This window comes from Bos javanicus, chromosome 1 (assembly GCF_032452875.1).
Source record: "Bos javanicus breed banteng chromosome 1, ARS-OSU_banteng_1.0, whole genome shotgun sequence".
Taxonomy (NCBI): domain Eukaryota; kingdom Metazoa; phylum Chordata; class Mammalia; order Artiodactyla; family Bovidae; genus Bos; species Bos javanicus.
The window spans coordinates 142,903,948-142,974,558 of NC_083868.1; the positions used below are offsets into that span (position 1 = coordinate 142,903,948).

Consider the following 70,611-nt stretch of genomic DNA (forward strand, 5'->3'; position numbering starts at 1 on the left):
CCAATACTTTGGCCACCTGATGCAAAGAACTGACTCACTGGAAAAGACCCTGATGCTGGGAAAGCTTGAAGGCAGAAGGAGAAGGGGGCAACAGGGGATGAGATGGTTGGATGGCATCACCGACTTGTTGGACATGAGTTTGGGCAAACTCCAGGAGTTGGTGATGGACAGGGAAGCCCGGCATGCTGCAGTCCATGGGGTGGCAAAGAGTAGGACACAACTGAGCGACTGAACTGATTATGGTTCTAAGAATGGGAGATTTAACCAAAAAAAGTGGTTCAGGGTTAGGACCCTGTACTTCCACCACAAAGGACATACATCTATCCCTGGACGGGGAACTAAGATCCTGCCGTGAGGTGCAGCCAAAACCAAAGTACCCTTGAATGAAATTTGCTCCCACTCCCACCCACCCCCACAGGTAACCAAACACCCTCTGCAGTTGCTAGTTTATCCTGCATTTCTCTGCACAAGTGAGCAGGTGTCTGTGTCTTTTCTTCGACCCCCATCTTTCTTACATGAATGGACCATGCTACAGATGTACTCATGCGTGCAGTCCTTACATGTATCAGTATGTCCCAGTAATCACTCTGCTTCTGTTCACAGAAATCATCTTCATTCATGGGTACAGCTGCACCGTGTGGATACACCCTGTTTATTTAACCCTCCCTGTGTGGGCATTTGCACTGGTTCCAACATTTTGCAGTGACAAATCATGCTCAATAAATAACCTCACAGGTATGTGTTTTCATATTGTTTGACAAGTATCCTCAGGATGGATCCCAAGAAGTGGGAGGAGAAGGACATGAGTGCATGCGTGGTTTTGCTAGTTATTGCCACATTTCCCTCCAGAAGGGTTGGGCAGGTTTGCATGCCTTCTAGCAACCTACAAGAGGGCGTTTCCCCAGAGCCTCCCCATCCTACTGTGCAATTATTTAAGGTTTTGGCAGTGTGGTAAGTGAGAAATAGTATCTCACTATTGTTTTAATTTGCATTTCTCTAGTTATGAATAAGGTTGAATATATTTTTTCATGTTTGAGTCTTTTTTTTTAATCTTTTTGCAAACTATTTGGGTCTTTTCCCTGTCTGTTTTTTAGTCTTTTGTCAATTTTTAAAAGAGCTCTTGATACATTAAGTGTACTATAAAGGGACAGACAGAGACAACTCTTTGTAGTCTATGTTGTAAACATTTTCTCTGAGTTTTTCAGTTCAGTTTTTATCTGGTTTATGGTGTTTTCTGTCATGCAAATATTTCTTATTTGTATGTAGTCAAATGTATCAAACCTTTTCCTTTATTGCCTCTGGATTTTGCATCAGAGGCCCTCCCTACACCATAGTTAACAACAAATCCACCTCTCTTTTCTTCCATTCCTTGTGTGGCCTTATTTTTTACTTCCTAATTTACTTGGATTTTATTCTTGTGTATAGAGTTATGCTATTGTTCAGTCACTAAGTCATGTCTGGCTCTTTGCAACGCCATGGACAGCAGTAGGCCAGGCTCCTGCATTCCAAACTCTCCCGGAGTTTGCTCAAACTCATGTCCATTGAGTCGGTGATGCCATCCAACCACCTTGTCCTCTGTCCACCTCCTTCTCCTCATGCCCTCGATCTTTCCCAGCATCAGGGTCTTTTCCAATGAGTCGGCTCTTCGCATCAGGTGGCCAAAGTATTGGAGCTTCGGCATCAATCCCTCTGGTGAATATTCAGGGTTGATATCCTTTAGGATTGGCTGGTTTGATCTCTTTGCAGTATGGGAATAATTTTATTTTCTTCCAAACGACAATCCAATTGTCCCAGCAGGTTTTCTAAAAGACTCACCTTTACACCATAATTGGAGTCATTCCCTTGTCACACACACAGCTCCTCATAGACTTGGGGCTGATTCTGCATTTTCTTCCCTAATTTTGCGATGTGCCACCCCAGTCTTTTCTATAGAAGCTTGATGGGGGGCATTAATACTGGTTGGGTCAGTCTCCCTCATAGTTTTTCCATGCTTTTCTAGCTATTTTTGTTTTTCCACATTAATTTCAGGATCAACTTGCCTGACTCCATGAAGCAGCTAATATTTTTACTGGAATTACTTTGAATTTGTAAAGCTGTGAAACATCTTTGTAAAGCTGAGTCTTTCCATCCAAAGAGATGTCTTTCAGTCAGTTCAGTTCAGTTCAGTCGCTCAGTCGTGTCCGACTCTCTGCGACCCCATGAATCGCAGCATGCCAGGCCTCCCTGTCCATCACCAACTCCCGGAGTTCACCCAGACTCACGTCCATCGAGTCAGTGATGCCATCCAGCCATCTCATCCTCTGGCGTCCCCTGCTCCTCCTGCCCCCAATCCCTCCCAGCATCAGAGTCTTTTCCAATGAGTAAACTCTTCGCATGAGGTGGCCAAAGTACTAGAGTTTCAGCTTTAGCATCATTCCTTCCAAAGAAATCCCAGGGCTGATCTCCTTCAGAATGGACTGGGTGGATCTCCTTGCAGTCCAAGGGACTCTCAAGAGTTTTCTCCAACACCACAGTTCGAAAGCATCAATTCTTCGGCGCTCAGCCTTCTTCACAGTCCAACTCTCACATCCATACATGACCACAGGAAAAACCATAGCCTTGACTAGACGAACCTTTGTTGGCAAAGTAATGTCTCTGCTTTTGAATATGCTATCTAGGTTGGTCATAACTTTCCTTCCAAGGAGTAAGCGTCTTTTAATTTCATGGCTGCAGTCACCATCTGCAGTGATTCTGGAGCCCAGAAAAATAAAGTCTGACACTGTTTCCACTGTTTCCCCATCTATTTCCCATGAAGTGATAGGACCGGATGCCATGATCTTTGTTTTCTGAATGTTGACCTTTAAGCCAACTTTTTCACTCTCCACTTTCACCTTCAAGAGGCTTTTTAGTTCCTCTTCACTTTCTGCCATAAGGATGGTGTCATCTGCATATCTGAGGTTATACATCTGTTCAACTCTACTTCTGCATCTTTCAAGACTGCTTTAAAATGGTCATTGTGGAGGTTTGTACATTGCTGGCTAAATTTATTCCTGAGTAGTTTGCTCCAACTGGAAATGAAATTTTTCTCGACTGTCTCACGTTTATTGTTTATATCTAGGAAGGCTACTGACTTTTTAATGTTAACTTGGGGTAAAGCTACCTCACTGCCTTCTCTTTAAATCATGGATCCCCTAGGATTTTCCAGATATATTGTCATGTCATCTGCAATAGAGATGGCTTTCCTTGTTTTTTACCAATTGTTATTATACCTCTTGTCTGAGACATGCAGATGGTAGGGGAGGTTGCCGGGGACCTGCCCCGGCTGATCCAGGGTATTCGAAGGAGAGACGGCCTAGGCGACTATTTATATGCTAATTAGAGATATAAAGAATAACAGAATGAGGATAGCTCAGTAGGAAAATTCAGTGGAGAAAAGAGGCTGAGTAGCTTGGTTTACGCGGGAGACCAATAAAACTTCAAGACAAGAAGTTTGCACCACTTACGTAGGCCGAAGGCGCCCTCTCGAATAGCGGAAGGTGCCTCACCCTAGACACCTTCTCGAGTGGGTCTTAGAAGCCCAGGCATAATTAGTAAGCATGGTGGGTTCCGCGCTCCAGATGGAGACTTCAGCCAGAATGTGAAAAGAATGACATGGGGAGACCAAGCGCTGGTGAGCAAGGCCCATAGCTTTATTTTTAACAGGGGTTTTTATACCCTAAGTTACACATAGAGGATAATAGGGGATGCAAAGTCAGCAGTCTTTGATTCTTATCAAAAACCAGGGTTTCTTTCCTGCAAATTTATCGTATACAAATGGTTTAGGTGATTTACATCATCTTCTGGCCAGAAGGCCTACTAACATTTTATGACTCTTGACAAGGACTTATCAACAAAGATTTATTTTCTCTAAGAGTAATTATTTTAAGGTTTGGCGCCATCCTTCGAAGATAAAATTGCATTCCTATAGGGCGGATGTGTAATGGGTTTACAACAAAGGAAAGAATTTATTACCTTAAGGGTCTAAAGTTACTAACACCAAGGCCACTACTTATTTTTTCTATATACCAACTATATTAATTAATACACATTCAAGGATACAATTCAGGGGATGTGAAAACTTGGCAGCAAGCATTGGCTCATCAATGAAATCCTTTACTAGTTTATTCTGACAGTTTCTAACTCTCTGAGAGGCTCTAAGCTATTTGAATATCTTAAGCTTCCCGTGCCTCTCAAGGCTGGGAGACTGTAAACAATCGTACGCGTAGCTGTAGGAGTCCGGGTAAACTTGTCAGGCGAGTAAGAGAGCCATCTGAGGGGTTTGGATTTAAACACTCCTAATTGCCCAGGAACTTTATTAATTGGAGCTGTAAGTTAACTCTTTGACAGAGAGAGCGAGATGGTGGTAGGGGACAGCCCCCAGTAAAGTCAGAGGTGAGAGCACAAAGCAATAAAGTAGGCAGACTCTGGTTTTTGGGGGGTAGATGCTCGAGAATATCCGGGTGGACTCCTGAGGCTCGATCCCGCCTTTGCGTATGCCGAGCCTCCTTTCTCATGACCTTTGTCACGAGTGGAATGCCTCACCGGCTCCCGGCAGTGATCTTGGAGGAAATGCCTCTAGCCTCTCCATAAAGTAACCGACCTGCTTCAGGACTGAGGTGCATCATGTCAGATGCCTGTAAACAGCGTGAACGTGCTCACTGCCACTGAACTGTGCACCTAAAAATGGCTACAATGGCTTATTGCATGTATATTTTACCATTTTTTTAAAAAGATATTTTCTCAATTAATAGTCTATTGTGATATTAAATTTTATATAAGACCTGCTGCTGCTAAGTCACTTCAGTCATGTCCAACTCTGTGCGACCCCATAGACGGCAGCCCTCCAGGCTCCCCCGTCCCTGGGATTCTCCAGGCAAGAACACTGGAGTGGGTTGCCATTTCCTTCTCCAATGCATGAAAGTGAAAAGTAAAAGTGAAATCACTCAGTTGTGCCCAACTCTGTGCGACCCCATGGACTGCAGCCCACCAGGCTCCTCCGTCCATGGGAGTTTCCAGGCAAGAGTACTGGAGTGGGGTGCCATTGCCTTCTCCTATACAAGACCTATCCATGGAGAAAACTATGAATTTTTTACTTAGAGTTGTTAATGTAATATATGATAGTAATGGATTCCCTAATAATGAACAAACTTTACCTTCTTAAAATAAACCCGTCATGATGTATTATTTTTGTGCTAGATGCCAGCTACTGCTGACACTTAGTACTTCTGCACTGTCGTGATACTGGTATGCAAGTTTTCCCCTTTATATTGTCTTTATCTGTTTTAAGTCCCGATATTATCATATTGATAGTGTCATAAAAGGAATTAGGAAGCTTCCTTTTCTACTCTCTGAACACTTTATGGTGTTCTGGGACTATCTGGTCTTTGAAGCTTGGTAGAATTTCCCTGTGAATGTCTGGGCCTAAGACTTTTCTGGGGTAGTTTGTTGGTAACTTTCTGATGAACATTGTTGTTACTCAGTTGCTAAGTAGTACTCGACTCTGTGACCCCATGGACTGCAGCACACCAGGCCTCCCCATCCCTCAATTATCTCCCAGAGTTTGCTCAAATTCATGTCCATTGAGTAAATGATGCCATCCAATTATCTCATCCTCTGTTGTCCCCTTCTCCTTCTGCCCTCAATCTTTCCCAGTATCAAGGTCTTTTCCAATGAGTCAGCTGTTTGCATCAGGTGGCCAAAGTATTGGAGCTTCAGGTTCAGCATCAGTCCTTCCAATAAATATTCAGGGTTGATCTCCTTTAGATTGACTGGTTTTATCTCCTTGCTGTCCAAGCGACTCTCAAGAGTCTTACGAACATCCTATTCTCATTTAACCACATATGAAGAGCTGTCCAACGAGCACCCACTAGACAAACCTGCTCCCACCTGTGCCACTGGCTTCAGGGTCTTTTGAATACTGAGTTCTGTTAAGGCTCAGAGCAAGCTTCACCCCAAGGCTCAGCTGCAGAGGGGCCCTGACCACACGGCACAGCACAGCCAGACTCGACCCGGCAGATTCATGGCTGCAGGGCCGCTAAGTCTGCTCTTGGGGTTAGATGGATAAAACTGGACAGTTGAGGTAAATCGTCACGTAAAACTAGGTCAAGGGCACTGTCTGCCATGTCTGCTGTGCGAACAAGCCACTCATGGCAAAAAAGCATGAGGAAGCACATTTGCAGCGGTCCCAGAACCACTTCACTGGAAAACTCACTGTCATTGGAAGATTTTATAAGCGAAGCAGACATTGCAGGCCAGGATGCTGTAACATGTCTTGTAGCCTTTTGACTTCTCTGGCTGACGGTCTGAGCTCGTAACCTCAAAGAACAGCGACCTAAGAGATGCTGAGTCAGGAACCACGGCTTCCAGGGGCCCTGACCTCCTCTGTCGCACCCTTATCCACCCTGGCCACTCACAAGCTCTTCTCCCTCCAGACACCTCCCGCCACGTCAGGCCAGGAAAAATCAGAAAACAAAACACCCCGAGGAGCCATGAACACAGCTTTATTATTTTAGTTCTTTCATTTCTTTGTCATGGAATTGGAACCAGCAAAACAGAACATCAAATGTCAGGCTGGTGATTTTCTGCTTCAAAAACTGGCAAATCCCACTGTGAGTCTTACCACCACTTTGCTTCCATTTTACAACTAAAAAAGCCAGGCTTTGGGTGGGGGGGAAACTAAAAGGCTTTTCATGGGGGGTCACAGTCTTCCCGCACCTCCCTCCCCACATCAGGTGAACTGGGCGTGTCCTTGGTCCCATGCTTCTGCCTCCTCTTTCTAATCCAGCCATGTCAAAGGTACATAGGGTGGAGAAGGGCTTCCCTGATGGCTCAGTGGTAAAGAATCTGCCCACAACGCAGGAGATACAGTCCCTGGGTCAGAAAGAACCCCAGGAGAAGGAAATGGCAACCCACTCCAGTATTCTTGCCTGGAGAATCCCACGGAGAGAGGAGCCTGGTGGGCTACAGTCCATGGGGTCGCCAAAGAGTCGGACAGGACTCAGCAACTAAACAACAAACCGAATACAGTATGATACCCGAAAATCGTAAAAATATTGATAAATCTGACTACCAGAAAAAGGCCACATTAAAAAGAAAGCATCTAGAAAGCTGGAAGTCAAACTGGAAAACACGCGCGATTCACATAACAGAGAAAAGGCTAGAAAGATGTCTTTCAAGTCATCTCCCTCCCAGGAAACACTGCCTCTCAATTGGGCACAGGACCTTCATGGGCAGGTCAGAGATGAGAGGCCTCACACATCACAAGACAAATGTGACCCGACTGCAGACCCTGAGGAGCACGAGGGTCCAGATACCCTCCCCTAGGACTGACTGGGGGCCTGAAGGCCCTGGGGGCCTGGAGACTTTGCGCCCAAAGTAATTCTCCAGCCACAGCAGCAAAGGGACGGAGATTCAGGTGGAGGGGAATTCGGAGGTGGGGCAGCTGAGTTGAGGGCAGGGTGCTACAGAAGAAGAGATGCCCAGGGGAGGGAAAGTTGCCCGGGGGTGTGGGGGGGGAGGGCAGGAGGGGTGTCCCTCTGGTGTCTGTGCTCCAACACCAACCTGCTCAAATGCGGGTGATGTCCTCAAGGCTCACATAAGCACTTCTGAGGACAGAACAATTCGCAGACCCAGAGTCACTTGAGGCCCCTCCAGCCAGCCCAGCGTGGAGAAACTTCATGAACACAGCATTAAACAGGGATGTCCCGGAGGGTAGACCTCAGGAGAGGGGGGGACACTCTCCTTCTAAAGGCTGCTCCAGACCCGCCCCAATGGGCTCAGAAACAGATCCCAAAAGGGTCAGCTTCATCCACAGGAGCTTAATTGATGGCCAGGAGAGAAACATCCTTTAAAGTAAGACGATAAAGCTCAGCATCCAACCACGAAAACATGACAGTATCAGGCGCCCAATGAAAAACTTCCTGCACGTGCGCAGTAGCAGGGAAACAGAGGTAGTGAACAGGAAGTAAGTCAGCAGGAAGACCGGAAACAACAGACAAGATGGAATCAAAAGACAGTGGTTCTAACTGTGCACCGCATGTGTGAGGGTATTTTTTTAGAGTATGACAAGAGAAATGGAAGATTTTAAAAATTCAGTCAAGATTACAGAGATGAAGAATACAAAATCTGATACGGAAAACACTCAGCCTCAGTGGACAGCAGCTTAGATGCCACAGAAGAGATCAGGGAACTGAAGATGAGAAATAGAAACCGTCCACAATGAAGCACACACGGAAAAAGGCTGAAGGGAGATCACATGGCCTCGCTGACCTGGCGCCCACGTCAAAAGGTCTGAAATACCATTACTGGAGTTGCAGGAGGCAAGGAGAGCAGAGGAAGGGAAAAAAGATATTTGAAGAAACAATACTTGGAAACTTCCTAATTTGATTTTAAAAAATGATAAATCCACAGATCAAAGAAACTCAACCAACCCTCAACAGGGTAAACATACACCTTCCCTGCCAAGCACATCATGTTCAAGTTACAGAAAACCAGTGATGAAGAGAACTTCAGAAGCTAGGAAAGGAAGGCGCATCGCATCTAGTGGGGGAAAGAAGGTGTATCAGTCAAGAAATAGAAGCCGCACAATAACAGGAGGAAAATTCCAATATAAGGAATTACACACAGTTACAGAAGACTGCCCACTAAAGTGTACAGGACTTTAGTATATGTGCTGCCTAAGCAAGCACTGAAGTATAATGAACTTTAAAAAACAGGGGAATGGGAGGCTTGAGGCAGAGGGTCCGAAAAGGAACGAGCTGGGAGAAGCGTGGCATCATGGACCTTGGGGGATGGCAGCATCCTGCAGGGAGGCAGCGGGGCGGAGGAATTCAGACCTCGTTTGCAGGGGCTCAGCTGTGATGCACCTGCTGATGGAGCTGCCAAGGTTCTGCAGGCCAGGGCTGGTAAGCAGAGAGCCCCTGCCAGGGTTTCAGCACCTCACTTGGGCAGGGGGAGAAAGGCTCCCTGGGAGCTGGGCATGGTACCAGGCACATGCCAGGACACTTCCAGCTAGGGTGCTGTGGACACTCACTGGCAGCCACAGTGGGGTGTCAGAGCAACCTGTGCTTCTGGCAGGCACATCAGAGCCCAGGAAGGCAGGACTCTGGGCTCCAGCAGCCCCATCCTCCTGCAGTGCCCCTACCCCCCAGCACCCTCCAGTGACCACACCTGCTGCCAGGGCATGAAGCCAAGCACAGACTTTGTACGTGGACACCAAGGCCAGCAGCACAGAGGAAAACAGGTACCACGGAGATGAGGCAGGGCCATCTCCAAAGAAACAAAAATTAGAGGACTAAGATGTCCACCCAGAACTACGTCCCATGAAAACACCCTTCCACAATAAAGGTCACACAGCAGTTCACCGGAGGAGTTCACGGCTTTTCCAACAAGGGGTGCTGGGGCAGGCGCATGTTCACAGTCAGAGACCATGACCTCACACCTTACATACAAACTCACTCACAATGGACCAGGGGCTGAAGTGTAAAACATCAAACTATGAAACGTCTATAACACAATAGGAGAAAATCCTTAGGGGCTGGGGCCAGGGAAAAGGGTTCTGGCCACCAAAAGTCCATCAGAGGAAAACCCTGATAAACTGGATCCCATCAATAGTAACTGTGTTCGCTGTGCGACACACCCCACGTTCGAAGGATGAAAAGAGCAATCACACGCCGGGAGAATATGTCTGCAGACCGTATCTGCAAGGAATAAAGAACTCTTTAAAGAACTCAATAAAGAACTCTCAAGACTCACTCAAGATAAAACTGTGACACCACCAAATGCTGACAAGGATGCAGAAACCAGGTCAACCGTGCACTCACAGGATGTAAAGTGACACAGCCACTCTGGAACATGGTACGGAGCTTTCTTACATAACTGCATGCAAGCTTCATATAACCCGAATTACTCAGATCAACTCCCAGACCCCCACCAGGGCCAATGCTGTGGCTGGACCAGCCCTTCTGGTTTCTGCGGTCCCTGGATGCACTGCAGCAAAAGCCATCAGAGAGGGAATTCCCCTGTGGGCCAGTGGTTAGGAGTCTAAGTTTTCACTGCCAAGGGCCCAGGTTTAATACCTGGTCTATGAACTAAGATCCCACAAGCCACACAGCATGGCCAAAGAAAATAAAAAACAACGGGGAATTCTGAGGAAGGAGGTTTATTATTCGCAGTCCTGGAGCACACGTGGGCCACCCAACGAGGCCAACAGGAGAGCAGCATGCAAACACATGGGCCTGGGGTGCTGCCTTTATTGGGGTTGAAGCTGCCTAGGGTTTCGAGGGTTCACTCTTGACTCTCTGACCTGAGGCTTAAGAGAGGGAACTGGGAAGGGCAGAGCAAGTCATTCACACAGTTTAACTGGGCTACCTAAGGCTTTCTGAAACAGAAGCCCTATGCAACATACACATTAGATTTTTAACAATTAGGATTAAAAGTAGAACGTATAATTGCTCATAAATAGGTTTTATAAAGAGTATACGTGGAAACACTATTTCTGCTGAATTTGATTAAATGGACTCTATGTACAAAAAAAATCTTCACGACACAGATAATCATGATGGTGTGATCACTGACCTAGAGCCAGACATCCTCGAATGTGAAGTCAAGTGGGCCTTAGAAAGCATCACTACGAACAAAGCTAGTGGAAGTGATGGAATTCCAGTTGAGCTATTCCAAATCCTGAAAGATGATGCTGTGAAAGTGCTGCACTCAATATGCCAGCAAATTTGGAAAACTCAGCAGTGGCCACAGGACTGGAAAAGGTCACTTTTCATTCCAATCCCAAAGAAAGGCAATGCCAAAGAATGCTCAAACTACCGCCCAATTGCACTCATCTCACATGCTAGTAAAGTAATGCTCAAAATTCTCCAAGCCAGGCTTCAGCAATATGTGAACCGTGAACTTCCTGATGTTCAAGCTGGTTTTAGAAAAGGCAGAGGAACCAGAGATCAAATTGCCAACATCCGCTGGATCATAGAAAAAGCAAGAGAGTTCCAGAAAAACATCTATTTCTGCTTTATTGACTATGCCAAAGCCTTTGACCTGTATGCAGGTCAGGAAGCAACAGTTAGAACTGGGCATGGAACAACAGACTGGTTCCAAATAGGAAAAGGAGTTCGTCAAGGCTGTATATTGCCACCCTGTTTATTTAACTTATATGCAGAGTACATCATGAGAAACGCTGGACTGGAAGAAACACAAGCTGGAATCAAGATTGCTGGGAGAAATATCAATAACCTCAGATATGCAGATGACACCACCCTTAGGGCAGAAAGTGAAGAGGAACTAAAAAGCCTCTTGATGAAAGTGAAAGTGGAGAGTGAAAAAGTTGGTTTAAAGCTCAACATTCAGAAAACGAAGATCATGGCATCTGGTCCCACCACTTCATGGGAAATAGACAGGGAAACAGTGGAAACAGTGTCAGACTTTATTTTGGGGGGCTCCAGAATCACTGCAGATGGTGACTGCAGCCATGAAATGAAAAGACGCTTACTCCTTGGAAGGAAAGTTATGACCAATCTAGATAGCATATTCAAAAGCAGAGACAGTACTTTGCCAACAAAGGTCCATCTAGTCAAGGCTATGGTTTTTCCTGTGGTCACGTGTGGATGTGAGAGTTAGACTGTGAAGAAGGCTGAGTGCCGAAGAATTGATGCTTTTGAACTGTGGTGTTGGAGAAGACTCTTGAGAGTCCCTTGGACTGCAAGGAGATCCACCCAGTCCATTCTGAAGGAGATCAGCCCTGGGATTTCTTTGGAAGGAATGATGCTAAAGCTGAAACTCTAGTACTTTGGCCACCTCATGCGAAGAGTTGACTCATTGGAAAAGACTCTGATGCTGGGAAGGATTGGGGGCAGGAGGAGAAGGGGACGACAGAGGATGAGATGGCTGGATGGCATCACTGATTCGATGGACGTGAGTCTGAGTGAACTCCAGGAGTTGGTGATGGACAGGGAGGCCTGGCGTGCTGAGATTCACGGGGTCGCAAAGAGTCGGACACGACTGAGCGACTGATCTGATTCTCAAGATTAATTTTATCTGTGTTTAAACAGATAAAATCACAAATGTGGCTCAGTTGGACTTGCACTGAAATTCAGTATTTGGAGGATAAAAAAGCATTGTCTACCAAAAAAAAACCACTTTAAATACAAACGTATGTGTATATGGCTCTGATAAGAACATAAGTAACTTTACAGCAGTCCTGGGAAACTCAGGTTTCCGCAGCCCCTCCCACCCGTGCCCTGCTCTCCCAACAGGCTGCTGGTGCACCTGCTGGCGTACATCCGAGCTGGGGCACCGGGGTTTCAGAGAGGCCCACACCACCAACTATCGGTCCTCAGGGACCACAAGGAACATGCTGAACTCAACCAGCTCACTGATAACACAGCACAAATTTAACAGGGACCTTAAAGGGAGACAGACCACCTCTCTGTGAAGGGCCGGAGCCTAAGTATTTCAGACTGTGCAGGCAACCCCGCAACTCAGCTGCTGCAGCCCTGAAGCTGGTGCTGAGCACCCCTAATCGCGCAGGCATGGTTGTGGCCCAGTGAGATTTTACTGATGGACACCCATAGATTGAAGCATTTTTCTTTTGACTTTTTTCAACCATTTAAAAACCTAACAACTGTGCTTACCTCCCAGACCACAGAAAACTGGGCAACGGGCAGGTTGTGGCCTGCAGGCCAGTCTGCTGGCCCCGTCTTAGCCCAAGACACCAAGAAGAGGGACCTGCCAGCAGCCCAGCGGTTAGGACCCTGAGTTTCAGTGCTGAGGTCTCAGGTTCAATCCCTGGTCAGGGAACGAAGATCCCAAAAGCAACATGGTCAAAAATAAAGACACCAACAAGAACAAACAAATTTCTCCTAAAACCAAGAATTCAGAGCATATTAGGAATGAACACTCCATATCAGGACCACAGCCATGGCACCCCACCACCCCTGCAGGTACACCCTCTCTCCGCCAACCGAGTCGGATGGGGGACCGGGGGTACAGGTTGAGTGTGTGTCTGTGCGTGTGCGCACGCATGCACTGTGGGGCGGGGTAGGGGGCGGTCCCTGATGTCCCGTGGGAAGCAACCCTGAGAGGTTTACAAACAGTATTGTTTCCAGATCAGCGTTTAAATTAAAACAAGGCACTAAGGAACAATCTGACGCCTCTCAGGTTTTGATACACGAGACGACCTGTGTCCAACGCCCATGAAACACCCTCACACCACAGATACGTCTTTCTTCAAACCAAAAGGTAAACGTTTCAATCACAAAGAGCACACTCATCATACACAGTTCTGCTCAATATATTTTGAAATCAGTTCCATGTGTTGCTGGTCAATTTTCCAGAAGCTGCAGAAAAACTCATCTTTATTGATCAGGAATTAGCACACAGCTGGCTTTCCTGCTCTGCTGCACGTGCACAAAGTCCAGATCAAAATCAAACATACACATCACCAGTCACCTCCCTGCGGAGTGAGTGAGTGTCCTGCTGGGGCACCCAGTTCTCACACGTCCGTGAACGGGTTTGTCTCCACCAACGCTGGCAACGAGCTCTCCTCGCTCCACATGGCCTGAGCACCGGCAGCCAGTATTTACTCCTCTTGGGCTAACAGCCCATGGGGCACACGTCTGCCTGCTGGACAGCGTGGCAGACCATCCAGAAGGGCAAGCGGAGAACAGCGTGGGTATCCACTGCACTGCTGGAAAGACGTCGGCCTCCAGACTCCCAACAGGAAGCCCGCTGCGCTGCAGGACGAGCAGGAAGGACGAGCGCCAGGCCCACAGGCGATCACCCTCCAAGGGGAAGGGAAGTGCTGGGTGTACTTACTACTCTCGCACAGCATCTCCAGTGACGCTGACCCCGCGGCACAGCTTTGGGGACAGAAAGTTCTAGGGTCCATGGTCCCGTCCAGCTGTCCGGCACAGCCCCAGGGGTCCGCTGAGCCGGGATGGACCTCGCCGCCGCCCAGCCCAAGTCAGGGAGCTGCGAGTGGGAGGGGAGAGGGCAGCACTGTGCCTCCCCGATGGGCACCCTGAGTGCTAGGACGAGCAGCCCTGCGCCAACTCCCCTGCCCTCATCTTCTTGGTCGGCCCGTTGGGCCCGGGCGGCGGGGCCTGGCGCCGCTTCTTCTCCAGCTGCTGCTGCAGCCGCTCCTCCTTCTTCTTCAGGTAAGTGGTCATGTTGTCACAGGTGGCCTTGTAGAGGCTGCTGAAGCCACTGTCCACGCCGGCACAGCCTGTGCAGGAGGGATGAAACCGGGTGCCAGGGGTGACACCAGGCGTGAGTGCGGATGGGGACTCAGGGCTCTGCCTCGAAGGGGGGTCTGGCGGACCCTCCTGCAGCAGGGAATGAACTCGGCCACCACCCAGGTCTTGTGGACCTTGGGGCCTCCTCGGGCACGGCCCCCAGAATGCCCACGTCCTGACGGCCACGCCTGGCTGCACCGAGGACTCACTTCTCACAGGACACGGGGTGCGGATGGGGACTCAGGGCTCTGCCTCGAAGGGGGGTCTGGCGGACCCTCCTGCAGCAGGGAATGAACTCGGCGACCACCCAGGTCTTGTGGACCTTGGGGCCTCCTCGGGCACTGCCCCCAGAATGCCCACGTCCTGACGGCCACGCCTGGCTGCACCGAGGACTCGCTTCTCACAGGACACGGGGTCCCTGGGAGACCAGGTGCAGGGGCTGTGGCTGCATCTTGTTGGCACCCGACCCGGGGTGTCCTCTGGCCAAAGCAAAGGGGAGACACGCGGCCCCAGTTCAGCAACCTGCAGGGACCTGAACCCTGCCAACCAAGTGGCCCGGATGTAGGCCCCACTGAGGTTAACCTGAGACCAGGGCAGCACTTCTCTAAAGGGACCGACCAGCCCTGCCTCACAGCACTCGCCTGCCCTGCAAGGGACACAGAGCCCACAGGCCCCACGTCCTCACCCCAAGAAGCAGACCCTTGCTGGGTACTGCGCTCTAGGACCCGCTGTGGCCGCAGCGGAACGTGACCCTGGAAAAGCAGGCCAAAGACGAGTGCTCACCTTCCAACATGGCCCAGTTCACGCGAACGTGAGCACAGACCCTCCTCAACTCGGCACTTTCAGGAGCAGACTGAGGAGATGAACAGAAAGCTTTCATCAGAGAGAGGACAGAAACCCCCAGGCTGCGGCACAGGCACAGGAAAGCCCTGCCCTCCACACCCCCAGGAGGCAGCGAGGCCGTCCACCCAGCCCGTTCAGCACAGCAGTGACCACAGCTTGTCACACAGAGCCGGGACACACGCTGCCGCCTCACCAAGGGTGACTCTAAAGGTGCCTGGAGCCTGCAGGCACAGGCCAGGGGCACTGACTCACCCCCACCCTTCAGATAAAAACACCCGAACGAGCCGCTGGGCGGCCCTGAGCGCTCGACAAGGACACGCAAGTGTGCAGAGAGCTCTGTGAGCGTCCCCTGCCCCTCACCATGGTGCCCAGTGAGCCACAGGCCAGCCGGGGGGTGACACACAGGCCCACCCCAGCCACCTGCGAGGACAGGGCCCCTCGGCATCCAGTGGACCCAAGGTGCAAGACTGTGCTAAGGCTGCAAGTGTAAAAGGTACCCACCCAGGACCCCCCGGCTGTGGGCTCTTCTCCTAAAGAGACGTGTGACCAGGACAGTCACAGGGAAAGGGTAGCAACGACAGCAACAGCCCCCAAAACACCAGTGTAGACACAGGACACTGGAGAACCTGGCAGGCACCCCAGCTTCCTGTTCCCCCCGAACCCCGGGACACAGCCTCTGGCATGGATGTAATCAGGCTGAAAGGGGTTGCAGCCGTCTCCCCTCTTCCCAGCTTGGGGCATAGCAGGGTCCAGCCCCCTTACCTGCCACTGGCCGCCCACGGGCCTGTAGAGCACAAGAGGGTCCTCCCGGCAGTCTTGCAGGACCCACAGCCCGTGGCCCTCCTCAAAGGCGGCATCCCACACCCGGTGCTGGAAAGTCAGCAGCTGCCTTGGAACCAGCTGTCGCTGGGCAGCATCCAGCTGGAAGATGTAGACCACGGGCAGCCTGCCAGGAGAGAGGGGACGGTGAGGACAGTGTCCGTGGCCCAAGGGGTGCTCGGCCCACCAATGTCTCAGCTGCCACCTGATGACTCCCCGAGCACCCAGCCACTCTTGCGTCCCTGACCCCAGGAGCTGTGACCTCACCAAGGTTCCCGTCCTTAAGTCCTGGAACAGCTAATTACACAGCCGGGACGAAACCACACAGAGACAGCTGCTCCACCCACTGAGCAATGCATGGACCGAGTGGTGAGCTCAGCCCCCCACCCCCAGCCCAGGCAGCATTTTACCCTCTAATCCTGCGTCTTCCTTTCTAACATGAGCTCAGATGCTGACCCCAGGGTGCTCGTCAGGACAGGTGAGAATGTGGGAGGCCCCCCAACCCCCTTCCCAGCACGTGGACAATGCTCAGGAGGGCACAGCTGGGCGATCGTGCTCCCCACGCCTGTCTCGTCTGTACTGCAGCCCCCGGGGTCTCCCGTGCTGAGCTGGGCCCTACCACAGCTGACCGTTAGCCGGGGTTCCACCTGCACAACAGGCCAGCCAGAGGCCAGGGCTGCCTTCACGTTGGCAGGTACCAGCAGCGAGTGAGATGCTGGCATACAGGAAGGAACCCGCCCCTGCTGCAGCAGAGGGGCTGGGAGAGTCGAGGTCACTGCAGGGCGAGGCCAAGCCAGAGACCCCTTTGTCATCCCCCAGCTTCCTCCCACCCTCACAGGCCTGCAGGAACCAAGAGCGACGCCCTATCCACGTGGGCTCACCCGTCACACGAGAGCGCCACACAGTCCTCCTGGCTCCAGTAAGTGATCCTGGACACAGCAAACCTCTGGAAGGAAAAGCAGCAGCCTCAGTGACATCAGCTGGCCAGGACTGGACTCCAGCTGCCCTGCTCTAACTTCGGGCATCACTGCAGGACGGACAGTCCCCGTGTGTGGTCCACCACAGCAAGAGAAGACCCTGCAGGACTCTCCAGACCCCAGGGAGGGCACAGTTCACAGGCAGCTGACACATGGGCCTCACGGAGCCTGTGCAGCGTCTCTAAGGCCAACGGAATTGGTCAAAAAGGAGGGCAGAGAGCACACAGGAAGAAAAGAGGGGATTATAACCATGGACAGTATGTACGTGAGCATCCACAGGTCCTGGCAGAGGAAGCACCTGGGGTCAGAGCCAGGAGGAGCGGAAGGGACATGGCGGGCCACACACAGCTCTCAGAGCAGGGTGGGGGGCGGCCCCGGGCTCATGCAGGTGCAGCCAGGCCCGGCATCAGGAACTGCTCGCTCCAGTCCCTTCTGTGCCCTGCCTCTCCTCACCATCTGGGGGTGTCAGGAGGTTGAGGAGGGCATGGATGTGAAGAAGGCAGCAGAACACACAGGCCTCTGTTTGCCACGGCTCCAGTGGGGGCACCATGGCAGCAGAAACCCAAGGGGGAGTCTGCACTGACAGCAAGAAACTTCTTCAACGTAAAAGGAATTTTTTCCACAGGATCCCAGCAGCTAGAGAGGCCCTGAGACAAACATGTGGGGTTACCTTGTCAGTCCAGGGCTCCGTGGGCTCCTGCAGGCTGGTCAGGGGACAACAGTGTAACTCGCGGCCACTTCGGTACTCCCAGAGCCTCAGGGTGCAGTCCTGCAGACACCAGGGACATTAGCGCCCCGTGGGGCATCCAGGCTTCACCAGGTCATGGGGACGATAACACGGGAGGCAGCGGCCAGCGCACCTCTCCCCCTTAAAGGCTTTTTGCTTAGTGACAACTGTGCAAAGCACCACACAGACCAGTAAGAACACACGAGGGACCCCACACAGCTAAATGGGCAAGGACACAAGGCACCCTGTCGTGCTAGGGGTCACAGACGAGGCCTGCTGCGCTCGGGCTGGGACTGCGGTGCACACACGCGTGCACACACACAGTTCCATCAACGAGCGTGCATCCGCACAGGGAGAAACATGTGAGGCTCATGAGCACTGAGAACTGTCCACGTTACTGCTCAGGAATGGGTGCAAAGAGGGCGTCCATTTGTTACCCATGAGAGTGTCAACTGGTTCAGCCTGATGTGAGCTCCAAAAATAACATAAATGCAAAAAAAGTGTTTACCAGGAACAAGCCAAGCGTGCCCATTTCTAGTCACCACAGTACTGGAAGCCCTAGCCAGAGCAATCAGACAAGAAAAAACAAGGAATCCAACTGGAAAGGAAGAAGTAAAACTGCTACTGCTTGCAGACGTCGTGGTTTTATTTACAGAAAACCCTAAAGACTCCAGCAGAAAACTACCAGAAATAATAAATGAATAAAGTTTCAGGGTACAAAATCAATGCTCAAAACTCTGCTGAGTTTTGAAACAACAAAGTAAAAGAGAAAAATTAAGAAAACAACCCCACACACAATTGTATCAAGCATAAAATACCCAGGAATAAATTTAACCAGGGAAGTATAAGGCCTGTACTCAGAAAAGTATAAGACAAAGAAACCAAAGACATGAACCAATGGAAAGATATTTGTGCTCATAGACTGGAAGAGTTAACACTGTGAAAATGTCCATCATTAACTAAAACAGCTGAAGATTTAATCCAACCCCTATCAAAATCCCAATGACATTTTCCACAGACATTAAACAACCACCACCACAAAAAATCCTAAAATGTATATGAAAATCACAAAAGACCTGAAGAGCCAAAGTAATCTTGAGGAAGAATAATAAAGGGGAAGGGTGTCACACTCCCTGATTTGAGCTACACTGTAAAACTACAATGATCAAAACAGTATGGTAATGGCAGAAAGGCAGGCACACGTATCAATGGGACAGAACTGAAAGCCCAGAAACAAACGCAGGCACAGACGAACAATCTACAGCAAAGAAGTGAAGAACAGACAACAGAGAAAGGACAGTCTCTTCAATAAAGTGTGGAGAAAACAGGCATGAGCAGAAGGAAAAAACCGCACCACAATCTCACACCATGCAGAAAAATGAACTTAAAATGGATTACAAACAAATGTAAGACCCGAAGCCATAAGAAAACACAGGCAGTATGCTCTCTGACACTGGTCTCGGCAAGATCTTTCCAAATAAAATTCCTCAGGTAAAGGAAACAGAAGCAAAAATAAATGAAACGAGGTCAAAAAAGCTTCTGCACAGCAAAAGAAACGACCAACAGAAGCACCACCAAACAAACGGGAGAAGATATTTGCAAATCATACATCTGATAAGTGGTTAATGGCCAAAGTCGACAAGGAACTCATACAACTCAACAACAGCCACCTTTCAACCTTTATAGACGGGAAGAGGATACAAACAGACATCCTGCTAAATACAGACATATGAACGGCCAGCATGCACAGGAAAAGACACCCCACATCCCCAGTCATAAGGGAAATGAGATCAAAACCACAGTGAGACAGCACCCACGTCTGCCAGAAGGGCTGCCGTGGGAAAGACAACAAATGTCAAATGTCGGTGAAGATGTAGAGAGAAGGGGCCCCGTACACTGATGGCGGGAATGTAAATTGGTGCAGCCGCTGTGGAAAACCCTATGGAGGTCTCGCAAGAAATCAGAGCTACCAAATGATCCAGCGATTTCACTCCTGAGGAGAAAACAAAAACACTACTTTGAAAAGATGTACGCACCCTTATGTTCACTGCTGCATTATTTACAATAGCCAAGGCATGGACGCTAAGAGCCCATCAACAGACGAAAGTGGCGCGCACACGCGAACATCACCCAACCATAAAAAAGGAATGAAATCTTGCCATTTGCAACAAAACCATGGATAGACCTAGAGGGTATCATGTCAAGTAAATTAAGTCTGGTGGAGAAAGACAAACGCCATATGATTTCACTCATTAAGTAGGATATAAAAATAAACCAAACAAAAACACACACCGATATACAACGAACAGAGTAGTGGTGACCAGAGGGGAAGGCACGATGAGTGAAGGGGTTCAACCGGATTGTACTGCAGTGCACAGAAACTAAACTGCTGGTGTGAGCACACTGTAGAGTGTGCAGAAGTCAAAATACAACGCTGTGCACATGAAACGTAGGTATTATAAACTATTACCTCAATAAAGTAAAAAAGAGAGGATAATGTTAAGAAATATCTGCTACAACACTTATCATACGATGGCAGGATACAAAATGAAACATCTACGGAGAAGGGCCAGATGGTGAGTGAGATGGAGCCGGGTGCACGCTGGCATCCGACGAGGCCTGGTGCCCAACTCTGACACCCAGGCACCAGACATCGAGGAAAACTCGAAAGATGAGCAACACGCCGGTGGGGGTTGGGGGACACACACAGGAAAGTCCCTTAAAAACCCCACACGTCACACCACCTCAGGGAGTGCAAAGGTCTGCAGGCAGGATGCCAGAACAGGGCCGTGAAGAATGTTCCAAGGACGAGAGCAGAAACCAACGCTCCTGCGGGAAGACAGAGTAGAACGGGGAGCAGGAACACACGAAAAGAAATGCAAAAGGAAAGACAGGATGAGACGACGGGCCAGTGCCCGCCTGATACAGCTTCCAGGACAAGTGGGGTGAGGTGGCTCCAGAGGCAGGAACCCAAAACCCCCAGGTGTGCAGACCTGAGACTCAGAAGGAAAAGGGCCACGGACTGTGCAGCCATTTTCAGGGGCCCGAGAGCCCCCCTCACCCTGCTCCTTCGTTCTTCACACTATGGGGTGAGAAGGCCCCCAAACGCATCCAGAGAGAAGGGTGATCAGACCCCACACAGAGGACCCAGACTCAACAGCCTCGGACTTCAGAAAACAAGCAGCTGGGCAAAAACCAAGCAAACTGAACACCAGAGGGAGAAAACCCTGGAGTTCGACCACCTGACCTGCAGGGAAACACTGGACGGAGACCCATCCACCCGCCCGACCACTGAGAGCTGGGGGCGGGCAGGCCCCCAGGATGGCCAGTGCCAGAACTACTGTGTCTCTTTGAAAAGGAAAAGAAGCACGATGCTGGACGTGGTAAAGCTGAGCAAGCAGACCAAAGGCGGTCAGTACATGTCTCTATGCACGTGAGCACTTTCCTTTATTATCAGAGGCTCACAACAAAACCCCCAGAAGCTGGCTACCACTGGGAACTCTGGCACTTTTATTTTCCTCTTTACTCTCACAGGACCATGCGTAGCTTTCAAGAACAGGACAAGAGAACAGAAAAGTAAAAACCTGAGAGAAACCACGCGTGGAGAAAGAAACAGGACTTGGTCGCCACCCGGAAGGCCTGCCCGTCGGGGGTCCACGAGGCGCCCCGAGTCCTCCCCAGGCCCCCAAGGTACAGAAAACGCTAAAGGGGTGGAGAGGCAAAGATGAAAGGCTGTGCGCAGAGCTTCTGAAGAGAAAGCAAGACTCAGACCTGCACCTCAGCCAAGTGCTGCTTAGCGATCCTGAGAGGAAGGTGCCCCCTGTCACCCAGCTGTTAAGCCTTCAGGCCCCGGCTCCCGGGACTGGGCAGCCGGCCAAGTGCACGGCCTCTCCACGCGCTCACACGCCACAGAAGGGTCAGGGAGAAGGGCCAAGCGCATCGGCACCGGGACAGAACCAGGTCCTTCTAGGATTCAGAAAGGACCGTCTACCAAACTCATTAACTGAGATCACGATGCTGGAAGGACCCCTCGGACCAGAATCCACGCACTGCTGTTCCAGCACAGCGCACACACACGTGCACACACGCACACAGCCTGAAGCAGGGAGCAAGCCAGTCGGCTCTACAGGGAGCCACAAGCACCACCTAGTGGACGGCCACTCAAGAAAAGCACACGCCGACCTCACACCACAGCTGGGAGCCCAAGACAGGCTCCTCACAGCGGGCCCACCCCACCTGGGGCACCCACGCCCCGCCCCCAGCCACCGGGGGTGCACGGGGGAGCGGAGCACTTACCCCGGAGGACGACAAGAGCAGCTCGGGGTGGTTGGGCACCACGAAGATGCGGCTCACGAACCTACAGGGAGAAGCAGAGGGTGAGCTGGGCTGCTGTGGCTCCGTGCAGCCCACATCCTTGGACCTGGACCTCAAGAGAAACCACGAGGAGCAACGTGACCGTGTGCGGAGCGTGCGTATCACTCCGGTGGGCTTGCTAGGAAGGCCCCAGAGGGCCCGCCTGCTCGGAAGCTGCCCCAGGGCACATACTTCAGTGGAGTCCGAGACACCAGGGTGACGTGCCAGCACGGCTGAGGGGGAGCGGCACCACTGACCACCAGCCAGTCGCACCCACTGCGCCACACCCGAGCAGCCCACTCCCCGAGACCAGCCCCCAGCCCGGGAGGGGCGAAGCTGCCTGCTGTGTTCCCATCTCTAACATGATCTACCACTCGGGTGCCCGGGGACCCCTGGACAAGGAGGGACCCCCATGGCTCCCGACAGTCCCCCTCCCAGCCACCTGGAGCCTCACCCTGGCCTGGGCCAGTCCTCCTCCCCAGGACCGCCTTCCCCAAAGGCCCTCCAGAAGGAACAAAAGTACATGCTGAACTTGGCCTGTGTTTATCGCGACAGCGTGACCATAACATCGGGTATGGGCTGCCTCAACATCTCAACAGAAAATGGGCGGAAACTGCAGTTTCCAGGGCCTTAACCAAGAGCGACAACTGGTCATTTACTCACTGAAACACCCACTGAGCACGTACTGCGTGCCAGGCACCGTGCCAAGGGCTGCAGACAGCAAGGCGCAGACCTGACGAAGACCCCGCCCCCAGGAGGCAGGGGGTGGGGTGCAGTGGGGAGAGACAGGCCCAGGCCATAAGGAGCCCCTGGGGGTCAGCACCGGCTCGGAACGACCCATCCAGCCCCAACGCGAGCCACCTTTGCCAGTAACCCCAGTTTTAATAAACAGACTCAGGTAAGATTAATTCTAACACTAGGTTTTTGCCTTAACTCAGCGTTCCCAAAGTGTTACGTCTCCACCGCATCAATGTAACAAATTAACGACAAGCTGTTTTTACACTGTTCTTTCATTTGGAATCCCCTGTTCACACTAATGGCACACCTCACTTCACACTTGGGTGGCTCGTGGCTCTGAACTTGACAGCAAAGGCTGAGAAGAAAGAACAGGAGGGGGTTGGGGGGGCAGGCGTTCACATGGGGGGTCCTGAGAGCAGAGGAATGAAGGAGGGGCCAAGCCACAGGAAGAACATGCCCAGAGGCGAGAAGACCAAGGATAAAGGCCCTGAGGCAGAGTGTGCCCGCTGAGGCAGGCGGGTTCAGCAGAGACCAGGGGCGGGGGGTGGGGGGGTGGGGGTGGCAGGTCATAGGAGTGACTCCTCTCTGAGGATGACTACAAGACAGAATACACTCACAAACTCAGCAAGCAGCGACCTTCTTCAAGGCCATTCAAAACCAAGGAGACAGGAGCAAGCTGAGAACCGAAGCACCCACCAGTCCCTCCTCCGCCTCATTACAACGCTTGGGCCAACTCTACTGCTGTCCCTGCCTGCAGACTGCCATCAGCCACGTCCCTGAGAAGGACGACAGTCTGCAGAAACGCCTCCTGCAGGTCAGCATCAAAGCCCACTGCCTGAACGGGCGTGCGGGGGCCGGAAGACACCTGCCCGGACGAGGGAAATGACTGACGCGTGTTCCTCGCCCCTGACACCCACCCCCACTGACCGTGGGCCACTGCCTGGGGCTGTCGGGCCGTCGACCCTGAGGAAGGACATGCCTTCCAGAAACAAGCCTTGAGCCGTGTGGAAACCACGGGTGATCCTAACTGACCAGAGTGGCTGTCAGGGGAAGGGCCTCCTGCAGGCAGCAAGGTCAGACAGCCTGCAGTGACGGCGAGCTGGGGACCGAGACCTGGATGCTACCCAAAAACCTCCAGCAAACAGGTTCTGAATGGGCAGGGAGGTTCTGAAAGTTCTGAAGGCCCTGGTATCAGAGGGTGAGCTAGACTAGGGTCTCGTGAGGCAGCAGGCCAGGCGCTAAGGCCAGTCGCCTCCTCCCAGGGTGGGTGCCTCCTGCTTCAGCACTGGCCTCCCCAGCCAAGAGCCAGAGCTTCCCTCTGCAGGGCATGGAGGACTCACTCGGTGTGCCCCAGGCAGAAGGACTCGATGCTGTGCGGAGCTGCGGCCCAGCTCACCCGGATCTTCTCATCCCGGTCAGCGGTGAGGACAAAGCGGTCGTCGGGACTCACGGCCTGTGCACGAGGTGAGAAGGGGCAGACCCAGTGGTCAGCACGCTGGCTCCCACCCTACTTCCCCAGGTCTGAGCTCAGGTGTCCAAGGGCCTCGGCTGTATCTGGATGCCCAGCCTCGTCCACTCCCATCTTCCCACCCAGTCACTTTTCTCTCCTTCGTGTGTCCACATGTCCAGCCATTCACCAGGTCCATACCCCACTTCCCTGAAGGGCCCCACACCAGCTCAGCCACCACCCCGCTGCAGCCCAGCCCTCACGGGCCTCTCAGTGCCTGTGGGGTGGGGGGCAGCTCCTGGCTGGGGGACTGGAGGACATCTGCTCTCCCCACACGCCTCCTCCTCGACTAGACCACCCAGCCGCCCCCTAACTTGACTGCCCTCCTTCACCCTGCTTCACCTTCCGAAACCTCGCCCCCGCAGCCCCTATGCCCAGGTCCGCAGGGCTGCCCCTGCCACAGCAGAGCCCACACCCGCCCGCTTCTCACCCTGATCCCGACCGTAGCCAGTGAACCCACTGCGCACGCACCACATCCAGCAGCATTGACAGGTGTCCGAGTTCAAGCCTGCCGCCCCCGTGCGGCTCCAGCACCGAGAAGGAATACACATCGCCAGACTTGTCCGCCACCAGGATCTTCTCCTCAGAGGCCGTGAAGGTCAGGGCCGTGCACCTCCTCACCACGGTCCTAAAAGGCCAGAGACGCCCGAGGTCGGCCTACAGGGGTCGGCACCAGGGCCACTGCTGACCTGCAAGCCACCTGACTAGCGGCTCCTGTCACGTGGCAGTTACCAAAAACATACAGCAACTGTGAGGATGGAAACAGAGCCAGTGCCTCAGACAAATCTACTTTTATGATGCTGTTTCTTCTCAAAATGTACTAATGGTAAGATCAGGATGGTGAGTATCTAAGTGTCCAACCCTCTCAATTGGCCTTGTGTTTAAAGACTGTCCTGGTAGAATGCTCCCTGGCCTCTTTGTACATGTGGAGGTGACAAGGCCAGTTTCCTAAACACTAAACGTGCTCTGGGCCACAATCCAAACCACGGAGGACGCCCCTGCCCTCTGGCTTCCCACGCACCCTCTGCTGGCGTTGCCGCCTGGACCAGGACCCTACAAGCGCTGCTTGTGCACAGCATCCGAGGACAGGAGGGTCTGCTTGTGCACAGCATCCGAGGACAGGAGGGTCCAACACCAGAGCGACCCTCCCCTGGGGGCGCATCCCAGATCCGAACCGCGCCCCACCGGCTCCCGGCACAAACCCTGATCCTCGAGAGCTGTGAGGTGTGTCACGCCCACGAGCTGGTTCAGGAAGAAAACCAGAGCTGTGCCAACACAGGCCGACCGCCCACTGCCCGTCCTGGGCCGGGGGTCATGGTATTCCTTCCTGCTGTCATTTTCCACTGTTTCTACTGAGAGGTATCTTACATGAGACAGGAGCCATGCCACCGCTTCACACACAAACACCTGCCATCTATCTATACATGAGGCTTCATCACAGAAGAGCCGGCCCAGCTCTGTCATCACCGAGGGCTGCCAGGGACCCACTGCCCCCATAAAGAGCTGATATCTGGGCTTCCCTGGTGGTCTGCTGGTTAAGAATCTGCCTTGCAACCCAAGGCACATGGGTTCTATCCCTGGTCCAGGAAGATCCCACATGTCTCAGAGCAACTGAGCCTGAGAACCACCAATTGCTGAAGCCCAAATGCCTCTGGAGCTCATGCTCTGCAACAAGAAAAGCCCCTGCAGTGAGAAGCTCACGCACTGCGAGTAGAGTAGCCCCCGCTCACCAAAACTAGAGAAAGCCTGCATGCAGCAATGAAGACCCAGCTCAGCCAAATAAATTTTTTAAGTAAAAGAAAAACAGCTGGCCATCTATCCTGGCTCACAGCAGCTAGGACACCAAGTGTCAGCTTGAGACATAAACTGAAGCTTAAAGGAACTACATTCCCCCCAAAGGGACCATCAGACCCCTGCCTGCCTCTTGGGAGAAGGATGAGGGGGCCGAGAATTGAGCAGGAGGCCCCACCTGGCCCAGGGGTGCTGCCAGGGGCTTGGCAGTCGCTGGACCATCTCCGCTCCTCGGTGCCAGTGCAGCCCCTCGAGGAGGCATAATGGAATCAACTCGGGGAAAACAATGACAGAAAAAGGTAATTAGACTCCAGGCAGGATTAATCAGAATCCGCAGAGCTGATAAGCAGCTTCAAGGAGCCCAGGCACAGCCCCAGAGGGGGTTGGGGGGAGACACATGACACAGCACCCTAGGGGGCACCGGCCCAGGACAGCCTCCAGCAGTAACAGGCTTGAGTCCCAAAAAGCTCATCCGCCCAGGGAGGAAGTGACCCTTCCAAAGCTGGTCCACTCCCCATGGCAGCCCCCCATCTGCATAGCTGCGGAACGCCATACCTCCTCCGGTCCTTCGCCAGCCAGGGGCTTCCAGCTTTTCAAGCTAAACGCATCCTGACACCAATTCCAGGATGCAGCTGAGCTGCACGGACGGGGTTTGGAAGTTAAGGTTCAAGGGCATCAGCTCGCAGGTGGGGGACAGGTCATCAGATAGGACTGTCCGGCGGGCTGGCCATGCCACCCCAACAGGAGGAATCTTGGGGGCACCATTTTCAGTCTCTGTGGGGACTGCAGTCTCAGCACTTTTCCTGCCTCCACCGAGTCACTGGGTTCATAGCCCAGGACCCTCTTCTCAGGCCCCCCCCCAGGCAACCTGGGCCCCTCTTCCTTGCCAGGGCCAGAGAAAGGGCCCACTGGAGCCAGCTCTGAGCTTCAAAGGCCCTGGCTGGTCAAATGTGGATGAACTGGATGTCAGATGTACCAAGGGTGGGTGTTGTTCTGAGGGGTCCATCAGATCCCAATGGGGCTTGTGCCCCAAAGGTAAAGCGCCCCCTCCAGGATGATGTCCGCTGGGACTGTCCTCTCTACGGTGATAAAACTAATCCTGCTCCCTTTCTCCAAACGCTTCTTCACCAGTAACAGAGGGAAGGCGCTGAGCTCCAGGGAAATGCATGGAAAGAGCTGAAGTTCACCCTGGCCCCGCCCCAGGCCCCACCCCTTACCCAGCAATCAATAGGACAGAGCCCCTGGAGTTTGGAATCTGGTTCCTCAACATCATAAAGTTACATCACCTGTCTTCTCAACCACCTACTGCAAGCACCTCCTACCCAAGGTTTCTCTGCTGATATCAACTTCAAAGCCAGAAGCAAACATACAAGAAAACCACCAGGTACCGAGACCACTAAGGTCTACAGCTCATGTTATTCAGGTCTCCTATGGAGAGAACCCGCGACATGGGACCTTCCCCTCAGCCCACAGCCTCGGGGAGAGACCCGGGCATGCTCACAGCGACCAAGAACCCCCGCCCTGCCCTGCACTCAAGGGGTCTCACCTAAACTCCCTCATTAACAAGCCCAGTGCCACACGTACCCCTCCTCCCTCCCTCCTCAGACTCTTGTAGAACAGCCAGGGCACCCATGAGCCAGGACGCTCACCCTCTCGAGGGGTAGGAGCTCCACAGGACCCAGGACTGTGGCAGGCTGCGTGGACACTCCTGTGAGTGAGTCGCCACCCGCGGACGCACACAGAAGGGAGAGTCCCTCACGCGCTCGCCTTCTAGCAAGTGCAGGACAGCTGCCTACGAGCGAGCGCAAGCTCGCCTCCAACTCGCACTCTCCTCGAGAAGCAGGCCTGCGTGTGGCCCCACACCTCCCCAAGTGGTCAGTCTTCCAGCGAGGGACCCGAGGGTCAAGAGCCCAAAGAGTGGGCACAGCCCCTGTGGTGAAGACTCACCCTCGTCCATAGAGAGGCAGGGCCTGTAGCCTCATGGCCTCAGGAGGTGATCTTAGGGGGACTCCACGTTCCAGGGGCAGAAACAGATGGTGACGAAACTGTTGCCAGGGAAAGGCAGGTGACATGCTCTCCCATTTACACTGAGCCCCAGCCTTTCAGAGACTCGAGCAAGTGCACCGTCTTAAAAAACTCACCAAGTTAAAACTGTGGCCCAGGTGCCTTACCTTATACAAAGCCCCCAACACTCTCCAGGGCTGGAGAAACAACACTGTTTGGAAGCAGAATGGCCCTGTGGCCAGGAGCACAAACTCTGTAGTTAGACCAGAACAGGGCCCAGCTGAGCTGAGTGACTGCTGGCCAGGGAGCGTGGGTGAGAACAATGCCCCAGCCCCACTCATCGGCCTGCCATGAGACTTAAACCAGCTAATACCAGCCCAGCACTCAGAACAGCGCCTGCCACAGCGCCTGCCACAGCTGGTGCAGCGTGCTAACTACCGACACTACGGCTGCTATCACGCCTGTTACCGGCATGCAAGTGTAAGCTGTGCGTTCAACATCGTTAACAGTTCAACGTTAGCATTTCATACCTGACACTCAGACATTGCCATGGGTTTGTACGGAAAAGAATCAGACGCTTACTGTCATCAGTTAAAACAAAATAGCTGCCAGACTTGGAGAAGGTGGACGCCAGAACGGTGTCACTCCCCTGATCCACGGGCTGTCCGTCCTCCCTGAGGAAGAGAGGAGACAGGTCAGGCCTTACCTGAGCTACTGAAGCTGTGCCATTCAGGCTGGTCCTGTGTGATTATAATACGATCAGATGTAAGAAGTGCAAAGAGGTTCGTGTAGTCTGGATACAAGACATATAGAGGGACATGGAGAAGACCAAGACCACTCTAATTTTAAGGAATAGAGCTAATACAGAAAAGTCTCTCAGCACACACACCAGGATTCCATCGGCTAAGCTGGAAAGACCCTCAGAGATCCTATGGACCAGTCCCCTCAAGGACATGAACTAATCCACAACTAGAGGCAGGGGTCAAATCATAAAAAAGGTGGATCCCAAGTCCAATTCTTCTAAAGAAAACCACCATACAGAATGACCAAACAAACCTATGGTTACCAGAGGGGAAACGGGGTGAGAAAGGGATATAATGGGAGATTGGGACTGACATATATACACTACTATAGGAGATCCGTCCTGGGTGTTCATTGGAAGGACTGATGCTGAAGCTGAAACTCCAGTACTTTGGCCACCTCGTGTGAAGAGTTGACTCACTGGAAAAGACCCTGATGCTGGGAGGGATTGGGGGCAGGAGGAGAAGGGGACGACAGAGGATGAGATGGCTGGATGGCATCACTGACTATATGGACATGAGTTTGGGTAAACTCCAGGAGTTGGTGATGGACAGGGAGGCCTGGTGTGCTGCGATTCATGGGGTAGCAAAGAGTCGGACACGACTGAGAGACTGAACTGAACTGATATATAAAACAGTTAACTAATAAGGACCTATTATATAGCGTAGGGAACTCTACTCAATACTCTGTGATGACCTGTATGGGAAAAGAATCTAAAAACGAGTGGAGATTTTATACACACACACACACACACACACACACGTAACTGACTCACTTTGTTGTGCACCCAAAACACAACATTATAAATCAACTATACTCCAATTAAAAACATTTTTTAAAGACTATTTTCTTTTTTCAATTAGCTATTTGATACACCTGCTTTCAATGCATTTAAAATTCCTTATTTCAAAGTACCAATAAAACAGTTAATTACTGACAGAAACTAAAGTATTTTTTAAAGTTCTCATATTCTTAATGCCTAGTCTGAAAGTCAATAGCACATTTCTCTCTGGAGGTGGTCTCTGGTTTATCCACACAGCTGGGTAACAGAAATGAAGAATTCAGCAAATAAAACAACAATTTACTTCTTAGACTAAACAGTCCCATTATTCAAACTGCCAGTCAGCCCCGATGAGGCTTCCCCACCATCTCACCCTTTATTTTCTTGGGACTTCTTTTCTGCAGCGCTGCAATCATATATGAAGAGGCTGTCGCCATCACTAAAGAAAAATAACAGCAATATTTTAAATGAAGTACTTTGTTCATTACAATGCTCACTTTAAAAAAAAAAAACCTGAATCAAAAAAATATTTGCATCCTCAGTAAGGATTTTCTCCACAAGAACTTGTCTCCATAACGTATTTCAGGGAACAGCTAAGGAGCTTTAATTTGCCGAACTTAATTGTATCTACTACACATAACTGTCATGGTCTGTCCATAAAAATCAGTTAAGTGAAATAAATGAGGACAAAAACTCAACAGGAACATACCATTCTTTAACAACTAGAAAATCAGCGCATGATGGCTATGTTACTCAGTTTTCAGTGAGCCTGATGCACCCAAGTTTAAAACTTGGGGTACTTGTTTAGAAAAATGTCTTATCTGCCCCCAGAAAAGCTCCAGTGCCTGCCAAGCGCTTACCAGTATAGAAGCCACCCACTTTCCCTACAAGGCCCTAAGCCTCCCTACTCCAATGCCTGGCACAAAGACATCCCAAACAAATTTACAGCCTTTAAAGTGACTGCAGCCAGACTCTTTTCTCATATGGAGCACTGCAGTGTAGGATGAGCAGCAGTCGTCCAAGTCAGAAACCTTGCCAGCCAGCCACTAGGTTTCCTCAAAAGGTGTGAACTGAATCAACCAGATGGAGTCTAATTTTCTCATCTCTCACTGTGTCAAGTGCTAGATTTCATAAGGCTCTAAAATAAAATAACCTGGGACAACAGGTTTGTGAATTTGTGAAATCTACACTTAACATCTTTTTGAATCTCTGAAACCAAACTTTGAACAAAGAACACAGCGCACATTTACATTTAACAGACACACTGTCTCAAGTTTGGGAGAATCAAAACTACGCTGGGAAAGGAAATACGGGGCCGAAACTGGCCACTGCTAATATTCAAGAGGTTCCTGGATCAAGACTAGTCGACCAACAAACATAAAAATTCCGGGACGATAAGGGGCGTGAAATTAGAGAAAGCAAAAGGACGACCTTATAAAGGACCACTAGGGAGAAAACGGCTGTGGTTCTGGGGATACCCTCCAGCAAGGAGGTGTCAGGTAAGACCCTCGCCCCGAAAGGCAAGCAAAGCGGGGTCAGGAGATGTGGACGGGGATGAGGAAGCAGGCAGCGACGCAGAGGGAAGCGAGTGCAGGAGCACGATAAACGTGATCCCCTGGAGTAAACCCTTCTCCCCAAGAGAGGCCAAGAGCTGTCTTCCTCCCACGCGCCAGAGAAGTGCGTCCCCCGGACCCCGCAGAGCCCGGAAGTGTCTGGAGCGGAACCGGCAAAGAATGCCTCAGGCCCGCCGCTGAGGGCACGGGGCCCTGGGCAGGTGTTGGGAGAAGGGCAGGGAGAGCGGACATTCCGCAGCGCAGGCACGCAGCCGGGCTCAAGTGGCACCGGAGAGCTCACGGGGAGCAGCGGGAATCCTTAGGGTCACCCCACGGCAGGTGCAGCCCTGGCGGGACGGGAGAACAGGAATTTCAAGGCCCTGGCGCACGACCGCAACCTGGCCTTCTGCTCCAGAACGACCCCTCACCTGCTCGAAGTGGAGGTAGCCAGCAACCGGCTACCGCCCCGAACCACCAGCGCATGCCCGCACAGAGCCAGCCCCGCAGAACTCGCCATGTGCCCGCCCAACGCGCCTCCACCCACGTGCGCCGTCCAGCGCCTCTTCCGGCCCGCGCTAGAGAGTGACGTCAGGCGTAGACGCCGCGAGGTGACGTCATCTGGAATCGCCCCCGCGTGCGAGCCGGCGGCGGGCATGCGCAGAAGGTGTTCTCTCCCTGCATTCGGCAATTCGGCGTTCGCGCCTTTTGGGGTCGGTTGCTGATCAGTTTTGTCCGAAGGGAATCCGCTTGCTTGTTTAGTGTTCGTTTCTTCCTCCAGACTGCAGAGAGCCAGTTCTGGATCTTTCTCGCGCTGTGGCTAGGCGACTTGGCCGGTCTGGTACCTACTTGGTCCTTCAAGAACTGAGAGGGTCTGAGTTCGCATCTAGGTCCCGAACGTGGTGTCTGAGGAGGGCGCAGAACTGAAGCCGCCGGATGGAAGCTGAGCCAGACACACCCGAAGAGCAAAACTGCTATTTTTCAACACAAGATAGGGCTCTTTTCCAATGTTCTTAATTCTCACGAGTGGCACCACCAGCACCAGTTTGCCGGATGCTTTCTTGGGACTCTCCACCCCCATCATCCACATTGGTCATCTGATCGCGGAAATCCCCCTAGACGCTCCTCCTCCCCGTGTCCATGGCCTCCGCCGCGACACAGACCAGAGCAACCCTTCTGCTCTCTGTTCTCACGTCCGCGCTTGCCCCCACCCGCATCCCCGCAGATCCACACTGCATACTAAAGACAGAGAGACATTTCAGAGCACAGTTTCAATCACCTCATCCTCCTGCTTAAAATCAACAAGTGGCTTCTCATTGTTCTCGGTACAGAAAACAAATCCTGATCTTGCACCATGAGACTGCATGTTGTCTGGCTCCATTTCCTACCAGGTCTGCTTCATTCTCAGTGCTCTAAACATGACTGTCGTTCAGGTTCGTTGGCACAGTGATAATAGCAACCACAAGACCTTAGCACACGCTAGTCTTTTCACCTGAAACATTCTCTCCACACCCTATCTCTATGCTCCTAGTTAATTCCAGACACCCAGTTTCACTCCAGTGGAGTTAACACTTAATCAAGGAAGCCTTTCATTGTTTATATGCACTACACCCATGATAATCTGCTTAATATCTTGTCTCTAGACTACAAATGCCATGAAGGCAGGGACTGATGCTGACTCAATTGGCAGGTTGCCAGTGCACCAGCTTGCACCACAAAATCTTGAATGAAGTCAGTGCTCGATCAATATTTGCCAAGTAAATAAATGGAACAACTAATTGTCTTATGTGTGCTAAGTTGTGTCTGACTCTTTCTGATGCCATGGACTGTAGCCAGAGAGGTTCCTCTGTCCATGGGATTTCCCAGGCAAGAATACTGGAGTGGGTTGCCATTTCCTACTCCAGAGATCTTCTGGACCCAGGGATTGAACCCACATCTCCTTCGTTGCAGGCAGATTCTTTACCACTGAGCCACCAGGGAAGCCCAGTTGTCTTAAAGGATCAGCTATTTCTGAATTAAGTGAAGGAATCATGATAGGCATGAGGCATAGAAAACTATGACCGATTCAAATCCCACCTCTGGATTGATTCAAGTTTGAATTTACACACAGACTTAAAGGTGGCTGTTGTTGACAAAGCAAAACGCTTGAGGAAAGCCAGTCTTCCTGAAAGGCAGTACGGTAAAAGGAGCTTGTACCCTTTCGGACTGTGTTTTTCTCTGGTTATATGTACAAGAGTAGAATTGCAGGATGATATGGTAGCTCTGTTTTTAGTTTTTTAAGGAACCTCTGTACTGTTCTCACACCCCAGTGTTCACTGCAGCAATGTTTACAATAGCCTAGACATGGAAGCAGCTTAAATGTCCATCAACAGAAGAATGGATAACAAGATGTGGTACATATACACAATGGAATATTATTAAGCCATTAAAAAGAACAACATAATGCCATTTGAAGCAACATGGATGGATCTAGAGATGAGTGAAGTAAGTCAGAGAAAGATAATATATTATGATATCACTTATATGTGGAATCCTTAAAAAATAATACAAATGAACTTATACAAAACAAAACCAAACTTCTAGACTTAGAGAATGAACTTATGGTTACCAGGTGGGGAGGGTGGGGAGAGGGAAAGTTAGGGAGTTTGGCGTTGACGTGTACACACTGCTACATTAAAAATGGATAACCAACAAGAATCTACTGTATAGCACCAGGAACTCTGCTCAATATTATATAACAACCTAAATGGGAAAGGAATTTGAAAAAGAATACATACAGGTTATAACAGAATCACTTTGCTGTACACCTGAAAGTAAAACAACACTGTTAAGCAACTATACTTCAATATAAAATTAAAAGTTTTACAAAATAAAATATTTTATAAAAGGGGAGGGGGCTTTCATGGAGGCAGAAGATGGAAGAGAGTCTGTGTATCACAGAACAGAGAACACAAGGGCTGGAGGAAGGGAAGAGAAGGAGAGGCAGGAAGAAACCAGAGAGCAATAAAGAGACCATTGCAAGGGAGTTTCAGTGAGGGGTTGACACCAGGCAGTAACCACAGGAAGCAAGAGACTTCACAGTGTTGCTGAAAATGAATCTGCTATAAACATCCTTTCTATTCAGCTAACCTAGGCTTCACAGTGAAAGTCCGTGGCCTGGGGTATTTTTCAGGCATGCAAGTGAATTTACAGTTTCTCTTCTGGGTGGGATAACAATACCAAGACCAGAGACGGCCAGCCAGTCATCACCAGGCTCACAAGCAAATTAAACTGATAGTGAAGCTTCATTATCTTCATGTTATAGGCTACAACCTATAGAAATTAGAAATTATTACAGTTTTATGGAGCTACAGTATAACTGGAGACCAAACTTTAAGAGGAATTCTGCATTATATCAGAGGACTCAGAGCATGTATAAATGAAAACTTAAAGATCTGTGCTTGACCATCAGATGTGAACAAAACTTAATCATTATGATCTTTTTGAGATGATAAATCACTTGCATCACACTTTGAATTTGAATACTATCAATACTTGTTCCAATAAGACTTATTTTTCTCAAGATTTTCTAAGTCAAATTTCATAAACTATACCTACTTCTTCATTTTCAGTTCAGTTCCGTTGCTCAGTCATGTCCAACACTTTGTGACCCCAGGGACTGCAGCATGCCAGGCTTCCCTGTCCATCACCACTCCCGGGGCTTGCTTAAACTCATGTCCATCGAGTCGGTGATGCCATCCAACCATCTCATCCTCTGTCGTCCCCTTCTCCTCCTGCCTTCAGTCTTTCCCAGCATCAGGGTCTTTTCTAATGAGTCAGTTATTTGCATCAGCTGGCCAAAGGATTGAAGCTTCAGCTTCAGCATCAGTCCTTCCAATGAATATAAAGGACTGATTTCCTTTAGGATTGATTGGTTTGGTCCCCTTGATGTTCAAGGGACAAGCAAGAGTCTTCTTCAACATCACAGTTCAAAAGCATCAATTCTTCAGCGCTCAACTTTATGGTCCAATTCCCACATCCACACATGACTACTGGAAAAACCATAGCTTTGACTATATGGACCTTTGTCAGCAAAGTAACGTCTGCTTTTTAATATGCTGTCTAGGTTTGTCATAGCTTTTCTTCCAAGGAGCAAGTGTCTATTAATTTCATGGCTGCAGTGATTTTGGAGCCCAAGAAAATAAAGTCTCACTGTTTCCCCATCTATTTGCCATGAAGTGATGGGACCAGATGACATGATCTTAGTTTCTTGAATGTAGTTTTAAGCCAGTTTTTTCACTCTCCTCTTTCACTTTCATCAAGAGGCTCTTCAGTTCCTCGTTCCTCTTCGCTTTCTGCCATAAGGGTGGTGTCATCTGCATATCTGAGGTTATTGATATTTCTCCTGGCAATCTTAATTCCAGCTTGTGCTTCATCCACTCTGACATTTTGTATGATGTACTCTATATATGTTAAATAAGGTGACAATATACAGCCTTGACGTACTCCTTTCCCAATTTGGAAACAGTCTGTTGTTCCATGCCCACTTCTAACTGTTGCTTCTTGACCTACATACAGGTTTCTCAGGAGGCAGGTAAGGTGGTCAGGTATTCCCATCTCTTGAAGCATTTTCCACAGTTTGTTGTGATTTACACAGTCAAAAGCTTTGGCATAGTCAATGAAGCAGAGGTAGATATTTTTCTGGAATTCTCTGGCTTTTTCTATGATCCAGCGAATGTTGGCAATTTGATCTCTGGTTCCTCTGCCTTTTCTAAATCTAGGACATCTGAAAGTTGAAGCCTCACTTTGGAGAATTTTGAGCATGACTTTACTAGTATGTGAGATGAATGCAATTGTGCAGTAGTTTGAATATTCTTCAGCACTGCCTTTCTTTGGGATTGGAATGAAAACTTACCTTCCCCAGTCCTGTGGCCACTGCTGAGTTTTCCAAATTTGCTGGCATATTGAGTGCAGCACTTTCACAGCATCATCTTTTAGGATTTGAAATAACTCCACTGGAATTCCGTCACCTCCAATAGCTTTGTTCATAATGATGCTTCCTAAGGCCCACTTGACTTCGCACTCCAGGATGTCTGGCTCTAGGTGATGGATCACATCATCTCAGTTATGTGGGTTATTAAGATCTTTTTTGTATAGTTCTTCTGTGCATTCTTGCCACCTCTTCTTAATATCTTCTGCTTTTTAGGTCCATACTTTTTAATTTTAATCAAATCTAAATTGAGATGTTTTTCAGCTTATTTTTATTTTCACACTTTTTTCATCTCTTATGGTGCTACTTATATTTATTTTGTTGTATGCTATCTGATGTTAATGTGTGTCTATAAGGGTACTGTTTTAAGTGGCTTTTGTCATTACTGCTCTTATATATAAGTAAACTATAATTTTCATCATTAATATGATGCCTGGATATTTTACTATCTAACTTTTCTAGCATATTACCCAAAACTCACTACTCAAATTTCACTTCTGGATAATTTGGCTTTTTTTTTTAATTAATTTCTTAATGTGGCTAAATTATAACCAAGTTTTACTTCTCTGAAATTTATAAAACAATGAGGGCATATTGATCATTTACTGTATGGATAAAAATGGAGTGTCATTTAGTTTTCTACCATCTCGTGTGGTAATTCTCTCAAAGCAGTTAGCAGTGTTATTAGCAACTGTATTCAAACTGTGATGCTGGAGATGACTCTCGAGTGTCCCTTGCACTCAAGGAGATTCTAAAGGAAATCAGTCCTGAATATTCATTGGAAGGACTGATGCTGAAGCTGAAGCACCAATCCTTTGGCCACCTGATGCAAAGAGCTGACTCACTGAAAAAGACCCTGATGCTGAGAAAGGTTGAGGGCAGGAGAAGAGGGCAGCAGAGGATGAGATGGATAGATAGCATCACTGACTCAATAGACAAGAATTTCAGCAAACTCTGGGAGACAGTGATGGACAGGAAAGCCTGGCGTGCTGTAGTTCATGGGGTTGCAAAGAGTTAGACACAACTGAACAACAACAACAAATCCATTATCCATTACCATAATACATAACAAACACAAAATTGGACGGCCTACAACAATAAGCATTTATTTAGGTCATGATTCTGTAGGTTCGCCATTTGGGCTGCCCTTTTTTGGGAGATTATTCTGGTGTTTACACCTTGGTTCATGTGTCTGTGGCCTGCCTCCTGGTCGGAAGACAGAACTAGGTTGTCTAGGATGGCCTGGGTGGCTCATCTCTACTCTACCTGGCCTCTTATCCACCAGAAGAACACTGGGGCTTTCTATGCGGCAGGTCCAATGGAGAAAAGGCCCATAAAGCCTCACAAGGCCCAGAGCTGAAGCTGCCACACTGTTACTTCTGATATTCTGTTGGACAAAGCAAGTCACAAGGGCAGCAAGATCCAAGGGGTGGGAGGGATGAATCCCCGTCCTGAGGAGAGGGGCTGCAAAGCCACATCACAAGAGCCTGGACAGAGGGAAGAGTGGAGGACCAAGGCCAGTTGTCAGTCAAATCTGCCACAGTCCACTCTATGGCCTCAGTTGTCCACATGCCTGCAACTGAAGAAGTCTCATCTCCGCCCAAGATCCCCCTAGGTCTCATCTGGGTCCCAGCACTAGGTTTAAAGTGCAGGGTATCGTGATCTATACTAGGTCAGATGCTGGTCCTTAGGTGTGGCTCCTCTTGGTCCAGAGACCTGCAGACTACAGACAGGAGTGGTCTGTCCCACATGCCCAAAATATAGCAGCAAAAGGAGGAAGGCTAACCAGGATAAATGCTTCCATTTGACAAGGGGAGGAAAGGGATGCACAGAGCAATCGCTGGTCCGCAGCAGTTCTGAAATCACCAGGGAAATGACCACAGGGCACACAGGGACAGGAAGTGTTTCCTGAGTCAGCAAGTTCCACTTACTGGGAGTGTTCCCCAAGCTGTAACCCAACAAGACTTTCGTATCTGCCCTCCTGGATATCCCTCCTTTTCCAGCATCTTTTTGGTCACTTTGGAAAATGTGCCCTTTGAGCAGCTGTCTTAGACTATGCCTGCCTTTAGCAAGTTGGGAGTCCAGAGGCCTTTTTCCCCTTTAAACTGTCCACTTCCCTTAGGCCAGCAGGTGGTGCTTTGTTCCAATGAAAGTGTAAGTTGCTCAGTCGTGTTCCACTCTGCGATCCCATGTACTGTACAGTCCATGGAATTCTCCAGGCCTGAATACTGGAGTGGGTAGCCTTGCCCTTCTCCAGAGGATCTTCCCAACCCAGGGATCAAATCCAGGTCTCCCGCATCACAGGCAGATTCTTTACCAGCTGAGCCACAAGGGAAGCCCAAGAATACTGGAGTGGGTAGCCTATCCCTTCTCCAATGGATCTTCCCATCCCAGGAATTGAACCAGGGTCTCCTGCATTGCAGACAGATTCTTTACCAAGCTATTCCATCTTCTTCAGTTGCTCAGTCATGTCCAATTCTTTGCGACCTCATGGAGTGTAGCCCACCAGGCTCCGTCCATGGGATTCTCCAGGCAAGAATACTGGAGTGGGCTGCCATTTCCACTCCCTAAAAAGTGGGTTGCCATTTCCACTCCCCATTGCTGGGGATGTCAGCAACGGGGCTGAATAAAGTATCTTTCATCGTGTCCCCCAGCTCAACAACAAAAATTTAGTATCCATTCAGAGACAAATCCATTCAGGACTTCCCTGGTGGCTCAGACGGTAAAGCGTCTGTCTACAATGTGGGAGACCTGGGTTCGATCCCTGGGTCGGGAAGATTCCCTGGAGAAGTAAATGGCAACCCACTCCAGTACTCTTGCCTGGAAAATCCCATGGACGGAGGAGCTTGATGCAGGCTACTGTCCATGGGGTCGCAAAGAGTCAGGCATGACTGAGCAACTTCACTTTTAGAGACAAAAGTGCTGTTGTAAAAACTGGGATCCAGTACTATATGCCATGGAACCAGGCAAGTCTTGTCCACCCAGGTCTCAGGTAATAGACATTCAGACCTCAGTCTCAGCTATGGTATCTGCAGTAGCCTGTGGCCTCTTGACCATGGTCTGGGAGCCATGGAAAACAGTCTTAAATAATCACCCATGAAAAATAGCTTTGTAGGACTCCAGGTTTCCAGTGCATGAGTTCCGGCACATAATTAGAGTGAATAAATGTATGTTTCGAAGACATGGACAAGATAACAGAAGCAGTTTGACATGACCTGCATCACTCCTTCCCTAAGGCAGCACGCTGAGAGAACATCTCAGCCCACAAGGTCACAAAGGAAAGTGACAAGATACAAAGAAGATCATTACATGATTATAAAGGGGTCAGTTCATCAAGAAGATACAACACAAACACATGTTATAGATATAGGTAGAAATAAAGATATAATTTGGATCCATCCAGTATTGGAGCATCTAAGTATATTAAGCAAATATTAACAGATCTGAAGGGAGAAGTGGACAGCAATACAATAACAATAGAGAACTTCAATACCCCTTTTCAACAATGGATAAGGTGATCCAGACAGAAAACAAATAAATAAACATAGGTCTTGAAATATACTTTAGACCAGATGAACCTAATACATATACACAGAACATTCCATCCAAGGAAGAAGCTCCTTGACATTGGTCTGGGAAGGGATTAACTGGCTCATACCAAAAGCACAGGCAATTAAAAAAAAAAAGGCAAGTCAAACCACATCAAACTAAGACACGTCTGCACAGCAAAGAAACAATCAACAAAAGGAAAAGGCAACTGACTGAATGGGACAAAATATTTGCAAATCATACATCTGATAAGGGGTTAATATCCAAAATATATAAAGAATTCATACAACTCAATAGCAGGGAAAAATCCGGTTAAAAGATGCTCAAAAGACTCAAAAAGACATTTTTCCAAGGAAGATATTCAAAAGGCGAACAGGTACACCAAAAGGTGCTCAGCGTCATAATCACCAGGGAAATGCAAATCACAACCACAGTGAGACAGCACCTCACGCCTGGTAAAATGGCTAATATCAAGAAGAAAAGAAAGAACAAATGCTGTTGACGATGTGGACAAAAGGGAACCCCTGTACACTGTTGGTGGGAACATAATAAACTGGCACAGTTCCTCAAAGAATAAAAAGCAGAACTGTCACAGGACCCAGCCATCCCACTTCTGCAAATAAACCCAAAGGAAATGAAATCACTGTGTTGAAGAAATGACTGCATCCTCCTACTCAATGCAGCATTATTTACAATAATCTTCCCCTGTGACTCAGACGGAAATGAGTCTGTCCGCAATGTGGGAGACCCGGGTTCGATCCCTGGATCGGGAAGATCCCCTGGAAGAGGAAATAGCAACCCACTCCAGTATTCTTGCCTGGAGAATTCCATGGGCAGAGGAGCCTAGTATTGCAAGGCCTAGGGTTGCAAAGAGTTGGACTCTGAGCTTGCACGCACTTTAACTTCAACTTTTCTTATTTTCTTTTCTCTTTATATAAAAGCTTTTCAATTTACTTTTCCTGTTTGCTGAGCAGCCTGCTTTTTAAAAATTCTTTTACTAAAAAGAAAATTATCAGACTTCCCTGGCGTTAACAGTGGATAAGAATATGCCTGCCAATGCAGAGGACACAGGATCGATCCCTGGTACAGGAGGATCCCACATGCTGCAGAGCAACCAAGGCCACGTGCCGTTACTACTGAGCCTGCGCTCCAGAGCCCACGAGCCACAACTACCGAGCCCACAAGCCGCAGCTCCTGAAGCCTGTGTGCCTCGAGCCTGTGCTCTGCAACAAAGGAAACCACTGCAAAGAGAGGCCCCCACACACAACCAGAGAGTAACCCCCACTTTCTACAACAAGAGAAAGCCCACGTGCAGCAACGAAGAACCAGCAGAACCAAAAAATAAATAAAATAAGAAAATTATCTTACTTAGTAAGGCATATTATGTGTGATCATTGTAAACAATAGTTTCAAATGACAGTTATTATAAACACACTACTATATATAAAACAGATAAGCAACAAGGACCTACTGTGTAACACAGGGAACTATATTCAATATTTTGTATTAACCTGTACGGGAAAAGCATCTGAAAAAGAATATACCTATATTATCATAATGTACATACACATTAAGCTGAATCACTTTGCTGCATACCTGAAACTAACACAACACTGTAAATCAAGTCTACTCCAATCAAAGTAAATAAATAAGAAAAACTACACAGCTACTGAAAGCTTTTTCAAAATAATCTTCATCTGAGACACATAATTCAATTGTATTTATTTACATAGGATAATGCATATTTCCTTTACCATAATGGAAAAGAATATTTTTAAAAGAATATATATATATCTGAATCACTTTGCTGTATAATGGGAACTAACACCATTGTAAATCAACTACACTTCAATTTAAAAAATTATATTTCCTTTGGGGCTTACCAAGCATCTATGTCTAAACTCAGAATGCAGAGTGAGGTCATGCATGCAGAAGGTGTGATAGCTGAGTGTTTTTATTTTCCTCTTTGGCCCAAACACCTTTTTGAGTTCAGGATCCATCACTAGTCCAAGTGATGTTCCAGTTATTTAGTTTATCTTAAGAAGTTTTAAAACAAAACAAAACTGCAGTTGATGAGTTGGGGTCATCAGCCGAAGTGGAGGTACGTTGAGGGTAACCATGGGAGGAAGTGACCCAGTGATTAGGGGGTGGGGTGGGCATGTTGATGGTTTTTAAGATGGGTGGGTGGGATTTCTAGTAGTTTAGAAATGAATGTATGTGATTAATTAAGGAATATTGACAAACACAATTTTTGAGGTTTTGCCTAAAAATGCTGGGTCAGCACTTGCTAGAGCTTCAGGCAGAGGTGACTGGTGCCTGCAGAAAGACTCTGGGTAGAGAATTAACAATTGAGCAAGAGCCCCCACTGTCAGCAAAATCTAGTCTACAGTTTTCCAGCTGACCTTTAAATAGGATATAATCCCATCTTCACAAATCCCTGTGAAACCACTGGTGCTTTCTCTGGCTTCCGCTTGATTTTTCTATTTGCCTCTTGCACTCGATCCTGCGGTTTCTGTTCCTTTTGGCCAAATGTAGCAGCCTCCTCACTTGATTGCAGCAGCTTCCAATGAGGCCCTGCTGTCCCCAGGCTTAGGTACTGGTGCCCACTACAAATTGTCACTTGACATCGACCTCTACACAGATAAAGTCACGGGCCACAATACCCCCTGAAAGTAGTTCAGGGTGCAGATCAGGAATAAGGCACTCTGTGCTCCAGGAAAAACTGGCAGAACAGGCCTTCGGGTAGGTAGATATTTTCAGGAGAAGAATTTATGAGCCCAATTCTTCCATCTCCTTGTATCTAGAAAAGTGCTAGAATCATTAACAGTGACATCTGCCCCTAGCAGCGAGCCTCTGCTGAAATGTGTGCTTGAACTCCCTTCACTAAAATCATATGTAACACTGACCTCCCCCCACCTCTTCGGAGCACTTCCTCAGTTATCTGAGAGGCTGTCTCCCAGGCTACACTCATTTTCCCCAAATAAAGTTTAACTCCCAACTCTCATGTTGTACATTTTCATTTTCCAGTCGGCACTGATCTTACACACAGTTGCTATAGTCACCTTCACACACATAATCATATCACTTTTTTGAAAAACCATCAAGATGCACCCCCCAACTCACTGGGTCACTTCCTCGCACGGTTATCCTCAAAGTACCACCTCCTCAAGCCACTCTGGCTGATGACCCCACCTCGTTAACTGCAGGAGGTCTTTTTGCTTTCTTTGTTATTGAGTCTTAGGACTCCAGCAAGATGCCTGCTGTTGTCCTGTCCAACTCTTTTGCGACCCCACGGACTGTAGCCAGCCAGGCCCTCTGTCATGGGATTCTCCAGGCAAGAATACTGGACTAGGTTGCCATTTCCCAACCCAGGGGCTGAACCCAGGTCTTCTGAGTCTCCTGCATTGGCAGGTGGATTCTTTACCACTAAGCCACTTGGAAACCAAGCCAGATGTCTACCCCAATGCTGGTGAGAGAGAACCGAGGTCTCCGGATCCCAAGAATGAAGGTGATGAGGACTTTCCAATTTCAGACCCTGTGGTTTATCACCTTCAGTATTTGGGTGGCCATTCACTTCTCCAGGGGATTTTCTGGACCCAGGAATCGAACCCAGTCTCCTGCACTGCAGGCAGATTTTTTTTTACCATCTGAGCCACTAGATTGAGGGCAAAAGGAGAAGCAGGTGGCAGAGGATGAGACGGTTAGATAGTATCACTGACAGTGGACATGCATTTGAGCAAACTTCCAGAGATAGTGAAGGACAGTGAAGCCTGGAGTGCTGCAGTCCATGGGGTCACAAAGAGTCGGACACAACTTAGTCACCGAAAAACAACAAAAAGGAGTCAAAGTAATTAAGGTGAGCTTGATCAATGAAGGCAGGTTAAAAGCAGAACGTTCAGCAAACTGTTCCTTGAGCTACCTTTTTTTTTGGGGGGGGGGGGCACGCCCACAACATGTGGGATCTAAGTTCTCTGACCAAGGATGGAACTTGCTTGCACCCCCTGCATTGGAAGGGCACAGTCCTAACCACTGGACAGCCAAGGAAGTCCCTCCTTTAGCTGCTACTCTGAAAAGCTCAAGAATCTTGTTAGTCACCAGTTTCTGTTAATCCTATGTGGTTGCTTTTTTTTTTAACCAAATGGGGCAGGATTTCCTGTTGGACCTGTTTTACCCATTTATCTTGCCACCCGAATGAGTCTCCAGCCTTAGCCAAGTGGAGGGCCTCTTCTGGTGGAGCTGAGGTAGGGGTCCGCTCCTCTTGAACGGGATACTTCCAGTGACCAGGCATGCCGCAGAGACACGTGAAGGCACGATCGACAGGGTGAGAAGGAGGTCAATAACTAACTACCCCTACCCAACTTTAGAGGTTCCCTGGTGGCTCAGAGGTTAAAGTGTCTGCCTGCAATGGGGGAGACATGTGTTCGAGCCCTGGGTCGGGAAGATCCCCTGGAGAAGGAAATGGCAACCCATGGACGGAGGAGCCTCCTGACCTACAGTCCACGGGGGGTCGCAAAGAGTCGGACACGGCTGAGCGGCTTCACTTTCACCTTTCACCCAGGTTTATGCCTAAGAGGGGAGGGTTGGAAGGGGAGAGTGTTTGCCCCGCAGGCTGCTGCTGCTGCTAAGTCGCTTCAGTCGTGTCCAACTCTGCACGACCCCACAGACGGCAGCCCACCAGGCTCTGCTGCCGCTGGGATTCTCCAGGCAAGAACACTGGAGTGGGTTGCCATTTCCCTCACCAATGCATGAAAGTGAAAAGTGAAAGTGAAGTCGCTCAGTCGTGTCCGACTCTTAGCGACCCCACGGACTGCAGCCTACCAGGCCCCTCCGTCCATGGGATTTTCCAGGCAAGAGTACTGGAGTGGGTGCCATCGCCTTCTCCGCCCCGCAGGCTATAAACAGGTAAACTAATGCTTGCATTTCTCGTTCCCTCGGCTCTGGAACTACAGTGCTCACAGGTCAAAGAGTGTCCACGATCCAACCTGATGCTGCCCTGCAGGGTGACCACACCCGTCTGAGGACAGGAAGTGACACCCACAATGACCACTTTGGCGTCCCAGCACCCATCCCGAAGCGCGGTCGCGGGCAGCGGAAATCCTCCGCCAGTGATTGGCGGCTCCTCGGCGGAGCATGCCCTCGAGCCGCTCCGCGGGGAACCTGGAGGCTGCGGTGATGCGCGCGCAGGTCCTCGGCGTTGGTGCGCGCGCAGCAGCCATTGTCGCACCCCCGCCCCTTCCCTGCCTGTGATTGGCGCCTTCATACGAAGGGGCGGGCCCTCAGGCGGCAGTGCTGGTACCGCGTCGCGTCAGTCTGGTGCGACCTCTGCCCGCCGGGAGGGTCGTCCTGTCTGCGCCCGAGTCACAGTCATGGCGGCCTCGCTTCTGCTGCGGCAAGGACGAGCCGGGGCGCTGAAGGTAAAGAAGGGCCAGACCGGCGGCCGGAAGCTCGCGGAGCGCCGGGAGACCGTGGAGGGCGGGGCAAGGGCTGCGGCCCCGGCGGTCACCTCCAGCCGTCCGGGGATGCCGCTGACTCCGCTTCCGGAGTCGGGGGTTGGGACTGGGGTGGGGGTTCGGGAACCTGGCCAGGGGGCATCAGGAGCCAGGCCTGGGAGCGACGAGGGTCCCGGCGACCCCGGCCACCGTCCCCTCTGGACCCCGATCCCCAGGAGCCTCCGGTGTGCGGCCAGGCCACGGACAGGTGTAGAGGCCGCAGGTGTCCCGCGCGGAGCCCTTCCAGAAGCCTTGAGGACAGTGTCACTGTTATTTAACCCTAGAGGAAATGAGGAAACTTTCAAGAACCTGGTTGACCTGGTAACTAGGCAGTCACTAAGAAGCCAGCTTGGGTTACCTCATCTGTGAAATGAAAAGGAGAAAGAACTTTCTCCATCTGGACAAAGCTAAGTCCACTTCACTGTATTTAAAATTAAAAATGACTCTTATGACAAAAGCAATAACTATTGTAATCGTCGCAAAATACAGATAATGGAGGGGGCATCTGTTGTGAGAGAGGCCGCTATTTCCCTTTTCATATCTTGGCCCAGTTCATTTTTCAAGCTTTCGTGTATACGTACACACAGTGTCAGACTATTTTCGGGGACTCCAAAATCACTGCAGATGGTGACTGCAGCCATGAAATTAAAATGCTTACTCCTTGGAAGGAAAGTTGTGACCAACCTAGACAGCATATTAAAAAACAGAGACATTACTTTGTCAACAAAGGTCCGTCTAGTCAAGGCTATGGTTTTTCCAGTAGTCATGTATGGATGTGAGAGTTGGACTATAAAGAAAGCTGAGCGCCGAAGAATTGATGCTTTTGAACTGTGGTGTTGGAGAAGGCTCTTGAGAGTCCCTTGTACTGCAAGGAGATCCAACCAGTCCATTCTAAAGGACATCAGTCCTGGGTGTTCATTGGAAGGACTGATGCTGAAGCTGAAGCTCCAATCCTTTGGCCACCTGATGCGAAGAGCTGACTCATTGAAAAAGACCCTGATGCTGGGAAAGATTGAAGGCAGGAGGAGAAGGGGACGACAGAGGATGAGATGGTTGCATGGCATCACTGACTCAATGGACATGGGTTTAGGTAGACTCTGGGAGTTGGTGATGGACAGGGAGCCCTGGCGTGCTGTCGTTCATGGGGTCTCAAAGAGTCAGACATGATTGACCGACTGAAGTGAACTGAACTGATGTCATAACCAGAAAAAGCAAAGGCTCACCTTCATGTGGGTACTGTAGGTGCCTGTGTTCTGTGTCCAGCACATAGTAGGCTTAGTATATACTGAGTGAATGAACACTCTGTGACGTGTTCACTTACAGTATATGGTAGACAGTTTTGAAGCAACTATTTTTCATCTTCAGTAGCATTTTTAATGGCTAGATTGTGCTTCTGCTTTATATTCTAAACACAGGAAAACATTTTATGAAAAGAATAAAGTATTTTGTATATTGAAGGGTATTTGGAGACTACAAAAAATTCTGCTTAGGAGAAAGTCAATTTGGAAGAAATACTCGAATGTTAGTAGTGACTGTCCTTGAACTCAGGTGTTTTTTGCTCGCAGTTTTTTTGTATTTTCCAAACTTTCCATAATATATGTAGATGCTGAAAATTATAATAACCATTAGAAATATGCCATATGAATTCACAGCATTTATATGTCATAATAATACATAGTATTCATGCCGTAATAGAGGTTATAAATGCTGTTACTCTAAAATTTCTGTTGTTGTGCCATTCTTTTGTCAGACTGTGCTTCTGGAAGCAGGCGTGTTTCGAGGAGTTGCTCCTGCAGTTTCTCTCTCTGCAGAATCAGGAAAGAATGAAAAGGGATTACCACCGAACCCCAAGAAGCAGAGCCCACCAAAGAGTAAGGTTTTCATGGTCGTCATAAGTGAGAGAGAAGGCAGAGTGAATAAGTCAGCTTCCTAGGCATTAGAAAGAATTTTCTAGCTACATAATTTGATGCTTCATTTTTAAAGAGTGTCTAGATTACAATCAGACAGAAGATGTGTGACTAGTTTTAGACCAAACATGGCAGTAACATCATAGTCTTTGACTGAGTGTGTAGCCCTGAACTGGTTCTCTGTATTTTCTAAACGTCAGACTCCACGGGTAGCAGTGGGATGCAGAGTATGCAGGCTTTGTGGTATTTGATGGCCGTGCTCACGTGCTCCTGTGGGGTGGCTGTGACCCCCAGCCTGTTTTTCCTCCCTGACTGACTTTTTTCCGTGTCTCTGAAAGTCGTCAGTGGTCTCCCAGGCTTTGCTTGGTCATAGCCAGGGACTGCAGGCGTCTTTTTATGACTGTGGAAAGGGAGTTAGGAGTAGGCTCCAATTCCATCAAGACGCCCTTAACGAAGTGTGCTTATCTGCTTGTAGCCCTTTCCGTAGCCATTTTGACTTTACCGCCAGTTTTGACTGTTTCCCCGAATCCAGTGTAGTGCGTGCTCATGGGGGGCAATAGGAAGTGAAGCATTGTTGTTGTTCGGTTACTCACTCGAGTCCGACTCTCTGCTACCCCATGGACTGCAGCATACCAGGCTTCCCTGTCCTCCTCTGTCTCCTGGAGTTTGCTCAAACACCTCCATTGAGTCAGTGATGCCATCCAACCATCTCATCGTCTGCCACCCCCTTCTCCTCCTGCCCTCAGTCTTTCCCAGCATCAGGGTCTTTTCCAGTGAGTCGGCTCTTCACATCAGGTGGCCAAAATACTGGCGCTTCAACTTCAGCATCAGTCCTTCCAATGAATAGTCAGGGTTGATTTCCCTCAGGATTGACTGGTTTGATCCTTGCTATCCAGGGGACTATTTAAGAGGCCCATTGCGTTTAGTCTTAACTGATGAAACCTCAGTTAACTCTTAGTATACATATACAATGTACAGTCTCTTTGTAAATCTTTGACTATGTGGGGTTTAGAATGATAGTTTGAGTTTGTCTTATTTTCATCAAAATATTATTTCCTTAGTTTGAGTGTTTGAAAGTGTGTAGATGCTATTGTCCCCTCTTCATCTGCACACAAAAACACAGGTAGGTTATAAAATATTGGCGTGTTGTTGAGAGAGCCTTCAGCTGCCTTTCACATGCCATCCATCTTGGCTAAGGACACATACCCTCCCTCTGTGTCTGCGTGCTCATCTACTGGAGGCCCAAATTCAACAGGAAGATTGTTCTTTGCTGTCCTGCACCTGCCACGTTTTTAAAGCCCATGTTCTTTTTCAATTTTCATCTACACATTTTAAAATATCCATCTTAAACGTAGGGCTTCCCTGGTGGCTCAGTGGTAAAGAATCGGCCTGCAATGCAGGAGATGCGGGTTTGACTGTGGAGTCAATCCCTGGGTCAGGAAGGCCCCCTGGAGACAGAAATGGCAGCCCACTCCAGTATTCTTGCCTGGGAATCCCATGGACAGAGGAGCCTGGCGGGCCACAGTCCATGGGGCCAAGAGTTGGACGTGACTTAGCGACTACACAGCAACAGTCTTCAACATGAAGGCTCTTTTCCCCACAGATCCCCTTTTGTAGAAATGTGCTTCTGTATGTGAATAGAAATGGAATGCTTCATCTTGTGATGGTTTTGGGTGCGGTTGTGAGAAAGGCATACCGAGCTGGGGGTTGGCCTTGGGCTCACGTAGCTCCTGCCTCTGGCCACGGCAAGCGCTGCAGGCCTCTGAGTCCCTCCGTGCTGAGCAGGGTCAGCGGGCCAGTCTTGCTAGGTCAGTGTGAGACTGATGACCTGTGTGATGTGTGTGTGCGGTCAGGTGGGAAGACAGCTTTTGGAGCTGTGCTGTCTTTAATGCTCTTTACACTTGTATTTCAGAACTTAAAAAGTAATTCCAATCCCTGCATGAAGGAAAAGAAATGCTGCTTCTAAGTCAGCGTGTGCAGTCCTCAGTCTTTCTCCTGAGGTGTCAGGGATCGGTGACTCGAGATACGGAAGGGCCTTGGCCCACCAGAGGCACATGGCTAGGTCGAAGCCTGTACACTGGGCCAGCTTTGGAAACTCGTGCGGGGCTTGCTGCGGTGCTGACGGCGTCCTGAGCGCTCAGCCTTGGGGTCACGTCTAGTCCAGGGTCTGTGTCCAGGGTAAACACACCCTGCTCTCTCTCACCTGGGACACCAGCCCTTCGGAGCACAGGCTTCCTTTCTGGGAGAGCAGCCAGCATGGTGGACACAGACATCAGAACCTGGGGTCTGCCCGTGGATGCTCCCCTGCATAACCACCAGGCTCGCCAGCTTCAATGTTATGGTAAATTCCATCTCTAGGCTGAATTTGGCAACAATAGTAATAGACCATCAACTGAATAACTCCTGTGTCACCTTTTAAAGAATCTGTTGAGAAGCCAAAGTTAATTCCCTGCTTCAAGTCCCTATTTCAGTCTGAAAAGGGAGGAATCTGGAAGTGGGGATTTGGTATGCTTAATTCTGACCAGCATTGCTGGTGCTGTTTAAGTGCTCCATGTGTTCCTCCTGGTCTTCAGCCCTGTGAATAGGCACTACCAACATCCCCGTGTTATAGATGATAAAGTGGCGGGGAGAGACTCCTGAGCCACCGAGGGTCACACCGTGTCAGTAGTGGAGCCTGATTTGAGCCCCAGCAGTAAGATCCCCAGTCTGTATTTATAAGCAGTATGTTGTCTTGCCTGTGGAAAAAAATCAATTCTTGTGTATTCATTAAAGCCAAAAAAAAAAAAAAGCCCTTTACTATTTTCTTTAATAGTAAAAATCATGTGAAAAGAAGTTTTCGTTACCATATGACAAAAAACTGTTTCGCGTCCTGTTGCAATGTACCTTTGTTTCTGAAATTAGTTTTGTGACCCACTGACAAGATGTGGAGCGGCTCATCTCGTCTGTGTGGAACACCTGAGTCACCTTCGTTTTCAGTTAGGGTGCTGCGAAAAAGCTGAAAGTCGAGCCCTCCCCTGTTGTTCAATGAGAAAAGATACCGAGGAGATTCAAGTGGAGAGGAGACGCAGAAGCCGTAGGAGAGTGCTGTCTCTGCGCTGTGACTTGTGTCTGCAGACCTTTATTTATTGGGGCTGTGACAGTCTCTGAGGATTAGAACCCGTCCCCGAAAGTCCACCTCTCGTGCTGGGAGGGGTGGCTCTGGGACTGGTCTTATTTTAGGTGCTTTGTGTCTTGCATATTTGTCTTTCAAGGAAAGTCACACTCAAACAAGAACACAGTCAGAGTATGCAGGTATCCGCCTCTAGAAACGCAAGAGGTTCATGAAAACGAGCAGGTAAAGTCATGCTTATGTTCAGAGCGAGCCCACTGTTCTGCACACACGGCTCTGTCTCCAGGCGCCAGGATCCCACACTGCTGAGAGCAGACGTGGTGTCCCCGCCGGCACTGGACAGGGGTCACTGGTGGCAGCTGTAGTCATCGAAGCAGGCTTCCCTCCTAGTCACAGAGGATGCTGGGCCTGCGCTGCAGAGGGTCGGATGAAAGGCAGCTGTGTTACTGTGGTTTAGGCTATTGGCCTGTCTATGGGGTTCTGCCAGTAACTAAGCCTGAATAGAAGATATTTTAAAGCATTCTTATTTAATATGGTAGACTAAAGTTTCCTTTTTCAAACAAAATAAACTATTTCATCTGAGATTTTCTTTTTTGCTTTCAATAGGTGATAAGTCTAATGTTTTAATAACTTACTTACATTAAAAAAAATCTTCATAATAAATTTTGAAAGAGTGAGGTATTGTAATTAGTAGCCTATCTAAAATAAGCCTCATTAGAAGTTAATTTTTCACACTTGGAAAATGCATGCTCAGCATAAAAGTGGATCAGTGATAGAGGTGAGCAGGCTAGCAGGGTTTGGAGGCCAGTGTATGTTACACATGCCTTGTCAGAGCCTTTGTGTTGTTTCAGGTATGGTTTAGAAAGACAGAATGAGAGAGTTTGAGTGCATGTGCATGCATTTACCTTGATTTTATGTTTAATGTGATCCTGGGGCTCTGTGCTTGTTCTGTTCCTGCAGTCAGAATGCAGATTCTGGGATGGTGCATGGCTGCAGATTCAGACAGGGCATGGAGGGGTTTAAACTCACTCGTGGCTCTGGCTGTTCAGTCGTATCCTCTTACACTCCCCATTGACTTCTCTCTGGCCCATTTCTGATTATTTCTCAGTTTTCTTTGATCGTTTTCTGTCATTCTGATGTATATATATGCATGTACGTATGTATGTATATATGTGTGTGTATGTGTATATATGTGTGTCTGTGTGTATGTATATATACGTATATATATAGTCTGTGTATGTGTGTGTGTGTATATATAGTCCCTGATCTCAGAAAACAATTAAGAGATTTTTTTTGGATACCAGTAAAATGGTAAAGTTAGAAATACATTTTTTTCCACTTTAAAGAAGTGGTATACTTTTTAGTATAAAATAGGCTAGACTTGAAAAATAAATGCATTTAGAGTTTGCTCATCTGTGATATATTTTTTTTAATTTTGCTTTAGACTTGAAAAGTAATTTTAATTTGTAAAAACTTGTTCTGTATTTTTCTTCTTATCTGTATGGTTAAAAAAAATTTATCACCAGAGACAATTGAGTGAAAATAGAACTAATGAATGTTCTGTGGGGTTTCGTTTTCTCTCCTAGCTGACTCTACAACATCTAAGACTTACAGTACCACTTACTGTAACAGTTTAAGACTCACTGTTTCTAATGACACATCTGACACTAAGTTATTTTAGACTTTTTTGGTCTTGAAACAGTTTTGCTTGGCAGAAGAAACCCCTGAAGCACGTGATTTTGTAGGACTCTTGTTCCTCTCGGGGCACCTTCGTTTGACTTTGGGGATCCCCTGCCTCCCATCCCCCACTCTTAAACTCATGCATGTGCTTCCCCAGACCCAAACCAGACTCTCTTCTCTACTTTTGCTTTGTTCTTTTGTTTAAAAGGTCAAGTTCATGCAATATGGGTCATTTTTAAAATATTTGAGAGGCATCAATGTCTTTAGGATTTGAGAAATCAGGCATTTCTAAAACTTCATCATCTGAAAATATCTTTATAATTTATCTTAAATTGAGATGAAATAGTAGTTTAAAAAATAATTATTATCAGGAAGCTCTCACTGTGAAAAATGGAGATAAGATTGTTACTACTTCTATTGTTAAAAAAAATCCCATCTTAAAAAAATCTTCAGCTATCAAGAAAGACATCTGCGATTTTTTTTTTTAATTGTTCTTCTGTGTGGCTTGGCTTTCCCTTAAAAGTAGGTTTCCATGGAGCAGTTCATAAGATGATGATGTTGAAGATACTGTCAGTAACAAGGTGATATGTAATGAAATGTCTGTGACCTTGATGAATTCACACTGTTTTACTCAATATTAAAAATAATATTCCTCTTTATGCCATTTCCTAGATGTAGTGGAACCAAAGGAGAGGGGCCAGCAGCTCGCCCCCCCAACAGCAGATGCGGTGTCCAAAACCTTATCTGCACCCACTTCCTCCCCATCAGTTGTGAGCCAAAGCAGGACGCTAGCGAGCCCTAACCCCGATGCCAGTGTGCTGCACACAGACCAAGGGCTTCCGAAGCTTTTGTCAAGAAAGACTTTGGTAGAGTTTCCTCAGAAAGTCGTGTCTCCATTCAGAAAACAGGGTTCAGATTCAGAAGCAGCCCAGTGGGGCAGGAGAGGGACGGATGATTCTTCTTCATCTTCATCTTCATCCAGCTCCTCTGATTCAGAGTCTGACGAGGAGGGCGACCGCTCAGGAGCAGGTCCTCAGGTGAAGAGCAAACGCAGGGGAGGGTCTCCCGTAGCAGAGGCCTCACGTTCCTCTGCAGATAGAACCCCCAAAACTGAGATATCAGCCAAAGAAAAGACAGTGTCGCAGCAGCCACACCTGGACCTCACCCCTGCAGGGAGGCCCCGCAAGGCAGAGAAAAAAGGGGCCTCCAGTCAGCACCTGGAGGACAGAAAGGGCACCAAACCCAAAACCGCAGTGCCCAAGTCACAAGCCACAGAGGAGTCTATGAAGCAAAATGTAAAGGAGAAACAATCGCAGAAGATATCTAGATCAAACAAAATAGACAAAGAAAGCCAAAAGCCACTTGAAGTTAAAAAAGTCTTGTCCGACCGTACACCGTGGGGATTGTCCACACATCCTACTGGCGGTCTGGCGCCCACCCCATCAACAGGAACCAGAGCCGGGGGGCAGCCTCCAGCCCCTCCTCCTGAGGCCAGAGGGAACCTTTTGGAGAAACAAGTACCAGAAGCAGATGGGGAGCTGGCTCTTCCCCTGTTCAAAACAGAAAAATTGGAAAAGCAGGCAGCAGAAGGAATCTTAAAGGCTGAGGAAGAGATTTTGGAAGATCAGCTACCCATGCAAAATTTGAAGCCAGCCCCTGTTCAGAATAAAGATGTTCTGGACGAAAAGCCCGCAGTCCTGAAGCTTGAGGAAAAGGGAGGGATCGTGGAGGACCCGGCCGCTCAAGTGGAAGGCCAGGACCACGCACAGGGTACACCTTGCCTTGGGGTTCAGCGCTCTTTCTGTCCTTTGGGTGGGGAGGTCAGGCTCTGAAGAACGGTGCGATGAAAAGAAGTGTCGCGCTCCATCAGGTTCCCCAGTAGGCCTGTGGCCTGCAGCTCCGTCTCAGATAAGCTGGGGGGTGTATGTTAATTATGGGTAGAAATTCCTGAAACATTTCAGATTTATTTCACAATGAGAAAGTTTGCCCTTGGCGCTTCTGAGTGTTTCTTAACCGGTAGAACAGGCAGTTGAACATCTTCATTCTTAACTTTGGAGGGTGTTGAACCTGCAGGACACCTCATTGAGTGAGGCGTGGTGGGAGGGTTCTGTTAAACTCCCCAGGTGAGCTGAACAGGCCTTTGTGTTTAACATCTTTATGCCTAAGGGAAAAAAAAGCTCACTTTAGGGATTGAAGCTGGACCTTAAGGCAGCCCTGAACTACCAGAGTCTAGTTTACCCTGGACGTGTCCTCTGATACACCTGGAGAGGACAGCAGGCTGCTTTGTTTTTCTGTACTGAGTTTTTATGAAGGGCTTTTTTGCTCCCCTCAATTTTTAAGGGAAACTGTTTATTCCTCTTATTTTACCACTTTCTTATGCATCGAACTTCATAAAATACAGTGTGCTTTAGGGGGACCACAGCAAAATGGGAAAGCAGGTGTCCAGTCTCAGGATCTGGCTCTTGAAATGCACCCATCGCTAACAGAGCCCGCTTCTTCCTGTCTGTCAGGCTAGTGTACGTTACCTGTAACTGTTGTGTCGCCTCACTCTGTTACACTATTGTGTGTTTCTTCCTCCCCTTCCTCCCTCTTTCATGAACACACGAAGCTGCAACCAGCGCCTGCCAGCCTCCTCCTGACCCCAAAAACTGCTTTCCTGCTGCTGCTGTAGTCACTCTGCTCTAGACTTGCCAAACCTTCAGGGTAACACAGAATTGGGAGTTTTCAGATTGCAGATCTTTTTGAAAAAAACAATTTGACTAATTTTTGATGATTGTGTTATTTTTCCAACATTCTCTTTGCCCTTTGGAGGCTGAAGACGCTGCCCGGAGTGCAGCTGACTTTCAGGGCAGTGTCTGCAGGGGGTGAGCTGTAGCTCACCCAACCCAGCCACCGGGCTCCTGTCCTGCCGGGGGGTTCGATTCCCTTTGTCAGCCCCCCGACACACACACACACGGACTGTGAGGACTCATCTGCCTGAGCTGTCCCCACGAGAAGAGACCGGAAAGAGATCAGTTCTCTGAATAAGACATCGTTTGTTTTAACACGACTAAGAAAATGAAAAACATTTTGGTATGAAAATGAGAACTTTGGTGTGAATTCAAATAGTGGGAAATTGCAGTTACTTGCAGCATGAGTAGCAGTGAACGGCGTCTGGAGAACAGTAGTTTCAGGCCCGTGAGACCCCGTCCAGCGTCAGCCATCACCCATACCCGCTCCCTAGTGCCATCCTCATGTCTCAGGGCACATCACAGGGAAGTAGGGTGTCTTTTGCTTCATCCACACACATGGTATTAAGATCAGCAATTGTGTAGGTGTGTGGGTTCTAATTCTTCTTTCTTCCACATAGAGAGAGAAGGCTAAGTACTTTTTAGTCTGAATCTAAAGTTTACCAACAACTTCTTTTTGAAGAAGTTAAACAACAAAAGTTCCACATCTCATTTCCAGTTCCCCTTAACTGTGTTATCATTAAAAACAATGGACTTTATCTGATTTTCTTGTATTTGGAGACTTAGAAGTCTCACTTAGTTGCCACTTAAAAATTTTTCTTCTGTGAATGTTTTATTGCTGTTAGATTTTAATGGATCTGCTTTTTTCCTGCATCTTTAAATGACCTGCACATCCTTCCATAACTTCATGGCATTTTCAAAATTCTGAGAAGTCCAGGGTCTACACAAAGATGGAAAAGCATTAGAAAAGCTATTCCACCTCCTACATGCTTAGTGTAAATTTTCATCGAGTTTCTTTATTTTGCTTTTGAAGATACTGTTGCTTTCTGGGCTTTTCTAAGTAGACAATGTATTTATTACATGTGGGATTTATGAAGAATGCTTGGTGTGTGTGAAAGAGAGAGAGAGCTGACCCATTCAGAAGCTCCCCACTTACACCGTGTTGTGTTTTCCCCGCAGAGCCTGTGTCGGCCGCTCCCACAGAGCCGTTTGACAACACCACCTACAAGAACCTTCAGCATCATGACTACAGCACATACACCTTCTTAGACCTAAACCTGGACCTCTCCAAGTTCAGGATGCCCCAGCCCTCTTCAGGACGGGAGTCCCCCCGCCACTGAGAGCCCAGTTTAAAGATTACCCTTGCTGTGTCTGTCTGCATTCTTGCCTGCAGTCCTCTCGGCGGTCACAAGACCCAGCGTGTAGAATCCTAGCGAGTAGTGAATTAGCAGCACCCCTCTGATGGTTCAGTCTCCATGTGTTTAGAGACATCTGCTGCGGGGATTTCTCTCTAACGATAGAGTATGGCTCAGTGGACAGATCCGCGCAATTAGAGAATCGGAGGTGCCTTCCATCTGTGTGGTTCCACTGTGCTGAGCCCCGGTCAGCTTGGTGTTCTCTGGTTCACCAGTGTGGAGTCGATGAGTGTAGCGGGCCTTCTGATAAGACCTAGTTCTTGATGAATCAGATATAGGAGTTGTCTACATTGTAACTAACTACTGCACTGCAGAGAAATTATAATAAATTATGGCATTTTATGATCAGACGGATCTGAATTCTTTTGTTCCGTTGGATTAGGTATGTGATGTAGACTTGGGGAGTTGCAGAGCGGTGGGATTACAGACAGGCGAAAGTGGTACACGAGGTCCAGCAGCTTTGTTCCGGGTGGCCCGGCAAAATAAGCTTATTTATCCACGGGGGGTTTCTGGGATGGCCCAGTGATTTCCCATCCCTCAGGGTAACGTTACCCAGGCCAGGGGGCGTGCAAGTGGGAGCAGGCTCTGTGTGTCCCTCGGTGTCTGTCCCTCTGTGTGTCCCCAGGCCCCGTGGGGACTCTGAGAAGTAACAGATCCAGCTGAGATTGTTGCTGAGAAAAGAGGCTGTGTCCGCCTGCCTGGGCCATGCGTCCCCCTGCAGCAGAACGCCTGTCCCCACACCGGGACGTTTCCTGGTTTGCCTGTTCTCATCCTTCCTTGCTTCTGTGCCCAAGCTTGTGGCCTTAGTTCATTTCAGTTCTGGTTCTTGGCCTCTAGTCAGTTTACAACAAATAGTACAGTGTGTTATAACTTCTGACTCACATTTCTATAATCCTGCTTTTCTTAAAATGAGTCCAAGTAAGGATACCGAGACTGAAAACATGGGGTTGAAAAGCTAGTATTGTGATGATCTGTCTCAGATTTCATTACCGCCCCGGAGGCTTAGCGACTCAACAAAGTTCTCTAATCACATTTTTCATTATAAGAGTACTAAGACCCATTACCAAAAGAAAGCAAATGGAACGTAGATTACCTGAAATCTCTGCTCACCTGACCATGGTTAACACAGAACAGGTTTCCCAGTGCTGCGACCACATGATGTACATACAGCTTTCTATCCTGGGTGGTTTTGTTTTTTTTTCATTTAACAGCTTCTTACACTGTGGCCCGTGGAGCTCCTGTGATGTGTGGAGGCGTGTGAAGGGCCGTGGTCTCTGATGCCAGAGTGCACTTCCCTGGGCTGTTAGTACCACAGAGAGTTGTGAAAGGTTGCTGCTGAGCCATGAAAGACGCTGGGATTCCTGGCCTCCAGAGGAGAGAAATTCAATCCGGGACCAGTGACGAGGCTTGATGGCTCAGCGTTTTTGTGTAATAAAGTTTTATTAAAATATAAAAGAGATATAGAGAAAGCTTCTGACATAGACATCAGAAGATGCAGAAAGAGTGCCCTCCTGCTGGTTTTCAGCAAGAAGCTATATACCTATCAGCAGGCTGCTGATTGGAGAAAGGAAATGACTCAAAACTCGGAGTGGCACCAGGCCCCTCACCCACAACCTGCATTTCGAGATAACACTGGTACAAGGTGAGTCATCCCAGGCCATAAAACAATTGATGTGAATCTTGAAGAAAGGCAAATTTCCAAGCAAGTACATAGTCTCATTAATACAGCCTAAGAACATTTCCATGAGTAAAACATACTGGTTTGTTGAGCCATTGTCGGTTCTGAGTCTTAGGTTCTGAAGAAAGACAGTCTAAGGTAAATACAGAGTTCATTAACATAACTTAAGAAAAACATTTCCATAAGAAAAATGCACTGGTTAGCTCAAAGTTTGAGAAAAGTTCTGGTGGAACCGGTTGTCATGGCAATAGAATTTTAAAAGAAACCTTTTAACTTTGTATACAGAAGGAAAAAAAGTCTGACACTTGCAGTCTATTTCCTGCCCTTGGGGATGCATAGCCTTCCCGCCTGTTACCCTCTCAGTTGTAGTTCTGTTTGCATCAAAACAAGTCTGGATATATTTCAATCTGCATAATGTTTCCCCCTGGCTCTAACCCTCTGGAAAGTCTCAGGAGCCACGATAAATAGCACCAGGCACAGCTCTGCATTCGGACCCCAGAACCTCCATCCGGGCGCTACGGCCACAGCTACCCACCGAGCGCAGCTCTCTGAGTTTGTGTAATTTCCCATGATCTCTTTTTAAAAAGAGTGCTGCCAGAACGTGTGTGTGCATGTAACTCACTCTGTATTTTCTGTTTTCTGAAGAGGAATTTCCAGAAACTGAGCTAATGAATCACAAGTGATTCACGAACATGTGTATTGCTTTCATTTCTGTGAGATTTTTAAGTTGGCTTAATACGTTTGAGTTCAACAAGGTTTACCTCTTTTTTGTGGTTTTCGTGTCATGTCGCCTGAACACTGGCATCTTCCTGGACGCTGGTTCTCTTAACCTGTTAGGACACACACCCCGGGACTGCGGGAGCCTGTACAGAGTCCTTCTCACTGTGGGTTCAGGCTCTGATGCTCACTGGCAGCTGGTTAATAACAGAAACCCAGCAGATTGTTGTGTGGCTTTCCTGATCCTGCTTCCAAGCGTGGGCTCTGTGTTTCGATGGTTTCTGTTCTCCTCCAACCCAAGGTTGTTGGGAGTGGCTAGCCCCCAGCGCTGTCTGACCATGGTCCTGTACCTTGGGTGTAGAATGCAGTCAAAGGCTTGTAAAATGACTGCTAACACGGCAGTGCACTACAGCCTGCAGGAAGGCTTTGTGAGGTAGAAAGCACGCAAACCAAATCGCTCTTAAACCTTATGGGGAGCACGCGAAGAGTTTTTCCATAAATGGGCCAGATAGTAAATATTTTCGACTTTGCCACGTACCATCAGTGTGGCTGTCATTTTTCTTCAACTCTTTGAAGATGTTAAAAAACAAACCATTCTCGGTGTGGGCCTTACAAAAAGAGGCAGAGAGCGGGTTTGTCTGAGAGCCACAGTTTTAAGTTTTAACACCCCAGTGTTATGGGGCAGCCACAGGCCATTTAATTCAGTGAAGGGTGGGCTAAACTAGTTTGCTTCGGGTGCTTGGCACCCGGTTCTTCTGCCTTCTCCCCTTGCCTCCTTCCCTCTGCCCTCCTGTGGGCTTTCTTCTAGAAGGGATCTGAAACAAAGACCAAGAGGTAAAACATTTAACAGCCAAAGTGACGCTCCTTTGGGAGTAACTTCCACGCTGGGAGTCTGACGTCCAAGAACAAGGTGCCAGCTGATCCAGTGCCTGGGGAGAGCCACCCTTCTGGCTTGCACACAAGCTCCCTTGTCCTGTGTCCTCTCGTGGCAGAGAGTTGGAGAGCAAGCTTCCTGGTATCTCTTTACAGAAGGACTCTAATCCCCTCTTGGGAGCACCACCCTCATGGCCCCTCTAACCCTAATTCCTTCCCAGAAGGCCCAACCTCCAGATACCTCCACATGGGGTCAGGGCTTCAACATATGAACTTGGGGATACAGACATCCAGTCCATATAACAGGTTCTGTCCTGCAGGAGAAGAAATGAGATACCTGGTTTTACTCTAAAAAAAAATAGAAAAACTGGTAATGTGTTTGAAATATTCTGACAAAAATTAGGGGAAGAACTGAGCTGCAGAGATGAGAAAGAACAGGAAAATGTTGATTGCTGAGGCTAGATGATGGGTACCGACAAGTTCACTGTTCTGTTCTCCACAATTTAAGTCCCTGGGAACTTTCACTTTTACAAATCCTACTAGTTACGTGGATAGTAAAATTGAAAAGGGAGACATTGAGGCAGAGAAGAGACAGGTCATGGCAGAGCCTCCAGGCAGAGGGGTGGTGTCCTGCTCTCCAGCCCAGCGCCTCTCAGTGGGATGGCCAGGTGACTCTGGGAGACCTTGATGACCACAACCAGCTGGCACCCTGAAGGACCCAGTCCAGGGGTTTGTGAACGTAGCTATCTGTAGTCTGCAGTGTACACTCATAAATAACCCAGTCCCCTAAGTGTGGGTGAGTGCATGTTTTCTTCAGGCTTAGAAGCGTTAGGAAGCATGTTGTGGACTTCCCTGGTGGTCCGGTGATTAGGACTCTGCACTCCTAGTGCAGAGGGCATGGGTTCCTTCCGTGCTCAGCGACCTGAGATCTCGTACGCCACAGGGTGTGGCCCCCTCCCCCAGAAAAAAAAACCCAAATTAATAAACTTCATGATTTTTTTTTAAAAAGAAGCAAGTTGCTGTGATAGTAATCACACGTCTCTCTTTCTTGTTTTATCTGCGTTTTCCATTACTTGACACAATTCTTCACTTTGAGGAAATTTTCCTGCAATATATCTCTAAATGGGGCTTCCCAGGTGGCTCAGTGGTAAAGAATCCGCCTGTCAATGCAGAAGACATGGGTTCGATCCCTGGGTCAGGAAGATCCCCTGGAGTAGGTCATGGCAACCCACTCCAGTATTCTTGCCTGGAGAATCCCAAGGACAGAGGAACCCTGAGGGCTACAGTCCATGAGGTCACAAAAAGTCGGACATGACTGAGTGACCACACACATCTCTCTAACACGTTTCCTTTTCTATTTCTTTTCTATGCATCTGGACCTCTAACCTTCAGTGATACCGTGTCATTTCTGCCTGACCCCCACCTACACCATCTTCCAGCTCCTTTCTTCTGAGCGTGCATCACCATGTTGCTTGGTGGGAGAAGAACAAGGCAGAGGCAGTGAAATCCGGCCACTTGGAGACCCAGTGAGCTCACTATGACCCAGGACTGGGGAGTGTGGTGGGGGCCGGGCTGACCACACAGTCCCTCTGCCTGTAACTAGCACAGAACAACGAAACTGTCACAAACCCTGACTAAGGATGAGTCCAGCAAGCCCAGGGGAGGCAGCAGGCAGTGGGAGGCAGCCTGGAGGCTGAACGACTCGACTTTCAGAGCAAGTTGCTGCTGCTGCTAAGTCGCTTCAGTCGTGTCCAACTCTGTGCGACCCCATAGACGGCAGCCCACCAGGCTCCCCCGTCCCTGGGATTGTCCAGGCAAGAACACTGGAGTGGGTTGCCATTGCCTTCTCCATCAGAGCAAGTTAGTCAGGGCCTAAAATAGAAACTCCAAGAACGCCACTAGGCTCTGCATGGCTCACATGGGCTGTTTCTCGATTTAGTGGGGTTTTTAGGAACCAGTGTCTCTTGAAAAAAGCGTGTTTCTGAGGTTTAGCAATTCCTTCTTTTTAACTTCAGTTTCTCTCCATCAGTTAACAGTTAATAATTAAATGCTTTTTATTTTTTAAAGTGTCAGGTGAGTTCTTTTACATCTGGTGGATTCTTATACAGAAGAGACATTTAAAAATTAATATTTAAAAATTTTGCAATTATTTTAAAATTTAATTTTTTTATTTTTTGAAAAAAAAGCTTTTTAAAAACTGTATTCAATCTTTAAAAAAAAACTAATTTTTCTTAAAGCATTTTTTTACAAATCTTACTAACCTACTTATGAAGTCTAATTTTAACAAACACATCTAAATTTAAAAAGTAAATTTTTACTGGATATGTCTTTCTTAGTGATTTGTATTGCAACTACTTTTTCCAGTTAGTTCCTATATCTGTGAATGACTAGTACTTAAGGCTAGAAGAGGTTCAGTGAGAATTAACAGCAAAAAAAAAAAAAAGAAAGAGAGAGGAAAGTATAGACCCTACCAAGGATGGTTTCAGGTTTCCCGGGGCCTGAGTCTTACAGAATTTGGAGAACTCTCTCTCTTTTTTTTCTTTTAATGTTGACGCAGCAGGTCTTAGTTTCAGCATTCAAATGCCAAGGGGAACGTGGGGTCTAGTTTCCTGGTCAGGGATCGAACTCAGGCCTCCTGTATTGGGAGTGTCGAGTCTTAACCACTGGACCCCCTGGAAAGTCCCTGGAGAGCTCTTTTAAACAAACACAATGAAGAATCATGAATTCAAAATCAAGTATGAAAGTGAAAATTATTTAAATCAGAAAACATATAAATTTTTTAAGTTGGTAGATGCCATAAGCCTCACAAAATCCAGAAAAATAACATGATATTTTGATCAATGACTTGATATACCCACTTGACTGTGTGAAGCCTTGGCTGGTCCCCCAATCCCCCCAGGAAGGGCCTGAGGCCCCTCCTCGGTTACAAAAGTGGGTTGGGAGTGGGAGCCACCTCTGGGGCTGGGATCAATGTCCAGCTTGCACATGTGCTGTGATGATGGCCAAGTACATCTCCACACAAGCCTTAGCACTTCCCGTTAAGCTCATCTAAGTATAACATGTACGTGTGGGCAGGAATGAGTGACATCAGGCAAGATTGCCCCTCTCCCCTCTTAATAAAAATAAAAAAGCATGCATTTATAGTATCCAATCATCTTTTGGCAAAAATCAATGACTGTTTTCCCCACAAGTCTGGAGAACACATGAAACGTTCAGTTTTCTCCAGTATTTGTTTCTCTTACTTGAGGTTGTTGCCTTGATCTGTCAGAGGTAAGTGAGGGCTTCTCAAGTCTCCCTGAAGTCAGGAAAACTGCAGCTGAGCCACGCGCTCACCACATGCTTCCTCTAGGGAAAATACAGAAGATGCCTGGGATCGGAGGCCCACATGCGTCCCGCAGGCACCGACTACTGTAGCTCTGTGATGGGCGGACAGCTGAGTGGGGGTCTCAGACCTGCCAAAGGTTATTTCCTGGATGAAGCCGGGAGCCTTCCCCTCAGCCGGGGGAGGGGGTCTGACTCTGAGTCTGCTCTGCTAACAGAGGATACCAGTGCTTCTTCCTCACTCAGACGTGGAAGGGTCGAGCTCCCTGTGACCACTGTTTTCACATCCCCTCTCCCAAATGCTCAACATCCTGGCAGCCAAAACTCCTTTGTCTAACGCTACACCATGTTCCTCACAGAAACACACATACAACACCGGGGAGATGGGAGTCCAACCGTGGGGTCCCAGGGCCTTGACCGGTGGGGGTGTCCTCTGACACTGTGAGTCGTTTCCTTACGGGAGATTTTTTTTTTTTTACATCCCTGGGATGGTGTATAGGAGGAGGCTTCCAGAAGGGTGAGAAGCCAGGCTTTCTTCTGCCAGGGGGACAGGATGCTGGTGAAAGGGGAGTGGACCAGGGCAGGGACCCACCTCAAGCCTCTCTAGACACTGGGGTGCAGCAAGAGCCAGGGGAAGGCGAGGGGTGCCCACTTCCTCCCTCCAAACCACCTGAGCCTCTTGCCAGTACTCCTGCAGCACTGCGCATATGAAAATACCTCCCCCTTACACTGATGGGCTTGACACTTACAAATCAAGGATTAGCCAAGTAATGCTGGTGATGGAACAGTAAACCTGAGTCGCCTCTTCTGCCGGGCAGAGAGTGAAGACAGAAATGGGTGCCCCAGAAAGTGGGCTGCTCGGGATCCGGTTAAGCAAATTCTGCCCACACTCAAGGAGGGGATTCCACAAAGGTGTGGATAGTAGGGCTGCAAGAATGATTAAAATGTGTTAGAGTTATGCCATGACAGATGGGGACATGAGCACAAATTCCCTGTGCGTCTTCTTTTATCCATTTGGATCTTTGAAGTATGTGAATTCGTTACTCAAAAATAGAATTTTAAATCTTTGAAAACAATTTTAAAGAAAGAAAAAAGCAAATGACTCTTTTTTTGCAAATGAGGTTGAAGATGTCTCTTCTGTTGACCCCACCTGCTGAATGTGGGATGTAGCAGGTAGGACAAGTCAGGGCAGACTATGCCCAGGGACAGCACAGTCTCGCATCTAAAACAGGCAACCAGGCAAGCACATTAAAGGGAAAGCTTGGGGAGGCCAGGAAGAAGCTTCTTTGTGCTTTCTTAGGTGGTGGAGGCCTGACCGACCACCTGCACCCTCTTGGCAAGAGCCGCCTCCAGGCTCCAGGACCACAGAGCAAATTCCTCTGCCCTGGGATACCCAGCCCTGCTCCAGAGCAGGACCAGCCCTCAGTGGATGGAGTCCCACCTGCCCCCTTGGCTTCCCGAGTCATTTGTTCTTTCTTTCAAGCACTGGTGTTAAAATCCCACAAAATCCAAATGAATCAGAGCCCAGGTTACAAGTCGATCTTGATGTTTTTAGTTCATCAGACGCTTTGCCAGGGTTTTTAAAGAGTGAGCCTTAAAATATATCATCCTCTGCTCCAAGCCAGCTGGGAGAAGCCCAAGGAGAACACCGTCTCCCTGGGAGCATATGGCAAGTCGCTGCTGCTGGAATCAGGAGAAATCAGAAAAGAAACGATGCTCCGGCGCCAAATAAAAATGTGGGTTTATGGCACTGAAATAGAGCTTCATGCCACCAAAAGCTATTCTCAGAATTTTGAAAGGACAGAGCTGATGAAAACAAAGGAAAGGGGGAAAGGCTTGCTGAAGCCTGACAGAGGTGCTGGGGACCCGAGACACTGACCAGGAAGGCAGGGAGACAGACTTAGGACGGCGGTGGCGGTACCTGCAGTGCAGCCAGGCTCGTGTGTGGGATGAGCTCCAGCCTGGGCCTTGCATTCCTCCAGGCAGCTCTTTTTCTTTATTATTTTTAAAATTGATTTTTATTGAAGTATAGTTGATTCGGGCTTCCCAGGGAGCTAGTGGTAAAGAACTGACCTGCCAGTGCAGGAGATATAAGGGATGCAGGTTTGATCCCTGGGTCGGGAAGATCTCGAGGAGGAGGGCATGGTAACCCACTCCAGTATTCTTGCCTGGAGAATCTCCATGGGGTCACACAGGGTCAGGTATGACTGAAGTGACTTAATACACACACACACATATGATGTTGTATTAATTTCTGCTGTACAGCAAAGTGATTCTGTTATGTTTATACATTCTTTCTCATAACTGTTTATCCTGGGATATTGAATATATATATTTGAAATACATATATATTTGATATATATATATCACTTTATTTGTGATATATAGTATGACCTGGTTTATCCGTTCTCTATAGAGTATATGTGTGTGTATATACATATATATATATATTTTTTTTTTTTTTTTTTTTTGCCCACTCAGTGTTTGAGATCTTAGTTCCTGGCCAGGGATGGAACCCACACCCCCTGCAGTGGAGACACAGAGTCCTAACCACTGGACCACCAGGGAAGTCCCCTTATATAACAGTTATCAGATCCTTTTCTTGCTCATGGCTTTCAGTTCCCACCTTTCCCCCTTCTCACTGTGCCATCGGGTCCATTACAGCATTGTGAGGGCAGCACCAGGTGTCCCGTTGCAAACCAAGCTCACCGGAATGTGGGGGACAGCTTAGAGAGCTCGTGGGGATTTGAACCACATTTAGGGCTTCTTTTTCAGCATCTTTTGATGGTCCCTGTATTTTTGCTGAATCTTTTGGCTATTCAATCTAAAACGCATCTTCCTCTTTTCCACACTGTTAGCATTCCAGGGGCTTCCTCTTCTCTTTCCTCCTTTCACGGAATGTTAGATTTGTTCTTAAGGATCTGACAACACAGTGAGAAGGAAATTTTCCGTAGTGTCGCTAGATGGTCAACCTTTTGTTTGGGGAGTGGGAGGGTCCTTAGGAAAATACGTGGACAACAAAAGACTGCTGATGGTGCAATTGCAGAGGTATTAGGTTAATATATAATGCATAAGTCTGTGTAATGGAACGTTTCTATTCATCATAAAATTTTCAAATGACTCGCAGCTGTGTGGCCCTCGCAGCTGTTCCCCCCTCGCTAATGGCCTCGGGCTGTGACTCAGAGGGGAATTCCGTGCCAAGAAACCTGGCAGCGCCACAGTCCTTGATATATTCCCAGGGAGGGGAATCACTCATTGTCAGCGGGGGTGATGATGACAAAAGAGCAAAAGGCTGCGTGGGGAGGACTAGCAAGGAGAGAAACCCGGGTCCCAGGCATGTGTGAGAAGGCTGCTTCGACCTCAAAACTCCTACCATTGATTTACTTCAATCTGTTTCTATTCATGAGGTCTGTTTTTTTCTTCCCACTGGGGCAAATCAGAGCAGCCTGTGAACACAAGCCCCAAGAGACAGAACTGCACTGGGAAAGCGGATTCCCCCAGCAGGCCGCCCACATGCCCCCACCTGCTCGGCACAGTGTCTGTCTGAGGTCGGAGTGTGCAGCCCTGGAGAAGTCCCCAGGCCCCTGCCTCCCAGGCCAAGCTGCTTAAACTTGACCTCATAGAAATCACCCAAGGGTGGCGGAGAGAACACTGATTTCTGGGCCCAGGATGGGAGCTGTGAGGACAGGACAAACAAGAGAAGAGACTGGTATTATTCAGGCTGCTGCAGTCAAGGGAGGCTGTGATCCAAAAAAGTGAAAGTGTGAGTCACTCGGTCAAGTCTGACTCTTTGTGACCCCATGGACTGTAGCTACCAGGCTCCTCTGTCCACGGGATTCTCCAGGCAAGAATAGTGGAGTGGATTGCCGTGCCCTCCTCCAGGGGATCTTCCCCACCCAGAGATCAGAGCATCCCAGCAGTGTGGTTCTGGGCTGGATCGGCAGGGTCAGAGAGGGAGGGCTTGGTTCACTGGATGGAAATGTTTGTCTTTGTGTCTATGTGGTTTCACAGGGACAAAACTCTGCTCACTGTGCCCAAGACAAAGAACAGGACACTAGAGGGTCCGTGTGTAAAGAACATCTTCTGTGAGCCCTGTGGGAGGCTTGAGAACTCACAGACAGCCTGTCTTACCCAAGTTGTGGGGCAGGGGTTTCCTGGGGCTCAGCACCAACAACCTGCACTTTAGACAAATGCTCAGTGACTGAGAGGCAAGTGGGACTGGGCCAGACATGGAGAAACTCCACTCTGGGGCATCAGAGTGATGCCGGAGGGTCCATGTTGCCCTGGCAACACCTCTGGCGCCTCCTGGTCATGAGATGACCTGAGACGCCAGTCTGCAGGTCGGCTGGTATCTCTGGAGTTTGCTGCTGTCGGCCCTTAAGGTGGGTCTCTCACTGCTGACACTCGGGGGACCCCAGGCCCACAGTGGAAAAGGGGCCTCACTGTCTCTGCCGCATGGAGAGTCTAGGCGTGGATGGCCTGGCCTGCCAGCTGAGGACTCGTGCCCTCTGCCCTCTGTCCTTATTGACCTCTGCTAGTCTTCCCCTCTCACCCCATCTTGGTTTGGCAAGAACCACTTGGGCTCCCCTGCAATAAGCCTCAGTGCTGGGCAGGTGGCAGCTGCTCCCAAAGGGCACAGGCTGCTTCCTGCTGTCCCTCTGTCTCCCCCAGTGCCATCCCCATGCTGACTGGGCCCTGCACACACAGACCCAGTCATCTCAGGACTCTTCTGTCCTGGCTGCCAGCTGTGGTCGAGGATGTTCCCCACATGTGGTTATCAAGAGCTGAGAGCCCTCAAGAGAGGGCAAGGAGGGGGCGTTTTTGGAGCCCCAAAGAAGGCTGTGGCAGGGGGTGGGGGACCCGGTGCCCATGGTGACCAGGGCATGACCCCTTGCTTTCCAGCTGTTCTCTGACTTTAGATGGTACCTGCATTGATCAGCCCACCTGGGCACCAGAGGAGGAGCTCGGGGGCAGCCGGTGCGGTGGCCCCTTAGGGCGCAGAGCAGGAGGGGGTGGAGGTAGACTCCTGGCTGGACTGGGGGGGTGGGTAGCATCCCCGGCTTCACTATGAGAACCAATCTGGCTTCCTCCTCGCCCATAAATGTGGGAGCTCCCTGAGAAGAGCACCTCTTCCAGAGGACAGGGAGGGCTCCTGGAGACATGAGAGGTTTTCATTTATCAGCAACTACATTTTTATGTTTGCTTCTATATTTGAGCTCCTAATGACGTGTGCTATTTGATAAAATCTAATACAGGGATTTTTCTGGCGGCCCAGTGGTTAAGACTCTGTGCTTCCACTGCAGGAAGTTCGGGTTCGATCCTTGGTCAGGGAACTAATATCCCACATGTGACCACAAACAAATAAAAAATAAATCTAATATGACTGTTCTGTTTCCAAAAATGTGAAGCAGTGATAGGAGAGATACTAGGGCGGCTGGCCCAGCCCTCACCTGCCCCTGGCTAGAGGTTGGGCTGGAGGTCATGCCCCCCTCAAGGGGTAGCCCCCAGGCCCCTGAAGTGCTGTGCAGAGACTTGGGGGTGGTCACAGCACTGCCCTGGATGGGTCCCTGGGTCCTGGGTGAGTGGGCCGTGGGACTCTGACACCAACCCTGGGGGCAGTGCAGCACCCCCCCAGAAGACCACCCTCACTCTGGACACCAGCTGCACTTTGGGGGTTCCAGGACACTCGTGCTTCTGACCAACTGGCTACATATTCTGGGGTTCCCACCACCCCCTCCAAAAGTGCTGATGACCACAGAGTGAGGTCTGGGAGGGCAAGTGTTGGACCCCCTGCACCCAGCCATGTGAGTCGCCAACTTGGAAGCTCATCTGAGTTTCCAGTGTCTGGAGTTCTTATTAGGGATTTGTTATAAACACACGCTTGAACAACTGGTCACGTGATTGAATCCAATCTCAGACCCCCTCCCCTCTCTGGAGGTCACGCAGCTCAAAGTCCTCACTCTCTAAACCCATGGGAGGTCTTTCTGGCAAGCTGTGCCTCCAGGACACAGTCACCTCATTAGCATAAACTTGGGTGTGGTCTCAGGGGTGAAGGCCCCCTCCCAGGAAGGAAGATGGCCAAACATCCTGTTATACAACATCTGCCAGAGGGCACCTCAAGGGACAAAAGGAAATTCCCAAGTCAGCCCACAAGCCTCTGGGAGCTGCCAAGGAAGACACAGCCCTCTGTGGGGAGGTTGGCTCGGGGCACAGATGTCTGGCAATGTTCCCTTGAGGCCCCAGCACCCAAACTCAACAGAAAACCCCAGAAACTCCGGATGTCTTGGCAGGAGGTGGTGTTTGCCGTCACTCTCCTCACAGGAACGTTGGTGCTGCCAACGAAACAACAAAAACAAGTATTTTCAGGGTTGCAGTTGAACAAAAGTTCACATATTTACTCTTTATGCCTCCATATGTTTGGATTTTCCATAACATTCTTCTGAGTAAGTGTAATTTGGGCATTTAGCTTCCTAGTTATTCTTTAGAGCAGCTTTGATTTTTTACTTTCAGGGAGTGCGCTCTTAATTTAAATACTTGTGGGCTGACATAACTCTCTGTGATGAATCTGTTTGAATACCTCCGGCGTTGTGTCGTGGGTGAGGCGCTGTGTGCAGAAGGGAGCTTTGGCTGGCAGCAGTATTGTTAGGATGGAGGGCAAGTGGCTTCTGGTACCAATCTTTCCCAAAGTCTCGGTGTTTCATTTTGGGTGAGAGTCTTCACTTGTCAGTGCCTCCATTTTCCCATAAAGTGGAATTTTTAACACGTGCATTCTACTGTAGAGAAACAGTACAATGTCTGGGATTTGTTTTAAATTATGTGACGAGATGGTATAGAGCCTGCCTGCAATGCCAGAGATCCAGGTCTAATCCCTGGGTGGGGAAGATCCCCTGGAGGAGGGCATGGCAACATACTCCAGTATTCTTGCCTGGAGAATCCCATGGACAGAGGAGCCTGGTAGGCTTCTGTCCACGAGGTCACAAATAGTTGGACACGACTGAGTAACTTTCACTCACTGTATGAGGAGAGAAAAGGATGGGAAATAGATGAAACAAGATTGGCAAAACATTGATAGAGGACTGGATAAAGAAGGTGTGGTACATATATATAATGGAATATTACTCAACTACCAAAAAAAGTGAAATATTGTCGTTTGCAGCAATATGGATAGACCCAGAGATTATCATACTAAGTGAAGTATGTCAGAGAAAGACACATATATCATATGATATCATTTCTATGTGGGATCCAAAAAAGATACAAATGAATTTATTGTAAAACAGAAAGAGATTCACAGACACAGAAGACAAACTTATGGTTACCAAAGGAGAAAGGGTGGGGAAGGGATATATTAGGAGTTTGGGGTTAATATATTCACCTGGAGGAGGGAAAGACAGCCCACTCCAGTATTCTTGCCTGGAGAATCCCATGGACAGAGGAGCCTGCTGGGCTACAGTCCATGGGATCACAAAGAGTCAGACTGAATGACTAATACACATATTCACACTACTGTATATAAAATAAACAAGGACCTGCCATATGGCCCAGCAAACTGTATTTAGTATCTGTAATGGAAAAGAATCCAAAAAAAGAAGTCAGATAATGTATATTACCATTCTGTTGTATGTCAGAACCTAACACAACATTGTAAATCAACTATTACTCTAATAATAAAAAGCTGAGGAAAAAAAGTCATAAAAAATTGGCAAAATGTTGATAATCTTATAGCCGAATGATGGGTCACACAGGTTCATGATACTCTCCCCTATACTTTTTAAAAAATATATATATTTTAAAATTTATTTGGCTGCTCCAGGTCTTAGTTGTGGTGTGTGGCATCTAGTCCTCTGACAAGGGATAGAACCCGGGCCCCCTGCACATTGGGAGCTTGGAGTCTTAGCCACTGGACCACAGGGAAGCCCCTCCCTTCTACTTTTGTGCAAACAAAAATTTCCAAAATAAAAAGGTTGAAAAGATAACAGTAACACCTACCCCTGTGTACCACATGTAACCTGTCCTTAGAGCACATTTC

At 48.8% G+C, this 70,611-nt stretch overlaps 2 protein-coding genes across 7 annotated transcripts; one reads left to right on the plus strand and one right to left on the minus strand.

The window, feature by feature from the left end:
* Nucleotides 1-13,296: 13,296 nt before the first annotated feature.
* WDR4 (WD repeat domain 4) lies at nucleotides 13,297-44,816 on the minus strand. 5 transcript variants are annotated; one of them, XM_061422521.1, is made up of 11 exons: nucleotides 44,621-44,816; nucleotides 29,970-30,035; nucleotides 28,545-28,688; nucleotides 24,691-24,847; nucleotides 24,053-24,165; nucleotides 21,918-21,978; nucleotides 17,565-17,663; nucleotides 16,799-16,863; nucleotides 15,861-16,044; nucleotides 15,039-15,108; nucleotides 13,297-14,245 (listed from the first exon to the last, which is right to left on the minus strand). In XM_061422521.1, the coding sequence occupies exons 1-11, from the start codon at nucleotides 44,794-44,796 to the stop codon at nucleotides 14,049-14,051; spliced, it is 1,332 nt and encodes a 443-aa protein (XP_061278505.1). In that variant the 5' UTR covers nucleotides 44,797-44,816; the 3' UTR covers nucleotides 13,297-14,048. The 5 variants fall into 5 exon arrangements, with proteins under 5 accessions (XP_061278505.1, XP_061278495.1, XP_061278514.1 ...); XM_061422511.1 differs by lacking the exon at nucleotides 44,621-44,816 and adding an exon at nucleotides 31,578-32,849; XM_061422530.1 differs by lacking the exons at nucleotides 28,545-28,688; nucleotides 44,621-44,816 and adding an exon at nucleotides 31,578-32,849.
* A 109-nt stretch (nucleotides 44,817-44,925) lies between these two features.
* Nucleotides 44,926-56,335, plus strand: NDUFV3 (NADH:ubiquinone oxidoreductase subunit V3). 2 transcript variants are annotated; one of them, XM_061422562.1, is made up of 4 exons: nucleotides 44,926-45,078; nucleotides 46,904-47,024; nucleotides 52,522-53,619; nucleotides 55,758-56,335. In XM_061422562.1, exons 1-4 carry the CDS (start codon nucleotides 45,031-45,033, stop codon nucleotides 55,916-55,918), a joined length of 1,428 nt encoding a protein of 475 aa, XP_061278546.1. In that variant the 5' UTR covers nucleotides 44,926-45,030; the 3' UTR covers nucleotides 55,919-56,335. The 2 variants fall into 2 exon arrangements, with proteins under 2 accessions (XP_061278546.1, XP_061278556.1); XM_061422572.1 differs by lacking the exon at nucleotides 52,522-53,619 and having other exon boundaries at nucleotides 44,928-45,078.
* The last annotated feature ends 14,276 nt before the right edge of the window (nucleotides 56,336-70,611 follow it).

Coding starts and splice junctions, on each gene's coding strand:
- WDR4 (XM_061422511.1), bottom strand. CDS start 31,804: ATGCCCGCCGCCGGCTCGCACGCGGGGGCGATTCCAGATGACGTCACC. Junction 30,036..31,577: donor GCTACCTCCACTTCGAGCAG/GTGAGGGGTCGT, acceptor ATTTTTCTTTAG/TGATGGCGACAGCCTCTTCA. Junction 24,848..28,544: donor TGGCAATGTCTGAGTGTCAG/GTATGAAATGCT, acceptor CTGGCCTTTTAG/GACCGTGGTGAGGAGGTGCA.
- NDUFV3 (XM_061422562.1), top strand. CDS start 45,031: ATGGCGGCCTCGCTTCTGCTGCGGCAAGGACGAGCCGGGGCGCTGAAG. Junction 45,079..46,903: donor GACGAGCCGGGGCGCTGAAG/GTAAAGAAGGGC, acceptor TTCTTTTGTCAG/ACTGTGCTTCTGGAAGCAGG. Junction 47,025..52,521: donor GAAGCAGAGCCCACCAAAGA/GTAAGGTTTTCA, acceptor GCCATTTCCTAG/ATGTAGTGGAACCAAAGGAG.